This window comes from Myxocyprinus asiaticus, chromosome 30 (assembly GCF_019703515.2).
Source record: "Myxocyprinus asiaticus isolate MX2 ecotype Aquarium Trade chromosome 30, UBuf_Myxa_2, whole genome shotgun sequence".
In the NCBI taxonomy this organism is placed as follows: Eukaryota; Metazoa; Chordata; class Actinopteri; order Cypriniformes; family Catostomidae; genus Myxocyprinus; species Myxocyprinus asiaticus.
The window spans coordinates 13081132-13151054 of record NC_059373.1 but is presented as its reverse complement, the minus strand read 5'-3'; the positions used below and the strand labels follow the sequence as shown (position 1 = coordinate 13151054).

The 69923-nt window shown below is 38.0% G+C and overlaps 3 protein-coding genes across 3 annotated transcripts; all 3 read right to left on the bottom strand.

Annotated features, from left to right (window-relative positions):
- Positions 1-23918: 23918 nt before the first annotated feature.
- Positions 23919-34971, bottom strand: snx10a (sorting nexin 10a). Its single transcript, XM_051664706.1, has 7 exons — positions 34848-34971; positions 33094-33157; positions 31463-31549; positions 30784-30884; positions 30493-30591; positions 24960-25175; positions 23919-24732 (listed from the first exon to the last, which is right to left on the bottom strand). Exons 2-7 carry the CDS (start codon positions 33118-33120, stop codon positions 24558-24560), a joined length of 705 nt encoding a protein of 234 aa, XP_051520666.1. The 5' UTR covers positions 33121-33157; positions 34848-34971; the 3' UTR covers positions 23919-24557.
- Positions 34972-41463: 6492 nt separating this feature from the next.
- On the bottom strand, positions 41464-44017 carry LOC127421288 (chromobox protein homolog 3-like). Its single transcript, XM_051664193.1, has 5 exons — positions 43811-44017; positions 42915-43054; positions 42604-42772; positions 42365-42459; positions 41464-42086 (listed from the first exon to the last, which is right to left on the bottom strand). The coding sequence occupies exons 2-5, from the start codon at positions 43046-43048 to the stop codon at positions 41960-41962; spliced, it is 525 nt and encodes a 174-aa protein (XP_051520153.1). The 5' UTR covers positions 43049-43054; positions 43811-44017; the 3' UTR covers positions 41464-41959.
- Positions 44018-48841: 4824 nt separating this feature from the next.
- Positions 48842-56959, bottom strand: LOC127421287 (endoplasmic reticulum membrane sensor NFE2L1-like). The gene is made up of 4 exons (XM_051664192.1): positions 56088-56959; positions 54489-54605; positions 54138-54224; positions 48842-52055 (listed from the first exon to the last, which is right to left on the bottom strand). The coding sequence occupies exons 1-4, from the start codon at positions 56601-56603 to the stop codon at positions 50859-50861; spliced, it is 1917 nt and encodes a 638-aa protein (XP_051520152.1). The 5' UTR covers positions 56604-56959; the 3' UTR covers positions 48842-50858.
- Between the last annotated feature and the right edge of the window lie 12964 nt (positions 56960-69923).

The following is a 69923-nucleotide window of genomic DNA, read 5'->3' as shown; positions in this document are numbered from 1 at the left end:
TGAGAATGTGTTGTCCACAGTGTTATTGAAAGATCTCTTTACAGAATCAGAAAAATGTTTAAAGCTTTGTAAATGATCCTTATTCTTTCAGTGCACGCTGTTATAAACTGGTTAAGGTGTTATCTATGGCACTTCAGATACATTGAAAACAGAACACTAAATTGTGTTTTAGCATATTGTAGGACCGAAAGCTTAGCCTACTTTACATGTTGACATGCACCCTCTTCACTCAACTGTCCATTAGGTGGCAATAGAGAACTTATATTGGACCATTACTGCGACCAAAGATTTTTCAGCATTTATAAAGGGACTGTACTGACAGGAGCTAGTGAATAATTCAGTAGAAACATGTTTAAGGTGGCACCGATAAACAACAAGACATACAAATAAATACCTGAATGTTTATAATGTCATCACCAAAATCAAATTTAAGTTCAGATTGAATTTACTTCAGTCTGAGTTTGGTCTTTTAGGGGAACAAACAGCATTAAACATGGATAGACTGTGTAATACTATATGGCTTTCAATATCAATGAATGGAATATTTCTGTAAAGCTCCTTTGCTACTTTCTGTTGCATGTGTCTTGTTTTGGAATCATGTTACTTTTAATAGTTTAATGTCTTTGTAAATAATTTATTTAATGCTAAATTAATGTTGGAAAAGGTCTAGGAAGCTATGTTCTGCAACTAAGCATGTCATAATAAGTGTCGTGTGCTGCTGGACATGAAATCTACCAACCACCATGTGGATTTCAGACTGTTAGTAGTTTTATGTGGGTCTCAGTATGACTGCATGTGTCTCCGCATGTCTTGGAGGATTGAGTCAATGATGCAGACAGCAGCATTGAACTTATTCGCCGCTCACATCCTGTCTGAGGGACACTCAATCATTCTGACAGCTGTCGCTTTATCACTTTCGATCTACACACACACACACACACACACACACACACACACACACACACACACTGCCTGTTGTGGATGAAAGATGTGGATGCTGGAAAGATGTGGATGCTGCCTGTATGAAACAGGCAGCTTGAGGGACATCTGTTTTCCAGGAGCCCATCAGAATTCCAGGCCCTCAGGGGCCTCTTTCCTGTGTTCTTTTTTCTTCCCTCCCTTTCTTTCATCTCTCTCTCTCTCTTTCTCTCATTTTCACTCTACCTTTCTCTTTCTCTTGTGTTATCTCTCTCTAGCTGCCACTCAGCTTTTAAGATGTCTCCCTTTCTCCTGGTCTCTCTCTGTTTTCCCCCTCTGTTTTATATGGCTGAAAGAGAAAGCATAGTCAGCATGGGAGAAGTTAGTGCTGCACCATTATAGCTCTGCCACCTATTGGTGGGTCTTCCAGATGCTGACAGGGCAGTTTTATGCATGCAAACTCCCTCTGTGTGTCTCTGTGGGGGGGTAAGTTGCCCTCTGAATGACATTGCACACTCATTGTAAATGTATTATGATAATGAGCTACAGAAGAGCACATTGTAATTATTTCTACAAGAGCAGGGAGAAGCTAGTTATTAAGCTCATTCTGTTACCAAGCCTACCCCTCACACACTCCTTCTCTAGACCTTTTTTCTTTCTCTATACTTCCAAAGACTTCAGTTTGAAAAGGTTTCATCAACAAGAACAAAATACAAACATTCTGTTGGGGAAAAACTGATAGACCACAACATAATGTAGTGTTTTTCTCTGTGTTTGTGTTTGTGAAATAATGAATGTGTATTTGGTATGAGTGTGCGCACATTTGAGTGTAGATTGATAGATGGTCGGCAGGTAACATGGCAGCTCATTTCCTTCTGACTGGCAGAGAAAGATGTTACTGAGTTGCCACAGCAACTGAAGCCTGTCAGCTTGACAGACCAAAAGATCTCTCTCTCTGTCTTTCTCTCCTTCTCTCTCTCTCTCTCTCTCTCTCTCTCTCTCTCTCTCTCGTTTTCTTCTTGTCCTTCTCAGGTAGGTGATGAAGTGCTGTCGTGAATCACAGGAGGACAGACTGATGGGACATTTAAAAGGCTGCTGAACAGCCCAAAATTCCTATTTAAACTGACCTATGAATAAAGCATTCATGTGAACTTGCTCTCACACTCACATACGTAGAGAATCTTCACATCGTAGCTCTTGTCTCAATTAAACAACACAGTAGATCAATGTGTCAATAACACAAAAAAAACTACCTAACACTAACTTTATTTACACAGTCTCCAGTCACAAAAAGAGCACATTGCAAATAACTTGCATACAAATTCTTTCTTCAGTACAACTAAATGTGGAGCAATTAAGAAGGAGCTTTTGGACTTTTCTCAGGATTCAGTTTCCTTCCTGTGTAATGTAATGAGTAGATAATAATACCCTTATTGAGCTTGCTTCACTAGGGTGTGACTAGCTCTTTTGCACCAGCCTATGTCAGGTGATTACAATAACTGATATGGGTGTCATAGACACATTTTTATCTTATTTGTATACCACCAGGCCAGACAAAATCTGCAGGCTTTTTTTACATTCTCTGCACTGATTTTGAGGGAAAATTGGCAGAATTCTGCGGATTAGAGCATGATAAATGTATTGAAGGAATATGTCCGGCTCAATACAAGTTAAGCTCAGTCGACAGCATTTATAGCATAATGCTGATTACCTCAAAAATATATTTTGACATGTCTCTCCTTTTCTTTAAAAAATAAGTAAATCTTGGATACAGTGAGGCACTTACAATGGAAGTGAATGGGGCCAATTTTTGGGCAGAAATGTGAAGCTTATAATTTTATAAAAGCACTTACACTCATTATTTTGTAAAAACGTGTATTATTTGAGCTGTAAAGCTGTTTAAATCATTGTTTTGTGAAATATTGGTGGTGGGTTTTGGTAAATTTGGAGGTGTACTACCAGGATGGTGTGTCCATTAAAACACAATAAATCCAAATCTTAATCCCAATGTTCATTTTTTTCCTTGATCAGTAGCATAACAGACAATTCATGAAGTTGTTGCAATTAAACATTCCATGGACAAGTTGGTGGACAAGTTGTTGATTTAAAATCAGGCACACAACAACTATTGAAGATCACCTCAGCAAGGAAGGAAGGAGTATTTTCAACACACTCTCACGGCAAAATCGTCAGGATTCGTACAACTTTTCTAAATTTGGCTAATTCGTATGATATCGTGCGACTGGTTGAAATTATTATTTTTTGTGTTATATCAACATTGTCACAAACGCTGTTGACTGATCATAATAGCACTGAACCCGGAATATTCCTTTAAATCTAGCTGAGAGGATTGTACTCTTATTGGTAGTTGGAAGCATCATGAAATTACCCACAATATTTAATAAACAAACATACAAGGGTGTGTAATGTGCAGAACTTTTGTAAATGACAGAGGCTGCAATCCTGCGGAAATGTGTAGAGTTTTCTGTGGTGTTTTTGTGCGCACAGATTCCGTCCGGGCCTAAAAATCACTTTAATTTAGTCTTGGCTACTTGAATTGCATGTTTTATTAAATATGTCGGATGGGCCACATTAGCATGTTAGGTTATATGGCAAACAAACTACAAAGTGCTTTAATCTTTGAATCTGTATTGCTGGGAGTGGCAGTGGTTCCACGGGTGATCGAGAGCATTTCTTGCATGTTCGTTCACATACTGTTTATTGTGTTTATTTGGAGTCCTAAATAATCCACAGAACACCTAAACCTAACCTTAACCCTTCTACTAAATGCAACCCTAAACCTTCTACTAAATGTAACCCTAAACCTAACCTAAGTAATACCAATTAAGACTCTCACCAGACTTGTCGGGACGTTACCTTAGATACAGCCCTTTGTACTGAGTTGACTTCCAGCTTGAAATTGACCCCTCAACCACCCCAACAGTCAGTCCCCTCTAGTGGCTTTGGTAATATTTCATGTACTTCATTAGCACCTCTCAAGAGAACCAATTTGTCTTTTTAAGCTGTTTTAATGAACATCCCTAATTGCCTCTTTCTTTCCGCTTCCCATCCTGTTCTGATCATATATTTAAAACGTTTTTATTACTTTTAATTCATGTCTCTGAAGTCTTTTTGGTACAATTAGATAACTAGTACATGTAAAAAATAAAATAAAAAAAATAATCCATGGGTGTGGTAAAGTGTAAAAAGTGAAAATGTCATGTTGTCCAGGAGCTATTTCTGACCTGCCTAATGTACCAGGAAAGGTTGATTATTGCTTACTTTCTGTCTACATCAACCTTTAGGCTATAGGGCCTAGTGTTTCTTTTGTAAATAAGTTTTTTTATGAGCTGGTATTCGACATTTTTCTTTCCTATACTATATAGGCTAGCCTATCATTAAATATATATATATATTATTCACGTGTTCGCCTGCCCATTTAATCTGAGTGATTATATAGGCTACTCTGCAGCCTGCAGGTTGATTGGCAGATTAGATGAGCAAGCTCCTCCCGAATGTGCGTTTAAGAATGTCATTTAATGCAGCTTTATCACATTTGAGTTTAGGTCATCAATGGGTCACAAAAGAAAAAGAAAAAAACCTCCTAGGAACTGCTGTGCTGCCGTTTCATATGCTCCGATATTAAAAGCCTTTTAATTGTTCACTGACACTATGTAGCCCCAAAGATTATGCCCCCACAACCTCTAAAGGCCTGCGGTCATATAGCCACGGTCATGAACCGATTTCATATGAGCACACAGAGACAATTAAAACTCATCTGCCGCTTTGCCTATCTGCTGAGCGGGGCTTCATTTAACGGCCATTTGTCTCCGTGATGGATTTCCTATTTTTACCGACAGCAACGGAGTCGAGGGACGCTTGAATTATAGGTGGGGGCTCAGCAGCTCGTAGTGAAATACTGTCACAAAGATGGCAAAAAAGTGGACAGCGGCTGTTTTTTGCTCACGTTTCTCTCGAGAAGAGTGTTTATCACCGGGGTCGCAGGAGGTGATGCAAAAGAATGGCAGCATAATTATGCCGCAAAAAGTGGCCGGACATAAAGCGAGAGGAACGTAATTTAAGTTGTTTTGTTTCCCTGAAGCTTGATCCTGGCCTTGAGTGACACACCGAAATTGGAAGCAGTTATTTATGTCTTCACACTAATTGCATGATTTAATAAGGTCTTTGAAAGAGGCAGTGTCAATTTCGGCTTTTTAGTAACAGATAGTCCATCCCCTCCATTTTCAATTCTCATTTTTCTGTTCGCCTGCTTCTCTTTTCTCTTCTCTTCTCTTCTCTTCTCTTCTCTTCTCTTCTCTTCTCTTCTCTTCTCTTCTATTCTCTTCTCTTCTCTTCTCACATGCTCTTACATTTTTGATAGACAAATTAAGATGATGCCTAACCTGTATTACTCTCTTTCTTCAGTGGAACATGAAAGGAGATGTTAGGCAGAATGTTAGCCTCAGTCACTATTAACTTTCAGTGTATCTTTTTTCCATGCAATGAAAATGAATGGTGATTGATGTGCAGATTTATCGGTGTATTGGTAAGGTATACAGTAATCCACCGATATTTGGCTATTATGAGTTAATCTGCAGTGGGCGATTACTGCCTGATTGGCTGATTATAGGAATAGATTTGGTGGGAACCTGTGTCAGTTCTAAATTTGCTGACAGCTTTGTCAATTGTAGAAAAAACATTTTCTTCTTATCAGTTCTTTAAAAATATTATTTTTAATGTTTTCAATAAGTTTTGAGACAATATGTGTTAAAGGTATTCATTTCAGCAATTTTGTTGCCAAGCCTGCCATTTTTTTATTTGTCTATCAGCATTTACAGTATGCCATCGGCCACCCTGCTCTTTAGATATCAGCATCTGTATCAGCCACTGAAAAACCCATATCAGTCGACCAATAATCTGAACCGATACAAGGGAAAGGTTAGTCATCAGGATGCAGAGGGGGTAAAACAAGGGGTAGAGATAAACAGATGGTCTCCCTTGCCTTTCCTCCCTCGGCCTCTTTTCCCATTAGTCACTCAACCATTTATGCACAATTGCTCCTCCTCTGTCTTCCTATCTGTCTGTATCCCCTCACTCCATCTTTCCCTCCTTCATTATCAAATAGGAAATAAGATCCTTTATGCTGCCTTGCAGCTGCATCATGCACATTAATGCATATTAATATGTTTCTGTGCATGACTGGTATCCATTACAAGTCACTTTGTTACATCATTAACTAACATGAGAATAATGTTTGTCACAATAAAAGCTGCTGACTCTAATATACTTGTATTTGTTGGGTACTGTGCTATGTAGTGTGAGGAATTGTTTATGCCAAAAAGGGCTTTTATGGTATGTCCTCTTTAATGAATAAATCAGAGTTACTTTGAGATAATACTCATCAACATTTTGGTGCAAGGAAAAAGCAAAAGCAAACAGAATTAATTCTAAAGTAATAGCCATACATCTGAATTATTGAAACTAAAGCTTTCATTCCCTCTCACTCTCTCTCTCTTTCTTTTCTTTTTTTTTTTTTTTTTACTTGGTCTTTTCATTTTATTGGTGATTTTGTCCAAGCTGCAGTGGGGTATATCCTACATGCCAGCACACTCCTTAACTCAGCACAGTTGTCATAGCAACAAAAACCCCACTTGCTCAGTAGCTGTCAGCTCAAGGTTAAGAGCCAATAAACCAGAGAAACATAGCAATTACTGCACAATATATCCCACACGCACACCCATAAAGTAATCCATCTGTTCCTTCTCTCCAGCTGATCAGTAGCAACTGGATTTGGATTAGGTACACCCATCAGGGTCCATTAAGGAAGTGTTCATTTGACCCGTTGTGCAGAGCACAAGATGAGTCTTTACGGGAGGCTTGACAAAATATCCTTGGCAATGGGGTCACCTCACTTCTTTAGACATATGCTGTGGTCCTAAGCATTTCAGCAAATTATTAACATGACAGTTATGGGTAATCACAAAGGGATTGATGTAACCTTAAAGGAATAGCTTAAACAACGTAATTAGAATTTTGTCATTTGAATTCATTTACAAAGACAGAGCCTCATGCCGTTCCAAACCTGTATGCATGGGCGTAGAATATGAGGGGGATGCGGGGGTTGTGTTCAGGCTGCATAGAGGGGACTGTTGCAGTGTTTCATTTTATTCCAGATTGTTCTGCACCAAGTGAAGTTTCAGCAAATAAACAGTTAGTCAATGTTTTTTTTTTCCCTTCTGCTCTAGTGTAATAAGGGTCTGCTGTGCCTTGTTAAAACTGTGTATGTTTACAGTTTCAGTACAGTTATGAATGTTGCCTATATGCTTACATAAAATACAGCCTATTGCAACAGTACTTGCTAGGAGAAAAAATTAGATACTAAGTGATTTCGGGTTCGGGCTTAAAATCTGACGTTATCGTTTGGGTAGGGTTGGGCCACATGGTCTCGGGTATGGGTCGGGTTTCATTTTAAGGCCAGTGCAGGCCTCTGTAATGCGCTATACGCAGCCATTATTTGCAAAAAATGCATAGTATACAGTACACTCTGTCATTGTAATTTAGGACGACACTGATATTACAGCAAAATTGGGCGTGTAAAAGTGTGTTAATGGGTAGAATACAGACAAAAGAATGATAATAGGCATATCTTACTTTGGGAAGATGTGTGAATGGCTTTCGCTGCAGACGGCACATGAGTGAAACATAGGGTGGCCAAACATCTCATTTGTCCTGGGACAGTTCCATATTTAAGCACTTTTTCTAGTGTCCCGACTTATTCTGAAAAACATCTTGTTTTTTTCCGTATTTCCTCTCTCCTCAAATTTCTCTGTTGCTTATGTTGGTTTCTCAGTCACATGAGTATTCTAATAAAAAAGTAGCCAAGGATACAGCTTGTAAACCCATTAAAATCACCATGTTATTTGAAGTACATGATTGGATTAAACTATCCAATCACAATCCCCTATCAATGGACGTCCATTTAGTGAACTGATTGAAGAGCAAGTTTGAAAGAGCACACAGATGAAATTGTGGCTGGAAAAATGTCATGGAAGCGTGCATGTACATTTAATGAGGATCTTCAAAAAGAGTTTAAATTTCTAAAAAAGGAGTCACAGACAGAGCCTAGTAATATGAGGTGTGAGATTTGTGGAGCTCACTTTTCCATCGCCCATGGAGACCGCACCGACATCGCGCAGCATTTCATACAATAAAGCACGTGGAGGCTGCTAAAAGTAAGTGTGCCTCACCAAGTGATAGCGAAGTTCCGAATCTGATTAGGTGCACACAAATGAAGGACTTTTTGCTTATCATTCTGTTGTGCACGTCCATAGTTTTTGGTCAGCTGACTGCACTGCAAAATTGATCAAGAAATTTTCTTCTGCCCACACCAAATCTGAAGCTGTCATATGCAGCGTACTCACTTTTGTGTAGCTGGACTATCAGAAATTAATGCAGCATGGCAACACACGTTTCCTCTCTCTTGGTCCAGCTCTTGATGGAATACTACACATTTTCAGTGGTCAGCGCATATAATTTTATCTCTAGAAAAGTTTCTAAGAGACATTTTCAGTGATCCTTGCACTAAACTTTGGATTGGCTTCACACTAAAGCAAACAGCCACTTTTAACCGTTTACTGGAGATAGTGGAGCAAGACCACATATCAGCCACATGGCTTTGCACATTCATGACCTGAGAAAAGTCTTGTAGGCCAGGCTGGAGGAATCATTCATATCCTCTGACATTAAAAAGCAGTTGGATGAGTAATGACGCTGACTACCACACCTGGAGTCGCAAGTTCGAATCCAGGGCGTGCTGAGTGACTCCAGTTAGGCTTTCTAAGCAACCAATTGGCCTGGTTGCTAGGGTGGGTAGAGTCACGTTGGGTTAACCTCCTCGTGGTCCCTACAGTGTGGTTCTCGCTCTCGGTGGGGCGCGTGGTGAGTTGAGCGTGGATGCTGTGGAGAATAGCGTGAGCCTCCACACGCGCTACGTCTCCGCGGTAATGCGCTCAACAAGCCACGTGATAAGATGCGCGGATTGACGGTCTCAGATGCGGAGGTAACTGAGATTCGTACTCCGTCACCCGGACTGAGGCGAGTCATTACGCCACCATGAGGACTTAGAGTGCATTGGGAATTGGGCATTCCAAACTGGGGAGAAAAAGGGGAGAAAAAAAGAAACAGTTGGATGCCCTGTTTGAAGCTGGTGACATGCGAATGGATAATTTCTTTTGTGCAGTGAGAAACTTTTATTCAGCATCGGTGGATTACCTCCAAAATTGGAGCCGCTCAATAGAGAACACAAACTTGATTGGGCCCTGAGAGACTGAGAGACATGCCAGAGTGGAAAGACTGGAGTAGAAGTGTTCGAGGCTGCTCTCAGTTTGATTTCAGTTTGATTGATGAAACCACGCTCTTTGATGAGTGGGTTTGCACGAAAAACATCGTCACTCGTTGCATCAATGAGTGGAACATGACGGCCGTGTCTGAGAGATGAATAGATGCTTTTCATGAGCTGGAGTGCAAGACGATCAACATCGGAGTCTTTGCCAAGATCGTGGAGTTTGTTTTATGCCTTCCTGGGACATCTGCATCTGTGGAGCATGTGTTCTCATTAATGAACGCAGCATGGATACCGGATAAATCTCGACTCTGTTATGAAGGCAATGCTTTTCGTATGTCTTAATTTTGGACTGGACTGCTCTGCATTTTACAATAAACTCTTGAAAGACAAGTGCACACTGAGAAAAATTGCTACCAGTGAAAAGTACAAGGTGACAACAGTTACAGATGCGGATGCACCCTCTACTTTGCATTGATCTGCGCTTAGGTAAGGATATGTCAATATCATTTTTGCTGGGAGGGGGATGTCCCATTTTCCACAAGCAGGAATCTGGTCACCCTAGTGAAACAGCATATCAAACAAGAGCGAACAGGCACTAAAGAGTATTTGAGTAGATTTGATTCATTTTGTAGATTAATTAAAGAAAAAATTTGCAGTACGTTCTTGAAAAATGTCTTCGCGAACTAACGTAAGTTTGCACCAGCTCGCTATAAAAGTCTGCACGCGGATGGGTCCATGATGACTGATCTTAAGTGAATGAATGGGAATTATTGTCAACCTCAAAGTGGGTGGAGCTACAGGTCACACCTACCAATGATGTGGACCAATGGCAGTAAGAAGGTGTTTAGCAGCCAGTAAGAAGTTTTGCTGTCAGTACGGTGACGCCATGCGAAGGGTAGATGTGTGAGAGACAGTTCTGTGCACTTTGCTAATTTTTTTAATTATTTTCATGATATAATCCGGTGAAATTCGATACACCCAGTTACACATTTACTGTTCGAGGTAAACATGGCAAAGAAGTCAAAATCCTCGGGCTCTGGAGACATTAAAAGACACTTACGGGTTCAAGATGAAAGCCCAGACAGGCCTGTGGACCGGGGACTTGATTTGGATGGCATGGCGGGAGAAGGAATCCAGCATCAACTGTCCAACATGTCGGTGATGTTGACGAAGGTACTTGCGGACTTGGAGGATCTCGCTGTAATACGTCGATCGATTATGGCGATGGATAAAAATTCTAGTCACAAGAGTGACAGATGTTGAAAAACGAATCGATTATTTGGAGTCATCAGAGAGGGAATTAGCCGCTAATCCGCCCGCGACCAAAGTTGATTTCGAACGTGTTCTTGAAAAGCTTGAAGATCTTTAGAATAGAAGCCGCAGGAATAACATTCGAATTGTTGGAATTCCTGCGCATGAGGAGGGCAGAGATATGGTGAAATTCTTAGACAAGCTTTTCCCGAGTCTGCTCGACATAACAGGCCATGAGCTGGAAATTGAGCGAGCTCACAGAGTCCCAACTCACAGATCTGCTGAGGGAGGAAGGCCTCGATCGATTCTGGCCAAATTTATTAAATCATCCGATAAAGATTTTGTGTTGTGCCAGGTGAGAAGCAAAGGAAAGCTTTCTTGGAAGAATTACAATATTTTCTTGTTCCCGGACTTTGCAAACTCGACAAGAGAGAAATGCGATCGGTTTAAGGAATGCAAGAAACTCTTATATCAGCGGAAGATCACTTTTGCTCTGATGTTTCCAGCCAGACTGAGAATAAACACCAAGGACGGCAGCAAAGTATTTACATGTCCCAATCAGGCAATGTCTTTTATTGATACTCTGGCTTTGGAGGAAGTTGGGCACCATTTTTGTTTCTTTTTGCGTTGGTTCCGCTGAGTGGTTGGAGTTTGTTTTGTTTTGTGGATTAATACTTTTCCTTAAAGAAACTTTTGCATTGACGGAAGATCACTTTTACAATGAAGTTCCCGGACATCTATTTGCCCATACAAAGGATGTCTTTTATAAAGTTGGTGGACTGTGTAAATCATGGGATATACTTTTATGTGGCCTCCGAGTGAATTTAATTTTGACCATCCGAGGAACCGGGATGTGTGTTTCGTTTCCTTTTGTGCTGGTTCCGCCTAGCGGTTGGAGCTTGTTTTGTTAAATAACATTACTTCGGGACAGTTATGGATGAATCTATCAGTTCCTTGCGCTTATGCCTCCTGTTGGCTGGAGTATGATTTGTGGAGTATTTTCATGGGACATTGGAATGATTACATCATCTGCTGCACTCATCAGCTGGCTCACTGAAGATTTGTTTGTCTGTCCGAGGAAAATGAACGGCTTTATATTGGCTGGAATTTGTTTTGTGAAGGAACACACCTTCGAGACAGTTCTGTGAATGAGTCTACACATTCTTTGTTTATTCTGCCTATTGGCTGGGTTTGTTTTACAAAATATTTGATGTTATGTAATTTTGCCTCACAAATTTGTGAGGCAAAATTGAGCAATCCATTGGCAAAGTTGTCGCGGGGGCTCTCGTAGGCATACATGGACTCTTTGAGTTTTAAGGATTGACGCCGGTTGGCGCATTCGTGCGCGGGGTTAATGCGCACGTTTTTCTTTTTTCTGTTTGTTTTGTTCGGGGGAAGTTCGTGGTTTTATTGTTGCACTGATGTTGAAATGTGGTCTTCATAATTTTGTTTTTGGCACACAATTTATTTTTTCTATTATATCAAAATGTCGAATGTTGGTATGAGTGTACTATCTCACTCCACATGGAAATGTGAATGGGTTGGGGCACCCCATAAAATATTAAACGTAAGAAATATGATATAGTGTTTCTTCAAGAAACACATCTTTCCCCACAGGAAGCTGAAAAATTTGGGAAGATATGGGGTGGACATGTTTTCTTTAGTGTTGGCTCAGGTAAGAGCAAGGGAGTCATTATATTGGTAAATAAACATTTACAAATCAAATTTCTCAAACAGTTTAATGATAAATTAGGAAGAGTCATTATTGTTTTAGCAGAAATTCAGGGGCAAAGTCTGATTTTGGCTAATATTTACGGACCTAACGCTGATGATCAGAGTTTTTTTTATAGATCTTGAAGGGATGTTGCAAGCCCCTGGCACCCCTCATGATATAATACTGGGAGGAGACTTTAATCTTTTGATGGACTCAGTCCTTGATCAGTGTGAAGCAAAAGTGTGCAAGCCTCCTAGAGCAACATTGACGCTTCACAGGATGTGTAAAAATCTTGGTCTTATAGATATTTGGAGACTTTTGAACCCATCTGGTACAGACTATACATTTTTTTTCATCAGTCCATAAGATTTATTCTAGAATAGATTTTTTATATATATATATATATATATATATATATATATATATATATATATATATATCCAAATCCCTCATTTCATCTGTTGTTGATTGCTCAATTGGAAACATCTTAGTCTCGGATCACGCCCTGGTGAGTTTAGAGGTGTTGCCATATAAAAAGAAAAAGAAATCATATAGTTGGTGACTTAATGTGTCCCTTTTGCAAAATCCTGATTTCCAACAAATGTTAAAGACTGAAATCAGTGTTTATATGGAGACCAACTGGTCCTCGGTATCCTCTATGGGTGTGGCTTGGGAGGCACTTAAGGCAGTTCATAGGGGTCGGATCATACAGTATGCCTCATTCATCAAAAATCCAAAGCACGAGAACTCGTGGAGTTGGAAGGAAATATTAAAAGTGCTGAGGCAGAACTGAAGCGCCGTATGTCATCTGATGGCCTCAGAGAATTGACCCAATTGAAATACAGATATAATACTATTTTGTCGCAGAAAGTGGAGTTTTGGTTATTCAGGGCAAGACAGTCATACTTTGAGTCGGGGGACAAAGCAGGGAAGCTTTTGGCTAGATATATAAAGCAGAGAGAGTCTTTTTCTACCATTCCCTCTCTCATACCAATCTGCTGGTGGTGAAATTTTTACCTCAGCCATTGATATTAATAATGCCTTTAAAGAATTCTATCTTGATCTTTATAATTCCATGTCTTCGTCTACTCATGAAGATATTAGAAAATTTGTGGAACCATTAGATCTTCCTAAACTGAAGACTGAGCAAAAAAACGCTCTTGATTCTGAGATATCCTTGGAGGAGCTAGACGAGGTAATTAAGTCCCTACCTACTGGCAAGACTCCAGGGCCAGATGGTTTTGCTGCAGAATTTTTTAGATCCTATGCTACAGAACTGGCTCCACTTTTGTTAGAAGTTTATACTGAATCATTAAAGAAGGGAAAGCTTCCTCCAACCATGACACAAGCCCAGATCAGTCTGATTCTTAAAAAGTACAAAGATCCAAGTGAGTGTAAAAGTTACCATCCAATCTCCCTGATCCAACTAGATGTAAACATTTTGTCAGAAATTCTGGCTAATCGATTAAGTAAAATTATGACATCACTTATACATATAGATCAGGTGGGGTTTATTCGAGGACACAGCTCTTCTGATAACATCAGGCGTCTCATCAATATCATGTGGTCAGTAGCGAATGATCAGTCTGATATGGTAGAATGGGATTATCTTTTTAAGATTTTGGAAATGTATGGGTTCGGGAGTACATTTATGATTTTAATCCTGGTTGATTTTCCAGTGTTGATTGCGGGAAGTGTGGCGCATAAGCTTCTGCTTTACGCAGACGATATTTTATTATTCATCTCCAACCCCACTAGATCTATGCCTTGCCTCCACAGAATTATTAATTCCTTTTCCAAGTTCTCAGGATACAAAGTCAATTGGTCTAAATCCGAAGCTTTGGATTTGACAGCGTACTGTCCAGTAATGGCCTTCCAGCCGGGCGCCTTCCAGTGGCCTAAACAGGGCATTAAGTATTTGGGAATTTTATTCCCAGCAAATTTATCTGATTTAGTCAGAGTTAATTTTGATCCCTTAATAAAAAGGTTTTCGAATGATGTGGACAGGTGGGCTTCATTACACTTATCGATGATTGGGAAGGTTAATGTAATAAAAATGAATTGTATTCCAAAATTCAACTACCTGTTACAATCTCTCCCTATAGATGTCCCCCTCTCTTATTTCAAGCAATTTGATAGCATAGCGAAGTCCTTCATTTGGAATGGTAAGCGTGCCAGGTTAAATTTCAATAAGTTACATAGGCCGATTGACAAAGGTGGGTTAGGCCTACCCAAGATTTTGTTTTATTATTATGCATTCGGTCTCAGACATTTGGCTCATTGGTTGCTTCCACCTGAGAGAGCCCCTCCCTGGTTTTGTATTGAAAAGGAAGCTCTTGCCCATATCTTGCCTCTGCATAGCCTTTCGATCAAATTAATCTGAGAAGTTAAGTCATACCCGTTATTTTGCATTTACACTCAATATGGACAAAAGTGTCCAGAGTGTTTAATTCGGATATTTATTTAAACGTAGCCTCGAGCATATGGCAGAACCCTAAACTATGCATTAATAAGTCCCCTTTCTGTTGGTCAGATTGGATTGTGAGGGGGGATAATACACTCGGTGACCTATATGAGAGTGGAGTATTGAGACCTTTTGAAAATTTGGTTCAAAATTTTGGAATTCCCAGATCTAAATTTTGTAAGTATTTACAGCTGCACCACTACTCTGCACTGTTTTTGGGAGTGGCACGCACCCCCCTAGTGCGGCAGATACTCTGGGAGTGGTGATTATTGCTTTTGGGAAAGGTCATGAGGCATCAGTGTATTACTCCCTGCTAATTCAGAGTCTGGGGGACGGAGCTTTAAATTCCCTCAAAAGATTATGGGAGGAAGATTTAAATTTGTTTTAAAATCGTTGATTTGGGAGTGTGGGCTAGGATTCTTAAAGACGTCAAGTCTGCATCTAGAGATGCAAGGGTGCACCTTATGCAATTTAAGATTCTACATAGATTTTATTGGACCCCTTCTAAATTGTATAGACTTGGTCTTAAGGACACACCCACCTGCTGGCGATGCCATTTAGAAGATGGAGACGCCACCCATGTTTTTTGGAGGTGTCGTAAGATACAGGAGTTCTGGTTGAGGGTTCAGAATTTTATGGCCGACGTATTGGGTACTCGGATCTCCTTTTGCCCCAGGCTCTGTATTTTGGGTGACGGGGCGGACATTGATGTAGGAGATAAGTACATGAAGAATTGGATCCTGGCCAGTGTTATGGTGGGCAGACAGATTACCCTTAGAGGATGGAAGTCAGCTGGAGCCCCTTCGTTTCGTGAGTGGTGCAAGGAGATGGGCAGGGTGGCAGCTTGGGAAGAGTTGTCATATAGAAGTCTAGGCAACATGGATATGTTCATCAGGAGGTGGGGCAGCTATTTGGCCTTTTTTGGAGGGCTCTCGGGGAGGGACAGTAGAGGGAGACGTGTTGTTTTAAATGTGTATGTTGTAGCCTTTTTGTTTTTGAACATATACTTTATTTAAATGTATTTCTAAATATTTTCTTCTGTTTTATTGTTTGTTTGTGTGTCTTTGTCAATTGTATTTGACCACTGGGGTATCTGTTTGTGTTCAGGAGGAAGGGTTGTAAATAATATATTGTGATTCCAAATATTCTGTTATTTTTATGTTTTTTTAATGTTATATGGAATCAATAAAATCTTTTAATAAAAAAAATAAATAAATAAATAAAAAACAGAAAATGACTTTTTTTTTTTTGGCCAGATTTTGTTCTAAATTATGTCAAACCCATTGACAAAAAGCACCATTAAAGTAGACCATATGACTAATGTGCTATGTTCCAAGTCTTCTAAGAAGCCATAGATTTGTGTTGAGGAACAGACAGAAATGAAATTAGTTATTATTTGATAATTTTCCCCTCTGCAATAGCTCTCATATCTCATTCACACTTCCACATATTTAAACTCGCCAAGTTGTGAATGGTCATGCCACATACAAGACCCAATGGTGTTCGGCATTATTAAAATCAAACCTCCCTTGATGCATCTTCAAACAGCATTAATGTAGGTGAACGCAAATGAGATTTAAGACCAATGGGGTACATGGGGTCTGGCTATTTTAAAATGCTTGTTCAGATTAAAGTCTCTTCATTTTCAACATAAACCCTTCACAATAAACAATTTCCTTTTAAACTTAATGTTTTATCTGCAAAATAGACCTTATGTAGTTTCTGATGTTTTAGAAAATGGGTATAAAAGGGCAGATGTGGCTGATTTATCACAATTTTGCCTTTACCTGATTGTTAGCATTCCAGACAGCCAGTATAAATGGCCAATCCTTGTCATCTCAGATATCAAAATCAGATGTGGCAGTGATTGGTGAGCTGAATGTAGAATATGAGCATGTGACCGTGCTTGAGGTGCATTTTATTGCTGTGTGTGGGGAATGATTAGCTGGCATTGCAGAGCAAGAAGAATCCAATTCGTTCAGTTGTTTAATCCATCAGACTGTGTTAAGTTCTGATCACTGTATTGACGGACCACAGGGCAATAACAGCCTAGAGCTCAGAGGAATGTTCAGTGGTACGACATAGGACTCTGTTATTGGCCTCTGGGACACATTGAAATAAATACAAATATTAAATAAAACACATCATTAAACCAAAGTAGAAAAAGATGACATGTCATATTTGAAGAGAAAGTCCATTTAGAGCGAACAGATTCTGCATGTCCTGTTAATTCTATTGCAACCCAAACTTGCTCTTTTCTCTCTCTCCCTTTCTCCTCTCTTTGTTTCTCCAAGCCTCCATTATCGGTTGTGGGGAGTCAGGTAATCAGTGCTGATTAATTCTCTTTATTGTTGGTCGTTTGTCTGCAGAGTCTGTGCTGTCTTTTCCTCTCAGGCTCACCGTGAAACAGCCAGTGATAAATGACCATCTCTCCCCCCATCCACTATCACCACAGCAACCCCTGCTCTGCCTAAGTGCTTCTGATTAGTGACCCATGACTTGAAGGTAAAGGTGGCTTTTTGTTTCATTTCTTAATGCGACAAGTTTCAGCCCCCTACCCTGCCCTTAAGTACATAACCTTCTATGTGCAATTGAAGTCAGAAGTTTACATACACTTAGGTTGAATCATTAAAACTCATTTAACCACTCCACAGATTTAATATTAGCAAACTATAGTTTTGGCAACTGTAGTTTAGGACATCTACTTTGTGCATGACTCAAGCAATTTTTCCAACAATTGTTTACATACAGATTGTTTCACTTTTAATTGACAGAAGTTTACATACACTAAGTTTACTGTGCCTTTAAGCAGCTTGGAAATTTCCAGAAAATGATGTCACGCCTTTAGACAATTAGCCAATTAGCTTCTGATAGGAGGTGTACTGAATTGGAGGTGTACCTGTGGATGTATTTTAAGGCCTACCTTTAAACTCAGTGCCTCTTTGCTTGACATCATGGGGAAATCATAAGAAATCAGCCAAGACCACAGAAAAATATTGTGGACCTCCACAATCTGTTTCATCCTTGGGAGCAATTTCCAAATGCCTGAAGGTACCACGTTCAACTGTACAAACAATAGTACACAAGTATAAACACCATGGGACCATGCAGCCATCATACCGCTCAGGAAGGAGATGTATTCTGTCTCCTAGAGATGAATGTAGTTTGGAGCGAAAAGTGCAAATCAATCCCAGAACAACAGCAAAGGACCTTGTGAAGATGCTGGAGGAAACAGGTAGACAAGTATCTATATCCACAGTAAAACGAGTCCAATATTGACAATCTGAAAGGCTGCTCAGCAAGGAAGAAGCCACTGCTCCAAAACCACCATAAAAAAATCCAGACTAGAGGGCCTGGGTAGCTCAGCCAGTAAAAACGCTGACTACCACCCTGGAGTTATGAGTTCGAATCCAGGGTGTGCTAAGTGACTCCAGCCAGGTCTCCTAAGCAACCAAATTGGCCTGGTTGCTAGGGAGGGTAGAGTCACATGGGGTAACCTCCTCGTGGCTGCTATGATGTGGTTCTCACTCTCGGTGGGGCACGTGGTGAGTTGTGCGTGGATGCTGCAGAGAATAGCGTGAAGCTTCCACATGTGATATGTCTCCGCAGTAACGCGCTCAACAAGCTACGTAATAAGATGTGCGGATTGACGGTTTCAGACGCAGAGGCAACTGAGATTCGTCCTCCGCCACCCGGATTGAGGCGAGTCACTACGCCACCACGAGGACTTACAGCGCATTAGGAATTGGGCATTCCAAATTGGGGGGACTAGTTTGCAAGTGCACATGGGGACAAATATCTTTTTGGAGAAATGTCCTCTGGTCTAATGAAACAAAAACTTTATTTTAAGGATGTGAAATGTCAGAATAATAGTAGAGAGAGAATGATTTATTTCAGCTTTTATTTCTTTTATCACATTCCCAGTGGGTCAGACATACACTTTGTAAGTATTTGGTAGCATTGCATTATTTGTGGCCTGAAAACATTGCATCTTTTGTTATTTTGACCAGTTGTCATTTTCTGCAAATAAATGCTCTAACTGACAATATTTTTATTTGGAATTTAGGAGAAATTTTGTCAGTACTTGATAGAATAAAACAAAAATGTTCATTTTACTCAAACACATACCTATAAATAGTAAATCCAGAGAAACTGATAATTTTGTAGTGGTCTCTTAATTTTTTCCAGAGCTGTGTGTGTGTGTATATATATATATATATATATATATATATATATACACACACACACACACACACACACACACACACACACATACATACATACACACAGTACTGTGAAAAAGTATTTGCCCTCATCCTGATTTCTTCTGTTCTTGTGTATTTTTCAAATACTAAATTGTTTTAGATCTTCAAACGAGATATAACATAAAACAAAGGCAACCTGAGTAAACACAAAATACATTTTTCAAATATATGTTGTTTTTTTATTATTATTATTATTATTTTTTATTGAAGCAAAAACGTAATCCAACACCTATACCACCCATGTGAAAAACTAATAGTCCCCTTAAACTTAGCTGGTTGTGCCACCTTTAGCAGCAACAACTGCATCCAAACACTCCCGATAACTGGAGATTACTCTTTCACAATGCCATGGTGGAATTTCGGCCCACTCTTCTTTGCAGAACTGCTTTAGTTCAGCCACATTGGAGGGTTTTCAAGCATGCACTGCCCGTTGAAGGTCCTGCCACAGCGGGTTCAAGTCAGGACTTTAACTAGGCCACTCCAAAACTTTAATTTAGCTTCTTTTGAGCCATTCAGAGGTGGATTTACTCCTATGCTTTGGATCATTGCCTTGCTGCATAATTGAGTTTTGCTTGAGCTTCAACTCATGGACTGATGACTAGATGTTCTCCTTTAGAATTTCTGTAGAGAGCAGAATTCATGTTTCCCTCAATTACTGCAATTCACTCTGAAGCAGCAAAGCATCCCCACACCATCACACAACCACCACCATGCTTGACCATAGGTATAATGTTCTTTTTGTGGAATTTTGTGTTTGATTTACACCAGATATAACGGGATGCCTGTCTTCCAAACAGTTCTACTTTCGACTCTTCAGTCCACAGAACATTCTCCCAAAAGGTTTGAGGATCATCAAGGTGTGTTCTGGCAAAATTCAGACAAGCCTTAATGTTCTTCTGGGTTAGCAGTGGTCTTTGCCTCTCCACTCTTCCATGGATGACATTTTTGCCCACTATCTTTCTGATAGTGGAGTCATGAACAGTGACCTATATTGATGCGAGAGAGGCCTGCAGTTCCTTGGATGTTGTACTTGGCTTTATTGTGACTTCCTGGAGGAGTTGTCGCTGTGCTCTTGAAGGAATTTTGGAAGGTCGGCCACTTCTGGGAAGGTTCACTACTGTGCAAAGTGTTCTCCATTTGGAGATAATGGCTTTTACTTTGGTTCTTTGGAGTCCCAGAGCCTTTGAAAAAGCTTTGTAACCGTTCCCAGATTGATGCATTTCAAAAAACCTTTTCCTCATCATTTCTTTTGACCTTGGCATAGTGTGCTACTCGGTGAGACCTTGTAGCCAAATTCATGCTGCTGAAAAAGTTAGATTTAGGTGTTGAATTGATTGAACAGGGCTGGCAGTAATCAGGCCTGGGTGTTTCTAGCCCAGCTGAACCCCATTATGAATGCAGTTTCATATATTTGGGGATTTATTAACTAAGGGGGGCAAATCCTTTTTCAAACAGGCCTAGTTGGTATTGGATAACTTTTTTGCTTCAATAAATAACATTATCATTTATAAACTGTATTTTGTGTTTACTCAGATTGCCTTGTGTTATGTTAGATTTGAAGTTTTTTTTAAACAATTTAGTATGAGATATACACAAAAACAGAACAAATCAGGATGGGGCAAATACTTTCCCACAGCACTGTGTGTGTGTGTGTGTGTGTGTGTGTATATATATATATATATATATATATATATATATATTCAAAAGTTTTAGAAGACTAAGCCATTTTTGTTTTTTAAAGAAATTGATGCTTCTGTTCCAAACGATGCATAAATTGATAAAAAAAAAAAATAAATACTACATCTTTACAATGTAGAATATTATTACAGTTTCTATTTTATAGACATTCTATTTTTTATTTATTTATTTGGTTTTTACCCATGATGGCAAAGCTGAATTTTTAGCAATCATTGCTCTAAGAATATACTGTGTCACCTAATCCTTAAGAAATCTTTCTAATGTGCTAATTTCACACCCAAGAAACATTTCTTATTATTAGAACAGTTGAAAATGGTTATGTTACATAAGTGTGGAAATCACAATGCAGTTTCTTTTTTTGATTGTCACTTTACAGTTGCAGGTCAAATTTGGTTTGGTTTTAAAAAGAAACAAATTTCTCCTGAAATTCATCAGTCTATTGTTCTTTTGAGAGATGAAGATTATTCCATGCACTACTGTTTTGAAAGAAGAAAGCAAACTGGATCCAACCAGGACAGAGACAGAGACAGAAGTGGACAGCACAGAGGCACAACAACAAGAGAACAAGTGCACCAGATTCTCTAGTTTGAAAAAAAAGACTCCTCACAGCTCTTAAACCTGCAACTTCAATGCCAAACTCTTGCATTGCTGCAAGCTGAGGATTCTTGGTGAACAGAAAGTGTAATAAATATATAGCATTTATATAAATAGAAACAATAATTTGTAACATTATAAATGTCTTTACTGTGATTCCCAATCAATTTAAAGCATCCTTGGTGAACAGAAGCATCAAAAATATTCAAGATAAAAAAAATTTGTGTTCTAAAACGTTTGATTGATGATAGATAGAATACTAAGTTTGTACCTTTCTAATCTGTAATACAACATTATACCTATACAGTTGTGCTCAAAAGTTTGCATACCCTGGCAGAAATTGTGAAATTTTGGCATTGATTTTGAAAATATGACTGATCATGTCTTATTTAAGGATAGTGATCATATGAAGCCATTTATTATCACATAGTTGTTTGGCTCCTTTTTAAATCATAATGATAACAGAAATCACCCAAATGGCCCTGATCAAAAGTTTACATACCCTTGAATGTTTGGCCTTGTTACAGACACACAAGTTGACACACAGGTTTAAATGGCAATTAAAGGTTAATTTCCCACACCTGAGGCTTTTTACATTGCAATTAGTGTCTGTGTATAAATAGTCTATGAGTTTGTTAGCTCTCACATGGATGCACTGAGCAGGCTAGATACTGAGCCATGGGGAGCAGAAAAGAACTGTCAAAAGACCTGCGTAACAAGGTAATGGAACTATATAAAGATGGAAAAGGATATAAAAATATATCCGAAACCTTGTAAATGCCAGTCAGTACTGTTCAATCACATTAAGAAGTGGAAAATTCAGGAATCTCCTGATACCAAGCCAAGGTCAGGTAGACCAAGAAAGATTTTAGCCACAACTGCCAGAAGAATTGTTCAGGATACAAAGAAAAACCCACAGGTAACCTTAGGAGAAATACAGGTTTTTTTTTTTGCTCTGGAAAAAGACAGTGTGCTTGTTTCAAGGCACAATACAACGATACTTGAACAAAAATGAGCTGCATGGTCGAGTTGCCAGAAAGAAGCCTTTACTGCAATGCCACAAAAAAGCCTGGTTACAATATGCCCGACAACACCTCGTCACGCCTCACAGCTTCTGGCACACTGTAATTTGGAGTGACGAGACCAAAATAGAGCTTTATGGTTACAACCATAAGCGCATGTTTGGAAAGGGGTCAATAAGGCCTATAGTGAAAAGAATACCATCCCCACTATGAAGCAAGGTGGTGGCCCACTGACATTTTGGGGGTGTGTGAGCTCTAAAGGCATGGGTAATCTTGTGAAAATTGATGGCAAGGTGAATGCAGCATGTTCAGAAAATACTGGCAGACAATTTGCATTCTTCTGCACGAAAGCTGCACATGGGACGCTCTTGGACTTTCCAGCACGACAATGACCCTAAGCACAAGGCCAAGTTGACCCTCCAGTGGTTACAGCAGAAAAAGGTGAAGGTTCTGGAGTGGCCATCACAGTCTCCTAACCTTAATATCATCGAGCCACTCTGCAGAGATCTCAAACGTGCAGTTCATGCAAGACGACCGAAGATTTTGCATGACCTGGAGGCATTTTGCCCAGACAAATGGGCAGCTATACCACCTGCAAAAATTTGGGGCCTCATAGACAACTATTACAAAAGACTGCACACTGTCATTGATTTTAAAGGGGGCAATACACAGTATTAAGAACTAAGGGTATGCAGACTTTTGAACAGGGGTCATTTCATTTTTTTTGTTTGTTGCCATGTTTTGTTTTATGATTGTGCCATTCTGTTATAACCTACAGTTGAATATGAATCCCATAAGAAATAAAGAAATGTGTTTTGCCTGCTCACTCATGTTTTCTTTAAAAATGGTACATATATTACCAATTCTCCAAGGGTATGCAAATTTTGAGCACAACTGTATACTCTAACAACATGATAGGTTACAGGTTTAGTGATCACCACAGTGATGCTGATTGGCAGTGGCAGAGATTGGTGAGGTTCCGTGAGTCTGGTGATCTGGATGACAACTCTGAAAGTGTTTATCGGCTGCTGCTAGACGCTGATGAATCTACGCCTACACAGATCGAAAATACCCCCAATCAGACCACTAAGTTCACCGAAACATTTCTGTCACACATTTCATTCCTCATTCATTGATAACTTAATCTCTCTTAAATTACAATTAGATACTGAAGAATTGTTGTGTTGTGTGTGGAAACACGAAGAAAGAAAAAGACTTCATTAGCACATGGCCAGGCAAAGCACAACATCTATCCTTAACCTTTAAAACAACAACTGTCAGTGATACACACTGGCAGAAATCTGCAACATGGTTTTTCAGAAATGTTTTTTAATCACTGATGCCCTTCATCTAAAAATTACTAAAATGAGGAAACTTAGGCATATTTTTGCTCTAAAAACACAGAATGCATTGCACATAACACAAAATTACTGCTTATTTCTATTATAGTTTCTATAATTTGTGAACAATGTATAACCTCATTTGAGCATCAGCAGAAACTGTATTCTCTTTTTGTGAATATTTTGTGTATGATTTTGTCAAGTGAAACTAAATCACTTCTATGCAACTGCTGAGTTCTATCAGTGCTTTAGGACTTGCAGAAAAGGGTTTGCATGCCTTAAATTATTTAGATGAGACTTAAACAAAAAAATAATATTTATTCATTTAAGGCTACATAAATCACATTAAAAGTGTATTTTCTAAAAAACAATTTTCCTCATACATTTAAAGAGTCAAATGCCTTTTAACGATGCTAATATAAATATAGAAAATATGATTTTAAGAAACATTCAAAGATGTGTTTTATTTCTGACATTCTTTTAAACTCTGTTAAACAAAAGCACATCTGTTCAGCGGAAAATGCCGTAGCTGTGTTTAAAAGGCTTCTTTGTCAGCACATATTAAACCCAGTCTACACCTGAATTAGTGTTAATGGAGAAAAACACTAAACATTTAGAATGATGCTCAGTCTGAATGCTGTAATCCGTCCCCTCACATCTGACCCCACTTCATTTGTTCGTTGTATATCCAGGTCACCTCTTTAGTCGTGAAGGAATATTAAATGTGATGAGCAAAGAAATGTAAAGTATTTTTTAAAAAGGAGACATGGGAAAAACATGACCAAAAATATAACACTTAATAAAACAAAATCAAGAACCTTTTTCCTTTCGTTATCATCCATCCAAATATAACTTTGAAGGCTGTAAGCAGCAATTGGGGCTCTTTTTGGCTGAGAGCATACATGTATGTACATATGTGCGCATTTACTTGATTATATCTTTTCAGTTTATCTAATGGAGTGCACATGCTGCTGGTTGCTAGGAGATGAAGACAGGCTGCTAAAGAGTTCTGTCTCAGGGGTTGTAACATGGAATTCATGGGCAAGGCTCTCGTTGTGGAAGGAATCCTCTTCAACAGATGAGACAGGTTCGACACTATGGCCCAAGCCAGAGGATGTTGTACTGTAACAAACATTTTTGTATATTTCATACAATTTCTGCATATTGTTTACTGGAACGGACATACTGCAATACTCTGTATACACTATTCAAAAGGATAACCATGGCTTGCATAACATGCCTAAACCAGCTTAACACAAAGCATCTCCAAATCCTTCTATTTTGAGCAATTTACATCATATGAAATAAGCTGAGGTACTTAATACTATGAGCTAAAAGTAAAAACACACCTGTCACAGTCTGAGTCCCAGCAAGTTTTGATGTCTTCTTCTTGAAGCTGCTCCTCCACAGGGAAACGTGCATCACAGACACATCTCTGTATTGCCTGCGCAACGGTGTAGTGAGTCTGTCCCTGTGAACATGCGTCCATTTTTGCAATGCTCAGCTGTGACTGCAAGAACAGGTGCAGCCGACTGTCTGACAACAGTAATGGTGTCTGTAGAACTCTGTAAACACAGATTAAAAGCACAAACAGAGTATTATTTTAGTCTCCGATGGTCAACAATCTAGAGGCATTCAGTTTATTTGTTTGATTGTATATCTGATGCCATGCCAGCTTCTGTGGTTGTTTTCATGGCGAAATTCAGCTTAAAATATAATTGAGACATTTTAAAATTTCTACTTGAATTTCTATACTTAGCCTATATATTTGACAAACTCGGCAAAAAAAAGAAACATCCTCCACTTTCAACTGCTTTTATTTTCAGCAAACTTAACATGTGTAAATATCTGTATGGACATAAAGATTCAACAACTAAGGGGCCGTTTACACAATGTTTTCAACTAAAAACCAAAAACTTTGCATTTTGGCTGTTCGTTTACACGACAACAGCATTTTGGGGCCTGAAAACGCAAACTTTTGAAAACGGTTTTCAAAGAGGAAGTTTAAAACGTTGCCGTTATCATCTCCGTGTAAACATACAAAAATGCAAATTTGTGAAAACGATGACGTCATGCACACACGTATTACGTGTTATATAAAGAATGATGGAATGATAGGCATCAATTTGAGATGTATAATTATCAATATGAATACTGGTGTCTGTGCAAATAACAATCAACAATTTATTCATTTGGAGTGTTTTGTTTGGAGTGTGAACATTGTACAGTAGGCAGAACCTGCAGTTTGAAAATCTTGAAATTAATGTATGGATTCAGATGGGAAAAATGTATTTGTATTTTAAATGTCATTTATTTACTTAATTTTATTTGATGTACCTTTACCCTGCAATTCATTCACCCACCGCTTATGTATATAGTCTATTGACAGAGATGTGATGCCATGTACAGTATTCAATGATATGCTTAGAATATGAAAACATGAGGCAGTGAAAATGCATGTTAGATCCAGTGTACATAAGACCTCTCTCTCCGTCAGAAGATATCCATGTATCAGAGTTCTGTCTGATATCCAAAACCAGTCAACATCAACAGCTTGTTATGTTAACTTACTCTCCTACCAGCCCAAGAGTGAGCAGGGGGAATACAGAAGAAGGCAGGAGACGAAGTGATGGTAAAAATGAGCAGAGTTTACCGAATAATCTTGAGAGTTCAGTCTATAGGCATGTGCGCGAGACATTCAAAACTACAATGGCGGACTACAGGACTGTGTTTGTGCTGCTCAAGATTTTGAGTTTGACGCTTCTCCAGCAAAGTAATTGTAGTAATAAAGCAACCTCATCGTCCGTCCAGACAAAATTGCTTGATGCTTTCGTCATCTTCATTGTTTGTATTCACCGCTCTGTGGAAGAATGCTTATGTGCGGGTGGTGGCGTAGTGGACTAAAGCATTGAACTGTTAAGCAAAAGGTTGTTGGTTCAATTCCCACAGCCACCACCATTGTGTCCTTGAGCAAGACACTTAACTCCAGGTTGCTCCAGGGGGACTGTCCCTGTAATAAGGGCACTGTAAGTCGCTTTGGATAAAAACGACTGCCAAATGCATAAATGTAATGTGCGCAGGCACGTAGTGTTTCTTTAAAATGTGACAGCCAACTACTGGCCTGGCATGCATAATACAGCGTTTTTAGTCGTTTTCGTGGATCCGTGTGAACGGGGATCATTTTGACAATGTTGTCGCCTGTACGCAAAACTTTTGAAAAACGCAAAGGAAAAACGTTTCCGTTTTTAGTGCATCGTTGTCGTGTAAACGTACCCTAAGATATAAACAGAACAAGTTTCACAGACATGTGACTAAAAGAAAATGGAATAATGTGTCTCTGAACAAAGGGAGGGGGGCGTCAAAAAAGTAACAGTCAGTATCTGGTGTGGCCACCAGCTGCATTAAGTACTGCAGTGCATCTCCTCCTCATGGACTGCACCAGATTTGCCAGTTTTTGCTGTGAGATGTTACCCCACTCATCCACCAAGGCACTTGCAAGTTCCTGGACATTTCTGGGGGGAATGGCCCTAGCCCTCACCCTCCGATCCAACAGGTCCCAGCCATGCTCAATGGGATTGAGATCCGGTCTCTTCGCTGGCCATGGCAGAACACTGACATTCCTGTCTTGCAGGAAATCATGCACAGAACGAGCAGTATGGCTGGTGGCATTGTCATGCTGGAGGGTCAGGTCAGGATGAGCCTGCAGGAAGGGTAGCACATGAGGGAGGAGGAAGTCTTCCCTGTAACGCACAGCATTGAGTTTGCCTGCAATGACAACAAGCTCAGTCCGATGATGCTGTGACACACCGCCATAGACCATGACGGACCCTCCACCACCAAATCGATCCCGCTCCAGAATACAGGCCTCAGTGTAACACTCATTCCTTCAACGATAAACGCGAGTCCGACCATCACCCCTGTTGAGACAAAACCGCAACTTGTCAGTGAAGAGCACTTTTTGCCAGTTCTGTCTGGTCCAGCGAAGGTGGGTTTGTGCCCATAGGCAACGGTGTTGCTGGGATGTCTAGTAAGGAACTGCTTTACAACTGGCCTACAAGACCTCAGTCCAGCCTCTCTCAGCCTATTGCGGACAGTCTGAGTACTGATGGAGGGATTGTGCATTCCTGATGTAACCTGTCCCGCAGGTGTGATATTCGGATGTACCGATCCTGTGCAGGTGTTGTTACACGTTGTCTGCCACTGCGAGGACGATCAGCTGTCCTACCTGTCACCCTGTAGCACTGTCTTAGGCGTCTCACAGTACGGACATTGCAATTTATTGCCCTGGCCACATCTGCAGTCCTCTTGCCTCCATGCAGCATGCCTAAGGCACGTTCACGCAGATGAGCAGGGACCCTGGGCATCTTTCTTTTGGTGTTTTTCCAGAGTCAGTAGAAAGATCTCTTTAGTGTCCTAAGTTTTTATAACTGTGACCTTAATTGCCTATCGTCTGTAAGCTGTTAGTGTCTTAATGACCGTTCCACAGGTGCATGTTCATTTATTGTTTATGGTTCATTGAACAAGCATGGAAAACATTGTTTAAACCCTTTACAATAAAGATCTGTAAAGTTATTTGGATTTTTACAAAATTCTCTTTAAAATACAGTGTCCTGAAAAAGGGACATTTCTTTTTTTGCTGAGCTTATATCATAAGTTTGTGAAAACAAGCACTGCTTTTGTTTAGATAATTTATTATTCTTTAATAAATTTGCAAAGTTATCAAAAATATGTTTTTTTGCTTTGTCATTATGGGGTAAATTAAGCATTTTAGCATAGGCTGCAACATAACAAAATGTGAAAAAATGAAGGGGTCTGAATACTTTATGAATGCACTGTATGACTTGCAAGGGGAGTTCTACACTTAAAGGTGCAATATGTAAAATTTTTCATGTAATATTCGCCTTTTTTTTGCCAAATGTGTGAACGGTTTGTAAAATATCTTAGAAAATGAGCCCTTCCCGGACTTCCTAGGTTGCCTATTAAAGCCTGTAGACCAATTATCATGCGAAGGGAGCGGGTCGCCTTGCCTCAGTGCTTCTCTTCCGCTATTCAACAGCGTCAACAAACTGCAACACTACGTAACGTTATCTTAGAGATGGAATCCAGCAAACGTCCAGCTCCCAGCACAACACCGACTCCTACACAAACTCTGAGTAAGCCAAAAAAAACAAAACATTTTTTTTACTGAATCCCGTCTGGCTAAGCGGGAATGTGATCGTGGTCGAGCAAAAACTAGAGTGAACACCGGCAGGACATCCTGGAGGGACCTTCGATTCCTGGAGGGAGCTTCGTTTGGTTTTGGGGATCAAAACCGACCCTGAATTGGCATTCTTCTTATTGGACAGGTAAGCTTACATAACTGCAAAGCATGTGAAATATAGTGCCATAAGGATTGATCTGTGTCATTTTAGCTAACTTGATCTTGCCTGCTAACGCTGACGAATTGCAAGCAACCCTGCTTCGTAACTTTCAAATAATTTTAACGATCTTCTCTTTACACTAAAAGTCAGGTATGCTAATTCACAGTAACGGACATAATGTTAATCTGTAATTATTCAGCAAGATAAACTACAATAACATATGAAATGAATGCTAGACAGTGTTCAAGATAATGCAAAAAGACCCATTCATTAGTGTAACGTAACTTGGTTATACAGAAAATATATACAATCTATTATTATAAAACAATAGCACATCAATATATCAAAATGACAGTTGTTATGGAATCACATCAATACTGAATTGTGTCAACATATTTATAATGTACAGTCTATTTTATAAACAGCTACTGTCATCAACCAAATTTAGCAAACAGCTATTGATAAAGCTGGCTAGCTAGCTAACACCGACATTGACTGCATTTATACGATAGCCTATGTATCATGCAAAGAAAAGTGATTACTTCAAACTACAGTCTCACATAATCAGACCTATATCCACACTTTATTTTATCCCTGTTCCAGCACTGGAGAGTCAAATATACAGTCTCAAAGTTTGTAGTAAAACAATCATAACTGTGTAATTTAAATTATGCCAACTCTTCTGTGATCATGATGCCGGTGAATCACGTTCAGTCTCTTTGTTTTGGTCGATGCTTGCTCGTGTCCCTATAGTGCGTGTGCGTGCGATCACGAGCAACAGGCTGCAGTTCACTTAATGGCCACAGGTGTCATTAATAACAAGGGTTTCTGAATCTTACATACTGCACCTTTAAAGGTGCACTCAAACATTAAAAAAAAAAAGTTTAACTCCTAAATACATTAATTGTAATTTTGCAATATTTGTAGGAAATCTTGGCCACTCACATTAAAATGAAGACTCCAGTCAAATCAGTAACCTTATAAAAGCTGATTTATTCTACATGGAGAGGGTCCACATGGGGCTGCCATGTTATAATCACATGACCAGCCGAATACTACTTGCTTAATCTCAGTAACCTTCCTGTTATTTATCACTTTCACTCATTGATTAAAGTAATCATGGCTGACTGTGAATACTAAATTTTTACAATGGCATCTGAAATAATGCTGCATCAAAGCCGCTAGGCGTTAGTGTAAGTCCAAGATGACAAAGACAAAAGTTACTGAGTGCACCTTTAAAATGTTTACTTTTTAGTCTCCATCTGGAGTAAGAGGGATGTGTCAGAGCAGCCACTAGGTGGTGAAACTACTGCATTTCCTTAATGCCTAATCTGACAGTCAAAATGAACACCCAAATGAACTGATTAAATTATTCATCATCCATTAATATTAAAATACTGAAAAACATGAGACATCAAATCTATGACAATTAGAAAGTGGAAAAAAATTATATTTTAATCAAGATAATCAGAAATTGAAAGAACCAGAGCACGACTGTCACAAAGTGACTAAGGAAACTTACGCCTCAAGAAACTGTTGTAGCCCCCGCATCCGCTGAGCAACCTGGAAATCATTATTGAGATTGAAGAAAGGATTCCAAGGAGGGAGTTTAGGCAGCTCTCTACAGACGCAACAAACATCACATTTCAAAGACAAGGACTGATGATTCTTAGCTCCATAAGGCTCAAGTTATACATGCGATGACATAAAAATCACCCTAACAAAGTCATTCTATGCTTTTTTTTATTGAAAATATATTGTAACGTTGTATTGCTGTGTTTGCCCAGAATGTGATATCCCTGAATTTACTTACATAAGCAGAGCGTTGTTCTGTAGTTTCTGCCGCAACCAAACAAACTCACTATACCTCCTCCTAACACAAGAAGTCTTCTTTCTGAAACACATGCTATTGGTCTACAAACAAAAAGAATACAATAAATCTAATAGTCTCTTGGTCTAATTTTAATTTTAAACAGTGCAAACTCAAACTATAATTTCAACTAGATTACTATAATTTCATCATTAATATGCTAAATATGGACCATGGAATGAAGATCAAAGCCTAAATAAAACTTGACACCTGATCCTACAACAGTAATTCTAGTCTTGGAGCCTAATTAAAGAAATGGTTTCCTTCTAGCCATTCAAGTGAATGTCGTGTTATAAAACTAAAAGTCATCGAGCCTTGTTAATGAAACAAGCTAAACTAATTTCTGTGCAAATCAGTCATAAATCCCATTTTATGTCCATCCAGATTGAATGCAACCATTTACGCAAGAAGGGTTTTTATGAATAATTCACACACAAATTCAATCTGCTTGAGTTTCATGAATAAGGCCCATTTTGTGCAGGCAGACAATTCTCGCTGGTTAACATGTGATGACGGGAAAATATCTACAGGTAGAAGCCAAACATCCATCACAAAAATATAGTTATCTAAGCAGCAACATTCCTTAGTAAAGGTGCATGTAAATATACAGGTTTGCACTCACGTGAAGACAGATTTCATAGTCAATGTAAGTGTGCCAGAAATCCTCCTTGCGCAGCTGAGGATCCCGTACCCATAAACTTATAAACTCCTGCAGCAACAATAACGAAGGAAAAGGACATTGTAAATTTACATTTGCATTTACATTTACGCATTTGGCAGACGCTTTAATCCAAAGGGACTTACAGTGCCCTTATTACAGGGACAATCCCCCTGGAGCAACCTGGAGTTAAGTGCCTTGCTCAAGGACACAATGGTGGTGGCTGTGGGGACTGAACCAACAACCTTCCACTTACCAGTTCAGTGCTTTAGTCCACTACACCATCACCACTCCATGTGATCATAAATGTGTTTATGATCAGTGAAATGGAGTCAAGGAAGTGACTCAGCAAAAAAGTGTTGCACTTTTTTTCCACACAGTTTCACCCATTTTCTAAGACTTGCACTGATTCGGACTCTGCCCTTTAATTCTAATGACACTAACTGGAGATCTGGATGGTGTTTAGAACCGGTTTGTTAAATTCAAGGAATTTCAAAAATCAACAGACATTGTGGTATTACAGCCAAAACACAAACTGTCCCCAATTAAAGTCAAACAAAACACTTTCCTAAAAACACACAAAGCAACAGATCCATGCAATTTGAATTTCACCAGATCTGACTTTTAAGGAATATAAAGACAACCATACATTTCAAATTAAGATAATCACCCATCAATAACTGATAATTGATTTCAAATAAACATGAACAAAAAACAATAATAAATCATTCTTTTAAATGCAGGATAAGCTTTAACGTAAGGTTTACTTTATTAAAGCTTTTGAAAAGTCAAAGTCTCAGTTAATGGGGAATTTCTGTATTGCAGCTACTTTCAGGAGGTAGACAAACAAAACTAACAGCATTAATGTCAACTGCTGCAGGGGCATTTGTGTGTTACCAGTTTCCTATTTAAAAATTCCAGACAAAAGTCATGATGCAATGGCAGTTACAATTACAAATTTTGTTGTAAAACAAGAGGTTTTTCCTTTCTTTTTCCTGTAACAATGATGAAGTGATCATTTATTTTAAAGATCTAAAAAATGTTGGGTTAATTTGCTTGTTCAAAGTAGCAAATATCCACATAATGCCAGTGTCAAGCCTCCAGGTATTATCACACTCAGACATCCTCACACCGCAGCTGAATGTGACCCAAATCTGATTTATTCACTCACATGTGAAACAGATCTGTTAATTCGATGACCATGTGAACAGCCAAAAGTGCTTTAAATCTGACATTTTCAAATCCGAAATAAATTGGATACGCATCTGATTTTTTCCAATGTGTCCCCAGAGTGAACAGCCAGGTCAGATTTAATGTGATTTTTACATCAGTCCAACTCAACATTCGTCATTTGTGCACTTGACTTTCGGCATATATAGGCGTGTTATGGTTTAAATGTCACATGAACAACCTTACAAAAAAATTCAATTTGAGCAGAAAATCAGATTTGGGTCCCATCCGCATTGTGAACGTAGCCTTCGAGGCATTTATGATCAGGAGAATAGGTTCTGAAGTATCTATAATCTGTATTGTGTTTAAAAGCATAAACCCATTGACATACAGACAAAATGTAAAGAAATGAACAAAACACTGACCTTATTCACAAAGCTTGCGTTTTCCATTTCCAAGACTTGACTGAAAAAGAGAAAGATCCTTTGTCTAGGAAGAGATAAAAGGCCTTTAAATGAGAAATGGTCAAATAGCAACAGGTTTTGAAGGGTTATGACTGTAAAAGACAACTGACTCTTTTACTGTTTTGACTTTTAACAAGACAATAAAAACTACTTTGATCTACTGCAAATCAATGAGTTACCAATACTTCACTGCAGAAATCAGTGGTTAAATGGCAATGAAGACTTCTCATTACAACTAGCGAGCAAGGAAGTTCCAGTGTGGAACGGGCAATGTTGAGATATGAAAGGGATAGTTCACCCAAAAATGAAAATTCTCTCAATTTACTCACCCTCATGCAATCCCAGATGTGTATAACTTTCTTCAGCAGAACACAAACAACAATTTTTAGGAGAATATTTTAGCTCTGTAGGTCCATACAAGTGAATGGTGATCAGACCTTTGTAGCCAAAAAATTTTTTTTTTTAAAAATCACAAAGGAAACAGAGAAGTAATCCACAAGACTCCAGTGGTTAAATCAATATCTTCAGAAGCAATATAATAGGTGTGGGTGAGAAACAGATAGAAAATTAGGTCCTTTTTTTACACTTAATCTACACTTTCACATCTGAAAGTCACATGTGGTACCTGTTTAGTTTCACTTCAAATCTGAAAGTTAAAGTGGAGATTTAGATAAAAAAAGGACTTCAATATTGTTCTGTTTCTCACCCACACCTATTATATCAGTTTTGAAGATATGGATTTAAACACTGGAGTTCACGCGAGAATTCAGAAGTTCCGCTCTGTTTACCACAGAGGAAGGTACTTCACGCAAGAGTTAGGTCAATTCAAACAGCTACAGAGAGCTGTTTTTTAGATGTTTTTTAATTAACGATTTGTTTTTCACACAAATGTATCAATTAACTTCAGAAGACATTACTTAATCGACTAGAGTCATGTGGATTACTTTGATGCTGCCTAAATATGATTTTTGGACAGTCAAAGATTGGTGTCCATTCACATCCATTGGATGAAGCTAAAAACTTGGGATACTTAATCTTAAATCCTGTTCTGATTAAGACAGAAGGTCATATCCATCTTGGATGACCTGAGGGTTAGTAAATTATCGGCAAATTTTCATTTTAGGGTGAACTATTCCTTTAAGAAGGATTTCGAGGGATCTGTAGAATCTTTAATTCTCCTTACAGTCAAAAAAATTACAAAATCAAGAAACAGTTTTATAGATTGTGAAACATTCTTAAGATTTTCTGACATGACAACTGTGACACTTTATCTGTCATATATTAACCGTATTTGCTAATATTATGAACAGCGGCTTTGTTGTTGTTGTTTTGTTTTTACAAAAGGTGCCGACTTTGAAATATAAATGCAACCGAACATAAAACATAACCGGGGGAAAAAATGAAATTATGTTTTAAAATTTGCAACCAAATGTTTCAACCATCATCCAAACAATCAAAGGATTATACAACCTGGAGCACATGTTTTGTTTTTTTAAAACAAGTCACATGGGGTAAAAAAAATAATAATAATTGCATTGTGGAAACTAATAATGCAGCAGTGATTTTTATGTTAGAAAAGCTCCCTGAATGGCTACAATGTCCATTAAGACGCTTGGGCAGCAGCACTTCCTATCAACAATGCAAAAGTTTTTCTAACACAACGTGGTTTACGTTCGTTATAGCCTATTCAGGATACATTAGTTTGCTGTTCTCACCTTCTCTGTTTTTCGTCTCGGTTTCGTGTAGTGATTCTGTCCGGTTCAGCCACCACAGGTGCTGCTGGAACTAATGTGATTGAGTGCTGCACGTTTGCGCTCACTTATATGAAGTTTGCCAGACGGGAAATGAAAGATTTTTCAGACTCGCGCATGCGCGGCTCTCTCAACCGCGAGAACTTTCCGAAATTGCCATAAACCAACAACTCATTCAAAACTAACAGGTCTCAGTACCTCGTGTAACGCGTGTATTTTCCATTATTGGTGCTTTTTCTTTACGTGTAATATTAGCAAAGGCTGCAACTATATTATTTAAACAAATAACACATGATTTTGATAAATATATCCAATAAGTTCTGCCTCCAGCTGTCACTCAGCAAAGTTGCAATATGGTTATTTTGTCGATAGAGCTACAAGCTTATGGTAAAAACACTACGTGCATGATTGTATACAATTCACCTTCAGGATTGGAAGATCTTGTAAAAATGTCATGATGCTTTACAAGGAGCCTTTTAATGAAGGATGGGGCAGTGCCACCTACAGTATGTGAGACCCTATAGCAAACCTGCAACCCGAAAATATTCTCATGCAAAAAGTGCATGCAAAGTGGTTAGCCAGTTATAGCAGAGGTTATTGGTGGAAGCCTTGACTAACAGTATCAATATATTGTGTGGCAGTAATGTCCTGTAGAAACTATTTAGCATTGTAAATCCTGAAGTGGTTCAAGACAGATGTCAAGTGACATGACAGCCATCACAAGGTGTGGTCACTGGCAGGCACGCCAATACTATCTCAACATTTATCTGTCTTTTTCTGTGGTATTATGTGGAGGGTGGAGCTATTGACTTCCACAAGACCCATCATTTCTGTCTGTCATCTGTGACAGAGATATTGAGCTCCTTTCCGGTTTTTATTTTCCGCACACTACAGATAGAAATGTTCTGCGTCCAAAGATGGCCAGAATACTTAGGTGCAATGTCATATGCAAGAGTAAGTCACATACTTAACTTTAGCTTGATCTGACAATTCCTCATTTACACAGAAAATTGGTAGCGGGTAGATAAATAGGACCTAAACCAAGCTAATACCTGTCCACAAATGCCAACATAATTTTAAGTGATAACAGTTATTCAAACATATCACAACTGATAGTGAATGACTGACAATGAGCCAAAATACTAGAGAGGACCACGACACCTTCCCTGGAGGGATGGAGTCCATCTCTCTTTAGCAGGTCATGTCTACCCTAAAAACTCATCCAAATGTCTAGAAATCCAATGCTATTCTACAGACACCACTCAGACATCCTGCCATTCAGTAATGCTAATCTACTATAAATCTCATCACCACAATGAGCAGGGAGGAGGCCAGAGCATATTACAGTGTCTGTCATTGTTTTTGCAAGTTCCCACACCTCTTTAAAGTTATATTTAGTGATCTTTGGTGAAGCTGGACATTGTTAGTGCTGACGTGAATAATAATCTCAGAAAATCTACATTTAGGATTAGCCAGCACTTGTAAATTTGATCTGATGTCAGGCGCTCTTGCCCCGGCAAATATTTAATAATGGTGGCTGGAGTCTCTATTTCCATGTTCCTTGCAATAGAATCTCCCATAACCAGAGCGTTTTCAATAGGAATTTCAGTGGGTGCGTCAGTAGGAAGAACCTGTTGGAAACTTTAACAGGAACAGGAGAGTGGTGTCGCTTTGCTGTGTTTCGAGGAAGAAAGTTATTGCATAGTTTAGATATTTACAAGTACACAAATATTTGTTTCATATTTGCATGCAGTATATATTTTTAGTATGCAAGCGATCCTTATATGACATCTGACATATAGCCAGAGGATACAATCTTGGGAACTATTATACAAAATTATGTTTGTAGGTTATGTAGACTGTAGAATGTAGATTAAGAGACATTGATTCAGTGTACTATAACAGTTTATTTTGTTACTGTAAAAAAATGAATATTATTATAAACAACAGCTCGCCATAAACAGTATGTACAGTATAGTGCAGTGTCAGGAATGTTGTGTTTGTGAATAAGAATTTTTGGTTTTGTTTATTTTGGATAATTAGATACAGTATTTATGCATTTATTGCATGTAGATTCAGCATATATAGCTTTACCTTCCATTGTGTTGATCCTTGTCTTGGTCCTCCATAAAGTGTTGATGTGCTTGGATGGTTATCAGGGGTTGGCTACTTGCAAAGTTCCTCTCCTTTGGTAAGAGTTGAGTGCTCTCCTTCTCTCAAGTATTTGCTGGTTCACTACTTGACATAGTTTATCACATGAAACTTTCAGCTATTCAGGCTCATTTGTCTCTCTGGGTATGAAAACATACCTAAACAAAAATAAATGAATATTTATTTTGTTCACACCAACATTTATAATTGGATTGATGATTGAATTTCTGATGGATACTGTAAATAAAAAAGTCTTAAAATGTCTAACAAGTTGTATTTTTGGTATTTTGATACTATCTATTTTATGCCCAATTGATGTGTTTTCTTTACCCTTTTTTTTGGAAATCCAGTTTGCATCGGCACATGTCCTACCCAAACATACATTCACATTCACCCAGAAAACCCATTATAAATCACGTTCACTGGCATATATTATATACTGAAAGAGGAAGGAATACATGGGCAACCCCAACAAGAGGAGTGTGAGTTAAAATGTACACAATAGTTTTGTAACAGAATTCAAGGAGATGACTATGACTTTGTTGAATTTTTTTTTTTTTTTCATTCCATAATCTGTTTTCTTAATTTCTAAAGTAAATGTAAGCATTTTAGACTCCATGAGTGTTAAAAATGGTTTGTCAAAAAACTGATGTTTGTTAATTGTGTAATCTTAACTCTGGACCACCGCAATATATCTGATCAGATTTATTTTTACTGATAATGTACTCAAAGGTCCAGTAGGGTGGGAAGCTGGACTTTAACATATCAATACTATAACAAAAATGTCAATACAGTCCAGCACAACAAGACTTCACCTCTCCCATAACACAAAAAAAGTTTACCTAATCCAGATATCAAAAAGGACATGTGACCATAAGGATGTACAGAAATTGGATCATACCCTCTGTTACAGACAATATGAGATACTGAGGACTGGGTCTTTGGAACAAAATTATTAAAGGAATAGTTCACCCAAAACTGAAAATTCTAAACAGGTACCACATGTGACTTTCAGATGTAAAAATGAAAGTTAAAGTGGAGGTTTAGAGTAATAAATTATTTCAATATTGTTTTGCACCCACACTTCCTATTGCTTCTGAAGATATGGATTTAAAAAAAGTTGTATGGATTACTTTTATTTATTTATATTTCCTTTATGTGATTTTTGGAGCTACAAATGTCTGACTGCCATTCACTTGCATTGTATGGAACCACAGAGCTGAGCTATTTTTCCAAAAATCTCTGTTTGTGTTCTGCTGAATGAAATCACACATCTGAGATGGCATGAGTGTGAATAACTTTTGAGAGAATTTTCATTTTTGGATGAACTATCCCTTTAAGGAAGAAATGTTTAAGCACATATTTATGTGTACAGGATGTAAAACACATACCAAAGGTCACAGTGGGGGGAAAAGCAGGTGGAAGCTGGGGGAAGCCTGGCTAGCTGTTATGTAACATAGGGTGTATCCTTTATGTTAGTGTGTATGCAGCCAGCGCATATACACATCCAACCAGTGTCAATGGTGTCAATGCAGATTTTTATTATGACTGTAAACAGTACATTCACGTGGTGGTTTGTAATTACGGAGACTTGCTTATTTCAGGATGACATTACAAAAGTAGGTGACTGAAAGCACAAAAACAAAAACGCCAACTCAAAGTTCATCTCTACACTGCTAATCTTCGCCATGAGACTTCTTACTGATACCAGCTAAGCAAATGGTAGTAAATTTATTTTCTATGGCCATAATCCTTTATCCTTATGTCTTGGAGGGAGGGAAGCTCACCTCCGATGATGTGTCTGGCTTTGCGGTTGTGGGCGGTGTTATTGCCGTACCAGGCAGTGATGCAGCCAGTCAGGATGCTCTCTACAGTGCTGGTGTAGAACCGTGTGAGGATGTGGCGGTTCATTCCAAACTTCCTCAGCCGTCTCAGGAAGAAGAGGTGCTGATGAGCCTTCTTCACAACGGTCTCAGTGTGGACAGACCATGTGAATTCCTCAGTGATGTGGACACAGAGGTAATTGAAGCTGCTGACTCTCTCCACCGGTGCTCCATTGATGATGATGGGACTGTGTTCTCTGTCTTTTCTCCTGAAGTCCACCACAAGCTCCTTTGTCTTGCTGACGTTGAAGGAGAGGTTGTGCTCCTGACACCAGCGTGTCAGAGTGTGCATCTCCTCTCTGTAGGCCGTTTCATCATTGTCAGTAATCAGACCTACCACTGTCATATCATCAGCAAACTTAATGATGGCACTGGAGCTATGTGTTGCCACACAGTCATGTGTGTACAGGGAATACAGGAGTGGGCTGAGAACACAGCCCTGCGGGGCTCCAGTGTTGAGGGTCAGTGATGAGGAGATGTTGCTGCCCATTCTAACCACCTGGCGTCTGCTTAACAGGAAGTCCAGGATCCAGCTGCACAGCGAGCTGTTTCAGCCCAGAGCCCGGAGTTTCACATAAAGCTTGGAGGGCACTATGGTGTTGAATGCTGAGCTGTAGTCTACAAACAGCATTCTCATATAAGTGTTCCTTTTTTCCAGGTGGGAGAGAGCAGTGTGTATTGTAGATGCAATGGCATCATCAGTGGAACGGTTGTTGCGGTAAGCAAACTGCAATGGGTCCAGAGATGGAGGCAGCACAGAGCAGATGTAATCTCTGATTAGTCTCAAAGCATTTGCTGATGATGGGGGTCAGAGCAACAGGAGGCCAGTCATTTAGGCAAGTGATTTGGATTGCTTTGGTACAGGCACAATGGTGGACGTTTTAAAGCATGTGGGGACAACAGACAAGGAGAGGGAAAAGTTGAAAATGTCCGTAAAGACACCAGCCAGTTGGTTCGCGCACGCTCTGATGACGCGGCCCGGAATGCCGTCTGGACCCGCGGCTTTACGGATATTCACCCCTCGGAAGGATCGGGTTACATCCGCTACAGAGACGGTGAGTTAACTAACCTCTGTAGCTTCGGCCGCGAGAGCTCTCTCCGCGAGGCCTGTGTTATTTCCCTCGAAACGAGCATAAAAAGTATTTTGCTCATCCGGGAGAGAGGCATTGGTGTTCATGGCGGAGTTTTTATTCCCTTTAAAGTCCCTGATGATATTAATTCCCTGCCACATGCTTCTGAGACAGCCTCTGAAGAAGCCACTTTGCTTCCATTGGTACCAACATTAAGTATTACTGTACACATGTAAGAGGCATATGTGTGCATCCCACCTCTGATAAAGTGTACCGAATACCCAATGAACTCTGACCCCCTGATGGAGAAGGAAGCAGAGAGGTCAGGGATTGTAATGACATTTTTAGTCACATTGATCTCCCCTCCGTTTGTCTGTTAGATAATTTCAGAGTTGTGTAATTGAGGATGAAAAGGATGAGACACACAGATTCTGTTTTGCTTTGCTCCAACACACAAACACAAAAGAAGGCTGATGAATAATTCTAACTATGGGAAATTATGACTATTATTTGACTTACATTTTGCAATTAAAGCTTTATAAGTCATTTGTGGACATAATTAGAAAATGTAGGTGATTCTTTTCTAGTTCCTATATTTCCAAATGTCTTTGGATGAGAACCAATCATTTTGCACTTTAAACCGAGTATGGCATGGCCTACTTAAATGGTAAAATAAATTAAACATTTCACTGCAAATGTCACTCGCAACATGACACCAGTTGTAAAACAATGCAGTTCTGTTGGACCCTATCCTACTGAAAGTGGCACACAGCAAAAGGAAACAAAATGCACAAATGAAACAACTCTCCATTTCCATAAAGACACCAAACTGAGAAAGTAGAAAATCCAACGCAGAAGAGAGACTACCAGAAAACAATCACTTTGGAGGCAAATTAATTGTGAAAGAATGGGAAAATACAGTGTTCCTCTTTTTAATCTATTAGTAAGGAACTGCATTTAAAACCACAATGGCACACAAAACAGTACCCATGGGTATTTGTAGGTCAGAATTACTAATATAAATGATTCAGCTCCAGAAGACACATGACTGGGTTGCAGAATCTGGTCATTTTGTGGTCTTCAGGAGGCTATTTATACCTATGACATAAGGTCAATAAAGTAAAAAGCAGGATGGCTTTGTGAACGGTTTCCTATGACTTCATTGTCCATCATTATTTCCCATCTGATTGACACTGAGATCAGAGAGACATGTTAAAACCTGTTGTACTTTTACAAAAACTGAATTGCGTTTTAGCCCAGTAACATAGCTCAAATGCTTGTTTAATAACAACTAAAATTTATAAAAAAAAAAAAAAAAAAAAAATCACACTATTAAACCAGTTTTTGGTGCAGTCAAAATCAGCATGTCTCATCAAGCATAAAATATGAAACCATAATACGGTCTGACAAAATAGTTTTATACTGGAAATACTGGTTGCTTTGGATTTTCTGTTTAGGACACAGCATGCAAACAGATTAAAAGCACGCATATAAATGTTTATTGAACTAAAAAGAAGAGACATATTTACACAAACATTTACAGCAACAGACACTATTCCAATATTCATGTAAACAATGTCAATTAAAAAAAAATACTAAGATTGAGGGTATTGACCACCAAAAAAAAACTATGAACACATGAGTGGAAAGGAAGTTTTGGATCTCTCTGGATGACTACAACAGGGTGGAGAAAAAAAAACAACAACCCAGTCTGTTAATGACGAACAGAACTGTGGTAACATTTAATCCAAAAAAACATTTAAGCATCCTACATTTTTACTTAAAAAGAAAGATATCCATCATCCCATTACACATCCTTTCATCAGTCTACAGTCATGCACATAGCTTCCAGCCCAATCGCAACACTAAAAAAATATCCCCCACCGTCAGGTCACCCACACTTTAGCTAACAAGAGAGGAGTGTACGCTGTACAGGTGGAAGACACTGAAGCACGGTTCAAGAAGTGGGGTGCTACTGCTGCTCATCCTCAGGACAAGAATGCCAAGTCAGTCTTTCCTCATAGAAGGCGATGACAATCTGTGGGCAGCGAGTGTTGGCCTCGCGTGCAGGCACCAGATCTGCCTCATCCGAGTCCTTCCTACAGAACAAAAGACATCTCTTTTAAAAAAAAAAAAAAAACACACCCAGTAACCAGAGTAGACAAGATTCAATGTAGTCCATTAAAGTGATTAAATCTAGTGTCTTTGAAGGAGGTTTTGCATGTGGAGCAGTTTTATCAACTCACTAAAGTGACTGAGATGTGTGTGTACATACTGCCCCCTTCAGGCTTTTTAAATCATTCAAAGTAAGATGCTAAAGGCTGTACTGTGGGGATAGTTCTTTTTTCCCCCACAGGAAATGACATAGCTTTCTTACCACTTCATGAGAAACATGAGTTCACCACTGCTATCAGTTGCCCCAATGATACGCTCTGGTTCAAGGTTTCTTGCAAACCCTCTGGGCTTGTCAGACTGCAGACATGTAGATGAAATTTTTTAATCAAAATACAGGATGGCTAAAATCAATGTTAAAATACATCACATCAGCTAGATATAAGCAAGTGCCTTCAAATGAAAGCCTAATCAACGGATGAACACTCACACACACAGCCTTACCATTTCTTTCTTTCGCTTGGCTTTGCTCTCCTCGGTTTCTGGTTCATCTGTGGATGGTTTTCTTTTATTAGAGTCGGTTTTCTCCACCACTCCTTTCTGAGATTCCAGAAAGGCAGCAATCAGTTCAGGGCAGCCCAAATTCTCCTCAGGCTCCCATGTGTTATCAGCACTGAAGAAAATATGATATAATTGTTGTGTATGCCAGACCTCAACTAGCAACAGTCAAACTCATAATATAGTTGAAGAGGATTTCCTCTCGTTTATTACAGCTGTAGGAAAATAAAAGAAAGAATTAGGTCATCAGTACTCACTCTGTGAAGCCTTTCCACTTTAGGAAAAACTCTACTTTCCCATTGACCACTCGCTGGTCCATCACTTTCTCCACCACAAACTCCTCGACCTCCTGAACGTCCTTCTTTGATTTGGTTGCCTGTTTCTTACCCATGTTGACCTACAATATACAAAAGGCTGCAGGATCAAATCTGGAACCTGGATGGTACACTTAACACACGTTAATAGCCGTTTCTCCTTATAACTCACAGAATGATGAATATGATTTGAGCATACTCCCATTCAAATCGAGTTATTTAAAAGAAAAAAGTAGCTATATCGACGCATTGCGTAGCAAGGCTAAACCTGCTAGCCTAAATTAGATTTTTTTCTGCATTTAATTGAAAAGTAAAACCATTTTAATAGCTGTAAATTATCTGAATCCCTAAAATGACCCCTGGATGCTTGTAGCAGGACTAACATCGAATTATATCAATCTGCAGTTTGTTTACAGTGTGTGCTAACATGCTATCGAGCTAGCAAGGCCTACATAAATGAACAGGCCGGGGCCCCCGAGTAGTTCAAACAACTTTTTGGGTATCAAGCTTTTTAAAACATTTAGTTTAGTCCTACCGTTCGGGTTAATGCCTCGCTGTTTAAAAAAAAACCTTTGTTTGAGCTATTGAAAACAAATGTGGTTTGTGTTTAAATGCCCAGAGTTAGCCTGCTAGCTAGTTGGCTAACACGCAATTCCATAAAATGATATAACGTTCTTAAACAACATCATACATAGCTCAATCTTAAGTCTGCGTAATATAAAACAACTTCAAAAAGTTGAAAAACAAATCAAGAAAAAAGCTTTTTGCACTGCAGCATTCTAACATCAAAATACAATGGAGGACGATGCAGCACGAGATACATGCGCGCGAAAACTCACCTCCACAATGAAAAAGGACTAAAACCTGAATTATAAGTCTTCTCGCTCGCCGACCTGCAAATAACTGCAGCGAAAATATAATTCAGTCGAACAGGGTGCAAACTTATTTTAAACTTTTCTCTCTACGCTCTTTGTAAATCAATGGAACTGAAGACGACTGACTCGACGAGGTACAACGCGAATCGAACGTGAGGACGTAAGAGCCACTCCTCTGCGCGTGCATGTATGTCCAATGAGACCTTCACGGGGCGGAGCAATACTTTTTCAAAAACACCTTCGTCCGCAGGTGTTATTTATTATGCAAAACTCAGACATCACTATATTTAGAAGTTTAATACATCTAGTTATATTTTGAAAGTCCATACATACTTGAAAATAACTGGATATTCTAAATCTATTCATTATTTTAGCCCAGTTTTACATCCGCAAAATGAGAACAACACACACACGCAAACACTAAACTAAAAAAAAAAAAAAAAAATCTCTTTTTTATGGTTATGCCCTGTTATTATTCACTGTCACTGTCATCACTGTCATTATTATGTACCAATATTATTTGATCATTGTTAACCACTATATTTAATGTATTATCTCTTTATATATATATATATATATATATATATATATATATATATATATATATATATATATATATATATATATATATATATATATCCTAATATATATTATTTTATTTGCTTATTTAAAAACTCAAATAAGTGTAGTTTGAACGAATATGAAGTGATAAAAAATAGAATCTTGTCCATGTTGGTTTCACAATATTTTGAAAAACATTTATAGTATTTTCTACAAAAAAAAAAAAAAAACAAAAAAAAAAACAAAACAAAAAAAATGAAAAGAAACAGGAAATAAAATAAAAATGAAAACAATATAAAACTGATTTAATTAATAAAAATGTCATGTAATGGTGGTGTAACCATTAAAGGTCTTATTTTTTCTGTACTAAATCATAAAATGTCCATAATATGACATTAGAGAATTAGGAAACATGCAAAGTTGAAATACTTCTCTGATAACAGTGCTACAGCCAGTATATTCTACTTTGAAGTTTCCATTCCGGGCCGGAATTTGTGTTTATGTTTTGGCCTGTGTGATCCCGCCCACTGCACACTCACCAATAGTATTTCGACACCGCTGGGTTGCCAGATTTGAACAAAAACGCTGCGTGCTGCAGCCATGGAAGCCAGCAAACGAAACTGGATCAGAGATAACAGATTCCACCCGACCTAAAAAGCCTCGACATCCATCTAAAAACCGCCATGATCAGAGGCATAGTAAAACAAGAATAAATATTGGAGATGCCTTTGAAAGATGGAGACAGCTTAAAGCACAGAAATCCTTTAAAACGGATGCTGAGTTGGCTAATTTGCGTGTCAACATTCTGGCAACCCGCATGAGCTTCGAGTCTGCGGCGGGGCAGACAACTCTCCAATATTTTGAATTTGGACTGCAGTACCCATTTCAAACGCTTGTTGTCAATCTTACATATAGCAGCTTTAAGAACTGGTCCTGTGGCCTGTACCATTAGATAGCACCTTTAAGTAAAAGGTTTTAAACAGGAGAATATACAGAACGAGAATATACAGAACTTAAAAATGAATTTAAAATGGTTTTCAAAGATTTTTTATTTTTTATTTTTTTTAAATAGCCTATGAATTTTTGTATATAGAACATCAAGAAGCTTTCTCAGAGTTACTTCATATTACCTGAACAAAATGTAACTTTCATAATATGTCAAAATATTGATATATAATGATATGACAAAATAATGATATTGTTTTTCACTTTACACACAGTCTTTTGCGTCTAAAGGGGTTTTCTCTGTTTTAATTGTTCATTTGTATGTCACATGACAACAAAATGGCTACCTGCATGTCGGTTACACCACATTAGTTTGATTTGGTTGGCAAAGGTTTTCAAATATGAATCATATTTTAAAACAAAATTGTTTCACTGTTTTATTTTTAAGAAACAATACTAAAATTATTCTGCATCACTCACGCCAGCATTTATTTTTTCAAGAATTTCTTCTTTAGATTTTTACTGTCTCTGGTCAGTTACACCACATGACATTTGACTTTAAGCCCCCCAAAAATAAAAAAAGATTTCAGAAATTAAAAACATGTTCATCATAGAAATGGTGTATTTAAGCTGTTTTGAGTGAACTGCACTTACAGTATAATGTTTTTTTTTTTTTTTATGATTTTTTTTTTTATGATTTTTTTTATAATTTAATAGATAATTGTGGACAAAATAATGAGTGTCATGTCAAAACATGTATTTCCAACGCAGCAAAATTCCAGATTTCCAGTTGTTGAACGTCTATGGGCACACATAATCATAATGCACTATAGTGGAAACCTCTCTCCTATGCCATACTTCAGTAGCATCACTTAGCCCTAAAAAGGTTTTTGCATCCTGGGGGATACAAATATTTAAAATGCAAACAATAAGTGAGTCAGTCAATTTTTTGTGAAAAATATCGAAAAGGGGGTCCCTGCAAACACTGAGGACATGCCAATCTGTATATAAAGCCTGCCATCAACTCACAATCTTTATCTAAAAGTAAAAAGGGAAGATTTTTGGAGAAGGCAGCTGACCTCTAGGCAAACGCTCCTATCTTTTCAATGTTATTTTCATGATTTCTACAAGCTATAGCAATATTAAAATAAATAAATAAACATGGGCTGAGTTCGGAATGGCACATATGGCAAAAGTAGTAAGAGTAGTGTGGGTAGTATGCCATTCCGAACTCAGCAATGGAAATTTATCATGTGGGTTCTAATGTGTTGGAAAATAGCAATTAATTCATTTTTAGAGGTACCTTTATGTGCTTGCCCTTTTTAGGTGCCTCGCATAGACCCAACACTTACAGTGCAGTATTTCTACATTACAGTATTTATTCATATACAAGTATGATATATGTATTATATTAATATACAGCATAAGTATTATGTACTTGTAGTATCTGTAGTATTTTAAAGATTCAAGTATTGCAAATTAGGTGCAAAATTAAGCAAAATTAGCTGCAAGAATAAAGGGCATCTTGTGAAGCACTTGCTTCTGTTTCACACATGACAATAAAAGACTGAGCACAAGCTGGTCATGAATAAATTATTTAATCAATTACAATAATGCCAATTGTGCATGTGCACAATTAATTTTTTACTCTGTGCTTGTGTATTGTGGGATTTAAATTTATGGCTTGAGTGTTTTGACTACATTCACCAAAATTTGTTCAGATACATTTAATGATTCGTTCAGTGACCATTTCTGGTGATGCTACCTGGTGATGTCTTGTGTGAAATGAGTTAGTCACTGAATCAGTGATCAAAATAAAATTTTCATCTTTAAAACTTTGTATGTCTACAGACCTTCAAAGAGACTTTTGAGGTTTTAAGCATTATAAGAACAAAGCAAATCTATAATTTCCCTAGTTTGTGAGCTGCTGAGCATGACTTTTATCAAAAGAAAGCAATAATAGTCTTATATTATTATGATAACATAAATGTTTCAATTACATCCATACGTTTTCATGTATAAAAAAGTGTCTACATATATACTGACTTCAATAAAATGTGTGTTCTAAGAACACAGCAGAACGTTTTTTCTACAAGTTTGTTGAATGCACACCAACATAAGAGTTAAAAAAGGAGCTGATTTTAAAAATATCTTTACATATTTAAAACAGATCTATAATCTGCTTAAATTGGCAAAAAGAACAGATCAAACTATTACCTCACAAACATAATATAAAAAGCATAACTTAATGAAGACTCAGGCACTGATATAAACTCCACTTACATTTTGTTTTGTTTTCTGCAGTGCATTTCACGTAATGCTGCCAATCAAGAACGATGTGCCGATAAATAACTCTCGTTTGTGTGTTCCTCATCACTAGATTATTAATTTAGATCAACATCAATGCCGATAAAAAACATGGATAAATGAGCATTGTTGAAAGCAACTTTGTAGAAATGAATGGAGCTGCATTGATTAGACTGACTGACGGCCTATTACGTAAGGTTTGTTTCGGCTCATGAAACTCATCTGTGACTGGTTGGATGGTTGCTCAATCACCTTTTTTAAAGAGTGGGGGGGACGTGTCCTGCTACGCCCTTGGCTTCAATTACATTTTTTTATGTTTTATTGGAAATATGTAATGCACAAAATTAATAAAATGTTGCATAATGCGGCTTTAATATTTGCCCATTATTTCTGTCGGACCCTTGTTTGATATTGTTGTAGGTCTTGTACAAATTACAAATAATTGTGTTATTTTTATATATAATTTAACATGTTGTTCAAGATTTGCTGCAATGAAAATCATGAAAAGCAGTCTTTTTAAGGGGGCTTTTATAGCCTGTTCAGGGTTTTATTCTGTATTTTTGCTTTTGCAATTTCCTTAGTTCCACATTCACTGTAGGAAGGACTTTGCTGTTTTAATACTTTGTTTCAAAGGACTGTTTGAATTAACCAAAAGTCAAATTGCTTGACTTAATCATATCACAACAACATTTTCGGCAAAAAGAATTCAGGTTGTCACATGGCTTCTGGTAAAATCGAGACATGACAATGTCAGCCTTTCCCATACATAGGCTTCATTCTAGCCATTCTCTAAATGAAGATACATTTGAGAAATGCTGAAGAGTGTTTCTGACTCTAACAACTGCCTTTTTGTTGTCCGTTCGCCAAATATGTGTAGGACAGTCTGATCTTATTTGTCAGGCCTAACTTTAAAAATTAGGTGCATTTCATGTCACCTGTCCTAATAATCGGCATAACATAATTTTGGCAATTATAAACAAAATAACTATGTACCTTCTTTTAAATCACTTTGAAAAGGAAGTAAATGCTAAAATGATTAGATGTAGATCAACAGGAATGGCATGGAGATAAGAGGCTTTACAGAATTTAGCTTGACACTATTTAATCAAACATGTGGCATGCCGTGGAATTAAACAAATGTCATGAACCACAAACCAAAATAGAAACCATTGAGATAAGCAGTTCATTTTCTTCCTTTATTTTAAAAGACGTAAGAGCCAGATTTTGAACACCCATGTTTAAAATTAAAAGTAGGTATTCCAATCCCATACACATAAAAATTGTTTAAAAACACACAGAAAGCAAAACCGAAAGCAGCAGCTCCTATTTACAACACATATCAATCCACTCTGCCAATAACAAGATATTTAATTGTGTGTCCAGTATTATTTTTATAATAGTCTCAAATTAATTACTCATTAAGCTGATATTGTACTTTTCAGAATCTTTTTGCTATGCTATGAGGTAGACCAAAACTCACCAAGATCATAAAAAAAAAAAAAAAAATGTAACCTTAAAACCCCTTGATAAAAAAGCTACTAAGGCCACCAGAACACATCATAATTGTTCTTTGGCAAGTGACAGTAATATAATTAATGGGAACGGTTTCAGCAGACTGATCACTGCATGCCACAATGACCATCTTACTAGTGAGTTTTTATTTATTGCATGAGTGTTGGGGGCTGTAGTGGTTTGCTTGGAACAAGATTGGGGCAAAGCAATATTACACATTGTACTTGTACAGATGGTTGGTCAATTGCAAAAATCATAAAAGTGTGAACTGATGATTACACAATGCTTAACAGGAAGAAAATGAGGCAAAATGTAAACTGATTCATTTATGAAAATAGTTTCAATTAAGGTCACTGCTTAACCTGTAAGAAACAGATGCAAATGATACTTTTTTTTTTAAACATGGTCATCCAGTGACCATCTGCTTCTAGCTGCAAACCTTCTTTAGTAACTTGCCATTTAAAGTAACAGGAAAAGAAAATATGCTTTAACTTTTCTAATGTACTCTTTAGAAATACTTTTTATACACACTCTTATTATACACATATCCAGTGTTTTCATTACATTCTGTCCCACAACTGAGTCCCGCACTTCCATGCTGTAAGTGTAGAATTTAATAAAGTCTTTCTGTCCACATTATGAGTTACGAATGGCTTGCAGGAACAGAGAAGAGCCTGAAAAGGAACGGCCGGGACACCAGTTCGAGAGAGAGAGAGAGACACACGTGTTGTGTGTGCATCTTTGTTTTGTTTATGTTGGAAAGCAGTTTATGTTATGCTTAAGTTCCTTTCTATCATTAAAGTTTACGCTGCTGTTCAGCCGGTTCCCGCCTCCTTCTTGCCCATGCTGTGAAACACGTTACATTGGTGCCGAAACCCGGGAAGGAGGAGGGATGCGCTGTTGGAGAGCCCTCACCACTGTTGGAGGGTCGCAATGCCGAGGAGGTATGGTACGGTGGTACTGGAGCAGTTCGCCAGGAGACGGAGAAGCCGGTGCCGTCCCCCAGGGGGTGGAGGAGCTCGCTGAGGGCTGCCTGGAGTAGAGGAGCCACAGCCAGGGGCAGAGAAGCCGCTGACGTCTGCTGGGAGGCGGAGGACCAAGCGACAGTGTGTCCAGGGACTGGCGAGCCACTTTTTCTCTCTCTCTCTCGCATTCTGTCTCTACCGCTTGCTCTTTCTCTCTCCCCACTCCCTACCCTCGTCTCTCTCTGTTTCCCAGGAGGCGGGGGAAGGACGGCCGAAAGGGTAAAACCTCCCCTCCAGGAAGGAAGGGAGAGAGTAAGTCAGGCAGGAGGTCTCCCTAGCCTGAATCTGGTGATGGAGAGGAGGAGGGCGTGGCCGGGCCGTGATGATGCATGTCAGGCACTGAGTTGACTAATCAGCGGGAGAGATATAAGGAGCAGCCGGGACAACAGTTCGGGAGAGAGACACACGTGTTGTGTGTGTGCGTCTTTGTTTTGTTTATGTTGGAAAGCAGTTTATGTTATGTTTAAGTTCCTTTCTGTCATTCAAGTTTACATTGCTGTTCAGCTGGTTCCTGCCTCCTCCTTGCCCATGCTGTGAAACACGTTACAAACTTATTTCAAGGATAAAAACTCAGCCTTTCAGAAAACATAAAAAAATTTGTATATAAACACAAACACGCATGCACTCTCTCTCACACACACAAACACACTCAAAAAGGTCTCTTAAGGTTTCTTGTCCTTCTTTCTCTTTGTCTTGCGCCCTGTCATTGTTCTTGATGTTGTGTTTGTGCGAGGCTGAACCACCACCTGTCCATTGGCGCTGCATTGAAGTGCATAGTGCTCAGGGCTTAGAGGCTGCCCACATTCATCCCGGAGGTGGCTCAGCACAGTCCTTGAGAATGTTTCGAAGCGTTCTGCAGCAGCAGAGAGTGCCTTGGCAGTGTGGGCTCTCTGCCGCAGGAGAGCCTCTCGCTGCGCTGTAAGGCCCTCAACCTCATCTTGCAGGCCCAGGATCGCATCTAACTTCCTCTTGCGGCAGTTTTGTGCAGCAAGCTTGTTTTTGCCTCTTCTGCGGACATCCCGCAAGAGCGTAACTTCTGATCCTGACAGATTCTGCCTGTCCAACAGCTCCAGAAAGTCATCTACAGGCATGTTGACAATCTGAAAGGCGGAAAATGGAAGACCCAATGCCTGGACCCGTCGTTCATCACGACTCATCTCTTCTGGTTCAGCTTCATCTTCACTCATTATTTCCTGTTTGATAGCATTGATAGGTTGGACCCAGCTAGAAGATGTGGAATTCTGGGCCTGTGGGACTGAGTACGTGTGGTCATGCCAGATGTTGTCATTAAGGTTCACTGGTGACCAATGGCGGTAAGCAGCTGCACAGGCTCCTCCTTTCGAAAAGAGGGACTCTACCTCACTGTTGTAGCCTGTGGCTCCACCCTCATCCTCACAAAATGAATCGGATGATGTAGATGGGGAAGCAGGGCTTCTAGAACTGCTCTCCAAAGACAGACCAGAGTCTGAATCTTCTAGCCATGGAGTGTCCATATCACCTTGCATGCAGTCAAGCATCCGAGGATCAATTGTACCAAGATTACCAAGATCCAACATATTTATCTGCTCAAAAACAGCCTCATCTAGATAACCCCCAACCTGTGAAACTGACGTTTCATTACGGGAGCAGTTCCCCGTTAAAGAAAAGAGGGTTAAAGGAAGTGTCCCTTCTGAACTTTGAGATGGATCTGAGTGGGAAGAATTTGTAGATTCTAGATGAAAGAGGGGTTCTCGGCTAGATGTGGGCCTGCAACTTGTTGAATCTCCCCTGGTCACCATGGCATCTTGCAGGCTTACATTATAGCTGATAGGATTAGTCAGATCAACTTCTAAATCTGACATATGCTGGGAGTCAAAATTCTGTTCATGGAAAGCAAAACCAAAATTAGATTTCCAGGGAAAATGTTAAAATCGTACTATGTGCAAATGTGATCAACAAACAAGAATCAGCAACAACTAAGACCCCATTTACACCTGGTATTAAGATGCATTTAGGTGATTTGATCACAAGTGGTCAGCATTAAATACAGGTGCAAACGGTGTCTAAAACGTTTTGTGATCAAATCACATAAACCACATACAGAGGTAGTCAAAAACGCATGTGGCCATTTTGCATTTGAGGTGTAAACGCTAATTTGTGTCATGAAAGCGCCCCACAGAGCAGTGAAGTGCCACCCTTCACCTGTCAATCAACTACTGCACTACAACAAGAATTTATACTTTGCCGGTTATGAGCAGCTTTAAAAGGAAATAACCGTCCGAACAGAAAATTTGAAAAAGCAGATACATAAAGAAGCACGAGAAATTCACGGAACGTCTTCAGTGTGTCTGATACCAAAATGCAAGGACACAGATGACAAGCACACACATTTGAAGCTAGTTAATACTAGTGTTGTCACGGTACCAAAATTTGAGTAGTCGGTACAGATACCAGTGAAATTTCACGATTCTCGATACCAATTTCGATACCACAGAAAAAATATGCTAATATGATAATGTCCTATTGAACATACTCCTTTAGCCTATTTAAAGTTAAATTTCAATGTAAATAATAAATTAAAAGATATGCATGTTTCCTTCAAGTGTTTTTAAGCAGGGCCCTACTGAAATCTGTTTTTATTTTTTCCTTTTTTAAATTTTTTTCCCCCCAGAATTCCATGTTTTAAATTTTTCATTTAATTATCAAAATGGTGTCTAATCAAAAAATTTTCCTTAAACTTTTAAAAACTTTTAACAAGTAAAAAAAATAGAACAATTACTTATCAACATACCGCTGCATTTTTTAACAAACTTTATTCAGTATAAAAGCACTCTTGCTTGTAATATATTGCTTAATGTTTATTATTACAAAAATTATTCATTATTATTATTATTATTTCTACAGTGAGGAATACATTTTACTATACATTTAGAATATATTTCTGTTGCAGTTTATTCAATTTCAGGCGTTTAGCTTTTATTATGAATCATGCTTTTATTTTGATGTGTATTTTTGAGAGAAGTTTAACTTCTCTGGATAAACAGTTAGCTACATGGCTCAGTGTGATCGTTAAAGCGCAAGTGCTGCAATTTAATTATATATATTATATAAAAATAACACCAGAGTGGATTAGTGCTCTGCTCTGTCATCTCTTATACAACGTTTATGATTCTCATAGTCTGCAGAGTTTCCAGTGTATGTGCAGTCTTCTTCACACATTCATTTAAAGCTCATACAGCGACTAAGATTACAGCATTTCGCGGTTTAATAATCACACTAAAACATATCACGATTTTAATTTGATTAGTTGTGCATTTCAGTGTAAAAGGAGTAGCAGAGCAAACGTTCAAATAAGCGGGTGAGCATTTGAAAGCAGTCGTGTGTCAGTAAGACAGTGTGCGTGTACCAAATTAAGTCGGTGCTCGGTACTACCAGTACTGTAGAATCACTAGTATCATTACATCTTTTTGAATTTTAGTACCGACTTGGTACCGAAGTACCGGTACTTTTGACAACACTAGTAAACACAGTACTCCTCTAAGATAATGGAGAATTCTGCTCGAAATGTTGCATTTGTGCTTAGATTAAATTTCAGCTACATCTGGGAGAAAAAGCCCACCAGTTTTATTCGCACTTTCTTTGTCTTTTATTATTTTGTTTCGGTATATTTATCATGCAGTTGCACACTGACAGTGATTGATGTATGTCGTCGTGAAATCAGAGACCATCCCCTCAAAATCTGAATACAAGTGGTCACAGGAGATGCATTTAAGCAACCAGGTGTAAACAGCGGTGTGTTTTGCCTGACCACATGTGATCGGATGACCAGAGACACATCTTAATACAATGAGTACACGGGGTCTGTCATTTAGTTAGAAACAAAAAACTTGGAGTTTGGTTCTTTAATTACAATTAAATTATTGGAACAAAGCAATCCATAATTTTCTCCAGCAGTTACTTACATCAAATTCTGAGAGAAAGTCTTGCCACTGTGAAGTGAGCTCAAGCCCAGAAATAGGTGGAGGCAGGGCACTGCTACCCAGCAAATTCTGAATAGAAAAGATGAGAAAAAAGCTTATTAAAACAAATATTTAATGTCTCACACCAACAATACAGTTATTATGGTGCTGAATTGAGTTCAGATCCCTTTTCAGTTCAGTTTGTTGAGATGACCAGAAATCTTACTAAGCGTACAAATTCAATCACATTGAATATAACCAAATGAATATAACTTTTGAATTAATTTCTCAAGGTGTATCTGATAAATAAAAACCATTCTTGTTATACAGGTTTTGATGTTAATGTTTGTTTACCTCCTGCTCTAGCGATGAGATCTGAGTCAGCTGGTTCATCGAAGCAAGGCTGGTTTCCTCTTGCCCTCTCTCATATTTCACATCATCCTCCTCTTTTTCTTGGTTAGGTAAAGTGTCCTGGAAACAAAGAAATAGGGATGCAAAAACAAAGGATTAAAGATCTTTCGCTTTTCACTGACAGGTACTTTGAATCTCCAAAAAGGACATAATGGCAATATAAAAGTAATCCATACGAATGCAGTGGTTTTATCAGTTTCTTTTTAAGCGATATGATAGGTGTAGATGAGAAATATATCAATCGTTTATATATTTTTTTACTATAAATTTTCCTCCCTGACCAGTTGGTGGCGGTATGCACGGAAAATGTGAATATCCAAAAACAAAAAGAAGAATGTTAATGTGAAAGTGAAGATTTATAGTAAAAAAGGACCTAACTATTGATCTGTTTCTCACCCACACATATCGTATCGCTTCAGAAGACATGGATTTAAACACTGGAGTAATATGGATTATTTTCATACGGCCTTTCTGTGGTTTTTGGACCTTTAAAGTTCTGGTCACCATTCATTTTCATGTGCAAGGTCCTACAGAGCAGAAATATTCTTCTAAAAATCTTTGTTTGTGTTCAGCAGAAGACAAAGTCATACACATCTTGGATGGCGTGTGGGTGAGTAAATGGTGAGAGAACTGTTATTTTTGAATGAACTATCCCTTAAGACCATAAGGTTTATGCTACTCTCATTATTGCTGTATTGTACCCTGAAATACAGATGGAATGATTTCAGATTCAAAAGATTTGACATATTTTACAAGTATCTATCACATAGACAGAAATTGTGAAATATCTGAAAAACAGACCGCAAACTGTCAGAAGTGGCTTTGGGATAGTACAGGGATGACCTAAGGGATTTCAAAAACTAGGTTGCGCTCTATCAAGCATGATCAAGTAAGCACTGAAAATTTCAGAGAGAGCAGGTTTGGGCAGAACCCAAAAGTAGTTTAGCCTGCACCAGACAGCCTCCAAACAGACTATTATACAGGTCTTGAAATAGAAGGAAAATTAAAGGAAGTTATTTTAATTTTAGGTCTAAATTTGTTTTATAACACACGTGCAAATGGGCCAAGTAGTGTCAAAGTTTGCATGACACTTGACCAGCACCTACATCTGGTATCCATGGTGACAGATCGAAGAGGTCAGATGAGTCACCTCTGCACACAGTTAACACATCATTATTCATCATAAACCTACAGTTCCAAAACTGGCATTAATAAGGCTTATAACCACTTAATAACAATGCAACTAAACATATATAACCATAGCCATCATAAATGCCACTGAAACAAGGTAGTTAACCACCAAATAGTACATTTAATTGAATATTTGTCGAGTAGCAACAACTGTTTTGTTTGGGGGTCTTTTATTGTTTCGCTTTCGACTTTGTGTCCCACTGGTGCAAAATACTGCTATGAAGCTAGCCAGCTAACTCAGCAAAAACACACCTCATGTGTGGCTCCTAACTTACCCCATGACGAGAAAGCAACACAATAAACTGTTAACTACTGTAAGATAAGGAATACAATACGGTACTACACCGTTACCTCTTTGGAAAGCTCTTCAGCTGCACTGCAAGGCCTTGAAATAGTGTGCTCCTGAGATAATGACAGCTCGAAGCCCTCTCCAGCCCTGTGGTCATTTTCCACCTCGTCCCGGACATTTTCGGTGTTTACCTCATCATTACCAGAGTCCACAGACAGGTCGTGTGGCTCGCCGACATCAGAACCATCATCAGGCACCAGGTGCACCAGCCATGCACTGACACGCGTGGGGAAGCGGGCCGGAGACCCAAGCGCACGCACTTCATTCAGCAGCCTACGGCTGGTGAAATAATAGTCCAGTTCGGGACATTTAGGATGCACTTGATGGCCCGCCGCGGTGTCCCGGTAGTGGTGAAAGGGGGTCTGTATGAAAGCCGAGCTCGGCCCTCCGTCAGTCTCAATCAACGGCGAGAAGTAGCCGTTCAAATAGGTATCGACATCCACGCGAACTCCTATCAAACTCAGCAGGATCGTAAACTGAATGAGTCCCTCTGTGAAATATTTCTTCATATTATGCATGTTTCAACCACGAGAGGCTAAAACGAGAACAAAGATCGTCCGTTTGCAGTTAAACAAAGACAAAATGCCAAACAAAAGAGCACGCGTTGACTGCTCTCTGTGTCAGACAAAGAGAGCAGCACCGACCGGCGAAACTGTTTGCTGCACTAACACACTACCGGCTTTTCATAACTTCCTGCCATATAACATAATTCACAGCTGCGACGCCATCCTCTCAACTCGCTAAACAGAACGAGTCATTCTTGTCCAGTATATTCAGTACTATGCGACAGGAGATCAAACGTTTATCTTATTAAAACAATAAAGCTCCCCGTCTGTAGTATCCTGAATCGAACCTCTCATCCGAAGAGGGGAACAACTGCTCAAATTTGCATAATTCATAAAATCCCACTCGCACGTGACGGAGTTGCCTTCGCAACAGGCGCTGATTGGCCCATTCCTGACGTCCTTTACTTTAAGAGCCAATCACATAAGAACGTGCTCTCCGCTTCGGTTAAACACTTCCGCCGTTGGAGGAAACGTTAAACTGGGCTAGGGAGTGGGGCGTTTCATCCTGTGTTGGGTGTGATATTGATATTTGTTGGTGTGTGCAACTGTAAGTCAGTTTGCCCATTCAGAACGAAGAACAAAGTGTTTTGCTCAGTCTTGTCGAAATATCCTGTTACTCCATCTGCTGTTTGACCTACTAACCTGCTGCACTCTTAAATGCCAGTTTATATGCAGCTTCTGTGCCACCGTGGCAGTGTAAAGATGGCTAAAAGTAAAGATGCTAACTGAACAATAAACAAAAGGTAAGATACAACAAAAACCCAGCAAAGGTTTTATGATTATGTAAAACCTTTCATTTTTACATCACTGTAGCATTTGGGGCAATGTCAAACTGTATGTTGGACTGGAACATGGAAACATTTCACTATGGTACCCAACAGAGGTAGAATATCTCTTCCAAAAGACAGCAAAAATGTGTTCCTGGGTCACATGACAAGTCAACTAAGGAAAGGCAACTATTACACATGGAACAATAAGGACATTTTATAAGTCTCTCTCTTTTTTGTTTTTAATATTAGTTTGATAATGACATTATATTGGTGTAGCAATTATTTAAGTTAAATGGCTTTCTCTTCACTTATGAAAAGTTTTTGGATGATTAATATCCTAATAACACCTGGTGATTAAGCAAACGTTTTTGGTTTAATACCTCCTGGAGTCTGTAAGCTGTTTAGACAACAACTTACAACCAGCATTGGTCCTCATTTAATGTGCTAAAATTTCTATGTAGGTAAAATTAGTTTTTCCTTTCACTCTCCAAATACATCCTTAGAGCTTTGTTCCAGGTAGATGTTGTAACTCTGTCATATGTGATTTCTTTTTGGAATTGTTTTGCAGATTACAGTGTTTGTAAAAAGGTTTGGTTTACCCAATCAAGGAAGTATCTTTTAACCTCATACTCAGGATTTACCCTGGGAATCATTATTTTGCAAAATATAGAGATAGTATTGATGTGAGTTGCACATTTTGTAATAGTTGCTCTGAAACCTATTTGTAAGATCATTTTGGCAAGGTGTCTGAATTTATTTTCAATACTTTGATGAACAGTTTGTTTTATTATGAATTTATGTATTATTTGGTATCCTGGAAAATCTATTTAAAAAAGCACAGTCGTGCTTATATGATAATACTTTTTTATTGTCTACATTTTATTTTCACAAATGTAAATTGTTCAGGCAAAAAAAAAACTTGTTTGGAAGATTACTTTGATTCAATTTGGTCGTCTTTAAATCAGAAGGCAATTAAAACTGTTAGAACTTGCAACTTCTTTGATATTTTCATATAAAATTGTTTTATGCACCCCGTCATGTATGAATACTGTATAAATTCATGTTTTTTATGTACTTGTTACATGTTATTTTGTTAGGCTTTATTTTTTTATTTATTTATTTTTTTACAAGGAAAGCAATAAGTTAAGCCTTCTCTGCCCTCTACTGTTTAGAAATATATTGCACCCATTGTTACAACACTTAGCAAAATGCAATGTACAAAAAATTAAAAATTAAATAAAAAATGTTTACCATGCAGTACTGAGAAAAGGCGTTGAATGATTCGCAATGTGGGTTATGATTTATATCAAGTTAAAAGCTAATGGTTAAATCATAATTAAACCATAATTAGTTAAACCGTGTGTTCATGTTATCCCTGCAGAAAGTATTGCTCTTATTGTGGGTGTTTCACTTGAAATTTTAAATGACTAAGGAAAATGCATGCAGAAAGGGTATTAGGCTACTCACTCTCAAAAAAAAAAAAAAAAAAAAAAAAATATATATATATATATATATATATATATATTTTTTTTTTTTTTTTTTTTTTTTGAGAGTGAGTAGCCTAATACCCTTTCTGCATGCATTATATTTTTTTTTTTTTTTGCTATAACAACAACGTCAACAAACGAGGAGGAGGATAGGACCTCTGTTCATACTGTAGGGTCACTGTGTTCTCAGTTAAGTTAGGATTTTCCTACAAATTCATATTACAGAAGGAGATCCTAACTTGATTTAGGATTCTTATTTTATCTTACAAAAGCTGGGCAAAAAAAAAAAAAAACGAGAATTTTACAACTGTAAAAGAATATTTGAACTAAAACATCTCCCTGTTTTGTAAACATAAAGATAAAATTATGGAAATTATTTGCAGGGGAAACATAATACTGAACCATACTGACCAAACAATACTGAATGCAGAACGTTTAAACAGTAATTATTTTCCCTTACAAGAATATTCTAGAGAGGGAGAGGTTCGGTGTGACGTCACAAACCAACTACTGGGCAACACTGGACATGCGCATAAGCATGCGTTCCTACGTAAGGCTTTGTGGGATAGTATTGAAGGGCTAAAACAAAGTTTTCAGTGGGCTGGCATCGTGGAAAGAGGAACATCCCTTATCAAAACGAGAAGATGCCATGTGAAGTATGATAGGCTTGGTGACAAGTGAGCACAACAGTGATAAAAATAATAATTATATGTATATATATTCAACACTGTAAAACCTCCATGACCGCTAAACTCATCCTTTCATCTTTATTTATTTTATGTGAATATGCCTGAAGTCGCACCGATTAAGAGTCTTAATCTATTACGATTATTATTTAATTTATTTTATCTATATATTTATTTATTTACTTATTGTATTGTGAAAACAGTGCCAAGAGTTGGGTAAATAATTGCAGAATTCCTATAGAAAAGCCCAACTGAACAAAGTGCCTAATTCTCAAGGTAAAAACCTAACCTAAATAAATATGCCAAATATTCTTTATCATATTGTAATTTCTATAGCCTTTTGAATGATTTTATAATGTTTATTTATCAATCAAGCAGTTGGGGCAATAACAAATGTGATCATAATTCTGACAGTAAATGTAATAAAAGCAATAATAGTGTTGACAAACAGAACAATCATAGTAATGCTGCTGTTAATTATAACGACTACAACCAATAATTAAATTTAATTGTATATTATTATTAATTATTTGTGATATAGTGCTTAGCATAATTATATGACTGCTACTAATAGTATAATAGAAAATAATAAAAAATAATAACATAACATTTTATAATAGAACGTTATAAATAATATAATAGTACAATGTGATATAATAGAAATTGTTATTGTATTTTAATCGATAATACAATAATAATAATACAACAATAATAATTTTTAATAATAATTATTATTTTATTGTTATTAACAATAATGCTAATAACAGTTGTTATTATTATTAAAATTGATTTCATTCATGCAAGTAAAACTAGAACTTTCCCTGACTAAATCTGTGCCTTGTGTTTGAGAGCGCGGAGTTGTTGCCTGTAGCCCTGCACATTTTCAACTGACCGACAAATGTTTCTTTGCTTTGGTGCTCCTTGATTGACACTTCAAACCTATCCAATCAGAGCCGCTGTGTTATTTACCGCAATTTCATTTGTCCGTTGTTGGTTACGTCATCACTCAAAATATCCAATGGCAAACTATCCGGATATGACGAATTTCAAGACCATGGCCAACTCCTTAGCGCCCTGCTGTGGTCACATATGAAAATAATTTAAAAGCGTCCCTTAAAACCAGCTGCACTGATGTGAGCAATGTACATTGCCGCAAGGTGTCGCTCTCAACCAGGTTTCATAGAGGTGGAACCTGGTTGAGAGAGTCTGCCACTGATCTGTACAGCAGCCCGCGGCCCGTGCATTTTAAGTTTAGGCTTTCAGTGCGACTTGATCCGACAATGAATGCTCAAGCAGCCTAATATACACTTAGAAAACTCTTGATTTTGCTATAACAATGCAAAAAGCACTTACCAATTTGCTTGAAGTGAAAATCAGTCCTCCTTTCCTGTTTAATTAAAGGTGCAGTATGTAACAATTTTCATGTAATATTCACCTTTTTTTTTTTTTTTTTTGCCAATGTGTGAAATTTTAAAATGTTCTCATCCTGGATTTCCTAGGTTGCCTATTAAAGCCTGTAGACTGATTTTCATGTGAAGGGACCGGGTCGGTTTTGTCGGGAAAATCCAAAGGATGTGACGTTTATGCGCACTCCCGAGAGCCTTCTACTGAATCCCGTCTGGCTAGGCGGGAACGTGATCATAGTCGAGCGAAAACTTGAGTGAACATCGGCAGGGCATTTGATTCCTGGAGGGACCTTCGTTTGGACTTGGGGATCAAAATCGACCCTGAATTGGCTTTCTTCTTATTGGACAGGTAAGCTTACATAACTGCAAAGCATGTGAAATATAGTGCCATAAGGATTGACAGGGTTGGGAGGGTTACTTTTGAAATGTAATCCACTACAGATCACAGAACACATGCTGTAAAATGTAATTTGTAACGTATTCTGTTAGATTACTCAAGGTCAGTAATGTAATCTACATACTTTGGATTACTTCTTCAGCACTGGTAGATTTTTTCACTTGTTTTGACTATAAAAACTCTGCCAGTACAGTAAGACAAAATACACATGTTAAAAATACATTCTCTGAAAAACCTAAATATCTTATGCAGTGTTGTTTCTAAAACAAGACAAATCTAATTGATCTTGTTTTAAGGATTTTTAGATATTGTTACAGGAAAACAATACAAAAATTATTATCAAGAATACGATTTTTGCTCTAATATCAAAGGTCTTACTAGAAAAAAATAAATTATGATCCAACGTGAATTTTCTTGATAAAAAAATATGATCGTACCTGGTAACATGTGCATGTAAAATAGCTAGAAATAGCATTTTAGCTTAGCGTAAAGCTGACAATTTACACAAGGATTATTTCTATTTCTTCTGCTCCAAACTTACTTCAAACTTACTTCTCTGTCTGCTCGTATGAATGTAATACATCATAAGAAAGTGTTTCACTGCTGTTCAAATGCACTTTGAATCGCATAATTTATATGTATAAATGTTTTGAAAGGACTAAATATTAAATGAAACAAATGACAATAAAATGCAAAGTAATCTCTGCAGTAATCAAAATACTTTTTGAATGTAACTGTATTCTAATTACCAATGATTTAAATTGTAACTGTAGTGGAATACAGTTACTTATATTTTATATTTTAAATAAGTAATCCCGTTACATGTATTTCGTTACTCCCCAACCCTGAGGATTGATCTGTGTAATTTTAGCTAACTTGATCTTGCCTGCTAACGCTGACAAATTGCAAGCCACCTTGCTTCGTAACTTTCAAATAATTTCAGCGATCTTCTCTTTATACTAAGTCAGGTATACAGGATAAATTTAAGCAAATACACTGGTTTCTTGATCATAGTACAACATATGACATACAAAACATACAATAGTGCAACATAACAGTGCAACAGTAAACTGTCTGGTATAGTTCTTTAGTATGTAGCTCTATGTGTGTATCAGTATGCTATGTTAGCTGATAAGTAGTTTTAGTTTAGTCTCAAAGTTTGTAGTAAAACAATCATAACTGTGTAATTTTAATTATGCTACCTCATCTGTCAGCATGATGCCGGTGAATCACATTCAGCCTCTTTGTACGTTACGTCATTGTTTTGGCCAATGCTCGCTTGCTCGCGTCCCTATGGAGTGTGTGCACGAGCGTGAGCATGAGCAACAGGTATCTGGCTGCAGTTCACTTAATGGGCACAGGTGTCTTTAATAACAAGGGTTTCTGAATCTTACATACTGCACCTTTAATTAATCAATTGCACGATCATGCAGAACATCTTAGGTTTTTAAATCCATAAGCATCTCTTTCTCAACGGCAATAACAGCAGTGATGACAGCCGACTCATCAGCAAGATCTCACGCTCTTCGCTTTCAAATTACGTACATCACTTAAAGCGTGATTGCGTCACTCGAGGCCAGCTAGAAGTCCTGGACTGGGACATATCTTAAAGACCACACCCATAAGAACAAATAAATCAATCTAATTGGCTGATGAATCTGACAATCTGACTTTAGATGCCTATTCACTTACACTGTTGAGGGATTCTGTGGAAATTCTGAAGGCCTAACGGGTTGGAGCTCAGACTCATGTGCTGCTTCGGCTAAGGAGCATGGCTTCAGGCATTCGATTTGTGAAACAGTTGTCACACTTTGCTTGTAAGCATCGAGGAATAAATTCTGATTGGATACATTTTTTTGTTTTTTGCTATTCATTTGTAGATGAATTAGGAGTTGAAAGCAATTGAATACATAGGCAAAAAGTTCAATGAGAATGAAAGGATGAAAAAATATTTATTTATTAGGCATGGTAACGCAGGGTAAATGGGGAAGGAGGAGGCGAGAATTGGCTTGACAATGAATAATCATTTAATGATAAATTAAGTCATAAAGACAAAAGACATACACACACACATACAGGGCAGCTGCCTGTAGCTCTCTCTCCCGAACTGCCGCCTCCAGGCCGCCTTTATCCCTCTGGTCAGCTTGATTAGCCTGATTAGGGGCCGGGTGTGCGTCATCTATGTTATGCCAGCAGAGAAGGCTTTTCTGGCCCTGAGAAATTGCCAATGCCATACAGTATATTATGTTGGTGTGCTACTCTTAAAACTTATTGTCATTGTTTTTTTCCCCTGAATTTTGTGTAATTACAAACAGTCTCCCTCTCTCTAGCTATTATTAGATGTTAGTCAGGATATTTCTCAGCATACACTGGGGTTTTTGGGTTTTGGTAAGGGACAGATGTTTAGATGACCCGCTCGACAACTGTGTTTGCCCTCTAAGACTGGCAGACTTCTCTGTGGAAACAAAAATATGTTTTCGGTTTATAGATTAATGGAAAAAGTTGGAATACAGCTGACACTCTTAGCAGAAAGTTGTTTAAACAGAAATTTGCCTGCAAAGTTTTATCATACCCTTTTCTAAATTTGTTCATGAAACTTCAAACGTTTTTAAGTGTTTGTGTTTGGAAGAGTGTGTAAGCATATCAAAGTGTGTCTTTGACTCCTGGTCGATACCGGATCACCTGTATTCTTCCCCTTCAACAAAACGCTAATGTGTCTGCTATTGATTTAAGGGAGAGCAGAGAGAGACGGAGATATAAACTCAAAGACATTGAGTAAGGATGATATATACTGATAATAGGTCAAGGTGGAGAAGATGAGAGTGGAAGGGCAGATAAAAGAGGAGGGTGGTAAATCAAAACACAAAATGAAAAGAGAATGTGAGAGGACTGAGAGAAATTGGGTGGGGTGGGGGGGTGTTATCATGGGATCATGTGTATCTGACTTTGTATATTAATCAGTTTAAAGTGTTTTAAAACAGGCACAAGTTGCCTCTAAATTTTCTAAAGAAATTGTTAAAAATTCCAAAACAAGATGAGCAATAACAGCCATTCAAAACCACAAAATGTTGATCCTACATCACACTCATAAGAAATCCTGCTTGTTAATGGATTTTTTTTTCATGTGACAGTTATAACATTGTATCTGCACTAATGATCAAAATCATCTAATTAACCCAAAAGAATAAGTCGCTGAGCCATCATGTTTGCTTGAGGCTGCTGCTGTTGGGTTAAAAGGGGGACAGAAAAATCTGCATGAATGAAAACAATGATTATTAATCCATTTAAAGTGTGTCAGTTTTGGGTGTTTAGATAGCATGCACATTGTCTTTGTGCAATTTATAGATAATTTTGTGTTCAAGGAGAGGAAGACAAAGAGAGTGAGAGATGGGGGGGGGGGAGTAAGGGGCACCATTAAGTGGAGCTTTATGCTTTGGGTCAAAGTTCAAAAGTTGTTTCTTGAGCCTTCTGAGGGGTGAGGGGGATGGGGAAGTGATGACTGACAGATGTTTTTGGGGTGGGGGTTGAATTTGTGATGTGTTAATGTTTTTTTCTTAAAACACTGAAACGTAGACCTCTGTCAAACACACACACCGGATTCCGGCGTTCTCAAATGTCGGCCGGTCCTGCACCAATCGTGTCAACTTTGTTATTTTTTAAATGCCCAGACAAGCAAATGTGTGTTTTTGGTTTAGCTTTAATGACCGCCATGACGATCTTGCGCAGCTACACATATAAACCATGTTGACAAGCCTCATACACTCTCTACCTCAAATCAAGTTTTAATAAAATGACTTCCCTGAAAATAGGTACTTAAGCCATCATCAAGTAGCTGTCAGCATTCTGACCACACATGAGAAAAACCAGATGCCGTAAAACCACTCATGTCATTTCAAACTGACCCAGAATCTAAGGAAACAAACTCACAATTTAATATTGTGCCAATGAAAATAATACATCATGTGTGTGGATATGCATGGGAATTGGCGAATAAAATGTCTTTGGGTCAGATTAAGGCTTTCCAATATCGGCTCTCTGAAGTTTAGATTGATGTGACAGTATCTGACACTTTTACAAAGAAAATGGGTTTGTTGGATATGCGGTTATTATGATTGGTCCAAAGCAAACAGTAAGAAATGCTTGAGATTCGTTTGAGCTGAATGTGTTTTTAAATGTTCACCTTATGGAGGGAGCTGAGTCACTTCAGCTGAATGAGGTTCTTTCATTGGGTCATTAAAAAGTGGATTTTTTTGGCATTTGGTTTAAGTAATTGTGCAAATTTTACACCACCGTTAAACCCAACATTACAGTCAAAATGCTAGAAAGTAGGCGCATATTGAAATAAATACCTCAATCTCTTTCTCGTCTGTTTCTTTCTCACTATGGGGTTCATTGAGAGTAGCCTTTGAAAGACAAGAATTCTGCAAAATCAGAGTCCATGAGATGGATGAAAAGAAAAGGAAGAACCACAAAAGAGTGGCAAATAAAGGAAGAAAAGAAAAGTGAGGACAGCAGCTGGAAAAGGGGGCCTCTGGTTCCCACTCCCACACACAAACTCCAGCCACCCTCCAAAACTTCTCAAAGACCCATATAGACTCTTTCTCTCACATTTTATCCTTAATTGTCTCAAAACTGCACAAATTTTATTTAATGTCTTCCTTCTAGAAGCAAAAAAAGAAATATTTCTGTATTGATAAATTGATAAACATTAATTTCTGGAAAACACACCCACATACTCAGTAAAGTTTTTTAAGAAAGAGTCAGTTTCTCTTTAGAAGATACCGCCATCTGTCATCTCTGTTGTCATTGTGCTATGGATCAGTGGGTTCCATTTCTTGTAAACATGACTTTGTGTTTTTCACACAATAATCCGTCTGTTTTTTATTTTGCAATTGAATATGTTTTATATGTGTGCACAACTGAATCTGAAATGCATTAACAAAGGCATATAAACTAGAATTGGAGTTACATTTGTAATGAGAGTTTTATATCTGTGCAGTGAGGCATGAAATGGATGAAAATATTTTCTTACACTATATCTGATGATCTTATAGACTACAATTAAAAGGAAATATTTTTGTTTTCACTTCATGGCATAAGACTATAGGTGTGTCTGTATAAAGATTTATTTATTTTTTGATTGTGTGAGATTGTTAGGCTGGACGTGTGTGTGTGCTTGTGTGAAAGTGCCAGAGGGGGAAAAATTGTCAGGGCAGCCAGACTGTGTTCCAGCTCTCATAGTGATATTCTAGCAGCTGCTGGATGTTTGAAAGACAAGTTCCACCCGGCAACACAGGCCCCTGTGGTTTGCCTGCCACTTAGATTGACGACTGAGTGACACCAATGCGGGTTCACCATTCCTCTCCTGTTTGAGGATTGCTGACTGACCGAGTGACTAACCTCTCATCAAGTAGTTTAATCTCTTTTTCAATCTCTCGCTCTCCCTCACCCTCTTGGCATACTGGATGATTTCCAATATCTTTTCTGAGGGTAATGCTTTCTGTCTGTCTCTCATTTACTCTATTTTTCTCAGCATGTTTCCTCACAATATTCCATAAAACACAATGCATTTCAGCTGATTGATTAAAGAGGTGTGGGTGAGAAACAGATCAATGTTTAAATCCTTTTTTACTATAAAATCCCTCCTTCCCAGAAGGTGGCGATATTTACAAAGAATGTGTGTTGCCAAAAACAAAAGAAGATGGTGAAAGTGAAATCGGAGATTTATAGTAAAAAAGAACTTTAAAATTCATCTTTTTCTCACCCTTACCTATCATATCATTTCAGAAGACATGGATTTCTCAACTGGAGTTGTATTTATTACTTTTATGCTGTCTTTATGTTATTTTTGGACCTTTAACGTTTTGGTCACCATTCACTTGCATTGAATGGACCAGCAGAGCTGAAATATTCTTCTAAAAATCTTCATTTTTGTTCTGCAGAAGAAAGAAAGTCATCCACATCTGGGATGTCATGAGGGTGAGTAAATGAATTTTCATTTTTCTGTGAACTATCTCTTTCGGGTCAATAATTTTTTCATTAATGGTCAGACTGATAAAAAATGCAATAATTATTTTACTCCCAATAAAAGAAGTTTGTTTAGGACAAATCATGTCTGGATAAATAAGTTTTGTGTTTAGTAGATCTTGTAGAGACTATTAAAGAGTTAACTAATTGTTACTAAAATATATAAAAGTAAAAAAATGGGGAGTAGAAGTTGTGACAATAACAAAGAATACAGCAACATTCTTTATTGTCTTTTTTAATTGTTGTTAAGTGCAACATTTGTCAATTTAAACATAGTAATCATGAGCAGGCAAAGGAGGTAACTCAGTGATGCATCCAGACTTTTATATGTGCACATATACACACTAACAAATGGAGTATAATTATATCTTAGATTTGTAACACTGTGTGTCGATGTGTGGCCATGCAGCGAGAAGCTTGAATTTGGAATAAAATTGACAGTAGTTATGTGAAAGTATGGGTACTGACTGAAAATTTGACTCAGTTAAAAGTCCAAGTGTTTAGCCAAAAACATACTTGAGTAAAAGTAAAAAAGTATTGACATTAAATTATAAAGTATAGTATAAAACAGTATAAAAAAAATAACTTTTTTCCTAGCTGGAATGAAACAAAGAGAGCAGATTGTGTGAGAGGGGATGTTGTTAAATTTGTTAAATTAAAAAATAAATAAAATAAAAAATTGGTTTGTTAAGTTACCTTTTTATTGTCTCTGACAACTGTCATATTTCTTCTCCAGTGGCATTCACAAACTGGTCATAGAATCATGTTACAATAACTACATTTTTGCTAAATTATTTTTATGTGGCCTGTTGTACATAACATGCCAATTTCCTGGTGGAATGAACACTAGAGGCACTAAAACAACAATTACTTGTATCCCCTTTCACTCAAATCACAAGTAAAACAACAGATTATCAGTTCAAAAACACGTACTTTTCGCTCTGTTCCTCTTATGATGTCTAAACACTTTTACTATAGCGCATGACTCATTTTAATGTTTGTATTACATATTCAACTACATTTACAAGCTTATTTAAGTGTGATCAAATTGCACGGTAGCTCAACTCATAGAGTGTTGCATATGCGATACAAAGGATCAGGGTACGAGTCCTGAAGAGCATGCGAGTCGACACGTTAGCCAAAAGTGTCACAGAAGCACCACAGAATGATGCAATTTCATGTCACTTTTTCTGACACTATTGGTTAGGTTTAGGTTTAAGGTTTAGGGTTGGGAAGTTGGTTTTGTTGATTTAGCATTAACCTTTAAAACCTCATCTGTTCGGTAGAACATTTCACTCGCTTTTAGCGCCACACAGCGAACATTTCACTTCGGAACTGCCCGGAGACGAGTAATGAACAACATCATTTTATTTTGCAAAAACGTTGCCACAGTAACTCAGTGTTCGTCGTATGGGAGAAGGCATTCACGAATTGCGATGTCAGAGCACCCAGCCCCTTGAGACATAAAGAAAGATATAATATATATATATAAAAAAAAAAAAAAATAAGCTTTTAAGAAAGTTAGTAATGTTGTTGGTTTTGTGAATTGTTTTCTGAGGTTTGCTTCCAAACCTTGCTGTTGAGCAGATGGAAGAATTCAATCAAATTCATAATCAATATTTACTCAGATTCCATTATTTTTATTATTATTATTATCATCATTATCATTACTGGTTTTATAGTTATTATTATAACGAATAGCTGCCTAACAACAACAATAAAAATTCAGCAAATAAGGAGTAGACATTCATAGATATTATTTAAATATGAAGGTAAGTATAGAAATAAATGACGTACACATTTAATTACAAAAGCCTTTTGTTTATATATATATATATATATATATATATATATATATATATATATATATATATATATATATTTGCAACGTGAATGATCATTTTTTACTTCATAACTGACAAATTGTTAGAAGTAGCAGGCGTTTAGAATAAAGTTTAGAAAAAAAAAAAGTGTTTCTCACTTCTTGCTCTTAGTTTTGAAAGAAATCATCACATACGGTTTGGCGGTCACATACAGTCTAGTCGCACAAATATTTCAACATTACCGAAGCTCAAATCAGATCCGAAATTCCACCTCTGCAGATGGTCGGAACTCCACACAGCCACTGTGTGAAATTTGAAATGACTGACCTCTGGTCTGTCATCTGTTGTTTGTCTGATGCTGTGAAAAGGTGGCTTCAGTCCAGTAAGATGAAAGAAAATGATCTGCAAATATGTAATGAGTAATTTTCAAGTTTAAATAAAATTGTAAGGAGTAAAAAGTACTGTTTTTCCTTTGGAAATGTAATTAAGTAAAAGTACAAGTATTCCATTTAAATTGCACTCGAGTAAAGTAAAAAAAATGCTTAAATATAATACTTAAGTATATTTACTCAACTACTTTACACCCCTGGTTATGTGTGTGCTTGAGTGAGTGCTGAGGGGCATCTGTGTGTGTTCGTGTGTAAATGATGGAAGGTGGTTTAGGGTTTCTGGTGCT

Excerpts from the sequence above, each read along its gene's own strand:
- snx10a (XM_051664706.1), bottom strand. The coding sequence starts at position 33,120 with ATGGAAAACGCAAGCTTTGTGAATAAG. Across the intron at positions 30,885-31,462 it reads ACTATGAAATCTGTCTTCAC|ACCAATAGCATGTGTTTCAG; the intron begins GTGAGTGCAAAC and ends TTTTGTTTGTAG. Across the intron at positions 24,733-24,959 it reads TGGGACTCAGACTGTGACAG|TACAACATCCTCTGGCTTGG; the intron begins GTGTGTTTTTAC and ends TGTTTGTTACAG.
- LOC127421287 (XM_051664192.1), bottom strand. The coding sequence starts at position 56,603 with ATGCATAATATGAAGAAATATTTCACAGAGGGACTCATTCAGTTTACG. Across the intron at positions 54,606-56,087 it reads CTGAAGAGCTTTCCAAAGAG|GACACTTTACCTAACCAAGA; the intron begins GTAACGGTGTAG and ends CTTTGTTTCCAG. Across the intron at positions 52,056-54,137 it reads ACTTTCTCTCAGAATTTGAT|AATTTTGACTCCCAGCATAT; the intron begins GTAAGTAACTGC and ends TTCCATGAACAG.
- LOC127421288 (XM_051664193.1), bottom strand. The coding sequence starts at position 43,048 with ATGGGTAAGAAACAGGCAACCAAATCAAAGAAGGACGTTCAGGAGGTC. Across the intron at positions 42,460-42,603 it reads CCAAGCGAAAGAAAGAAATG|TCTGACAAGCCCAGAGGGTT; the intron begins GTAAGGCTGTGT and ends ACATGTCTGCAG. Across the intron at positions 42,087-42,364 it reads CTCATGTTTCTCATGAAGTG|GAAGGACTCGGATGAGGCAG; the intron begins GTAAGAAAGCTA and ends TTTGTTCTGTAG.